Source organism: Cervus elaphus, chromosome 13 (assembly GCF_910594005.1).
Source record: "Cervus elaphus chromosome 13, mCerEla1.1, whole genome shotgun sequence".
NCBI classification, from domain to species: Eukaryota; Metazoa; Chordata; class Mammalia; order Artiodactyla; family Cervidae; genus Cervus; species Cervus elaphus.
Genome location: NC_057827.1, coordinates 37,816,712 through 37,888,800, shown reverse-complemented (window position 1 = coordinate 37,888,800; position 72,089 = coordinate 37,816,712). Strand labels below are relative to the sequence as shown.

At 45.6% G+C, this 72,089-nt stretch overlaps 2 protein-coding genes and 2 pseudogenes across 2 annotated transcripts; all 4 read left to right on the top strand.

Annotated features, from left to right (window-relative positions):
* Nucleotides 1–2,536: 2,536 nt before the first annotated feature.
* LOC122706405 lies at nucleotides 2,537–9,029 on the top strand (annotated as a pseudogene).
* A 29,328-nt stretch (nucleotides 9,030–38,357) lies between these two features.
* Nucleotides 38,358–40,486, top strand: LOC122706845 (mast cell protease 1A-like). The gene is made up of 5 exons (XM_043922365.1): nucleotides 38,358–38,506; nucleotides 38,711–38,858; nucleotides 39,320–39,455; nucleotides 39,637–39,894; nucleotides 40,214–40,486. Exons 1-5 carry the CDS (start codon nucleotides 38,452–38,454, stop codon nucleotides 40,373–40,375), a joined length of 759 nt encoding a protein of 252 aa, XP_043778300.1. The 5' UTR covers nucleotides 38,358–38,451; the 3' UTR covers nucleotides 40,376–40,486.
* A 2,549-nt stretch (nucleotides 40,487–43,035) lies between these two features.
* On the top strand, nucleotides 43,036–45,694 carry LOC122706404 (granzyme H-like). The gene is given in 7 exon segments (XM_043921556.1): nucleotides 43,036–43,042; nucleotides 43,927–44,074; nucleotides 44,603–44,738; nucleotides 44,941–45,016; nucleotides 45,019–45,045; nucleotides 45,048–45,196; nucleotides 45,578–45,694. Coding segments are annotated over 7 exon segments (660 nt in total).
* A 21,415-nt stretch (nucleotides 45,695–67,109) lies between these two features.
* LOC122706403 lies at nucleotides 67,110–69,030 on the top strand (annotated as a pseudogene).
* The last annotated feature ends 3,059 nt before the right edge of the window (nucleotides 69,031–72,089 follow it).

The window sequence follows — 72,089 nt, the reverse complement described above, 5'->3', positions numbered from 1 at the left end:
CCTAAATATAATTACATGCATCCTTACAAGACACAGAGAGAGGGATATTCTACTATGAGAGAAGGCCATATCACAACCTCAGCAGAGAGAGAGAAAGACAGAGAGAGAGATACAAAGTCACTCCTTTGTGGGCTTTGAAGATAGAGGAAAGGACCATGAGCCAAGGAATGCGAGCTATGCCACTATAGAAGCTGGAAAAGTTATCAGCCTCTGTAGGGAGTGTATCCTTGCCAACACTCGGTTTGGGGCTAGGGAAAGTGATTTCAGACTTCTGACCTCCAGAAATGTATGAGAAAAAATGAGTGCTGTTTTAACCCACTGTGCATGCGTGCTAAGTCACATCAGTCAATTCTTTGCGACCCCAAAGGAGCGGCTCCTCTGTCCTTGGGATTCTCCAGGCAAGAATACTGGAGAGGGTTGCCATGCCCTCCTCCAAGGGATCTTTCTGACCCAGGGATTGAACCCACATCTCTTATGTCTCCTGCATCGGCAGGTGAGTTCTTTACCATTAGCATCACCTGGGAAGCCTCTTTAACCCACTAAGTTGGTAGTATTTTGTTACAGTGACTATATTAAAATAATACAGTGATCAAAGGATTTCATGGGTCTGACATGACACAGTCTGAACAACACTATAAACACTTGGAACAAGTCGGTGCCATACCTGACACCCACCTATAACTGGTGGGAGCCATCACATCTTCCAGAAGCAGGAAGAGAATTCCTTTTTCCTTTATTTCAGAAATACAACACTAATTTCCATTCTTAGAGGAATAAACTGTAAGTTAAAAACAATAAAAATAGAAACAGAAAAGGCAGAGAAGAGTTAGAGACTGGCTAGAAACAAAGAACAAGGGCAACAAATAGAAAATGGTAACAAGTATGGTAGATATTATACCAATACTCATTTTGAATACTACGGGTCTCAGTTCAGTTCAGTTCAGCCGCTCAGTCCTGTCCAACTCTTTGTGACCCCATGAACCACAGCACGCCAGGCCTTCCTGTCCATCGCCAACTCCCGGAGTCCACCCAAACCCATGTCCATTGAATCGGTGATGCCATCCAACCATCTCATCCTCCGTCTTCCCCTTCTCCTCCTGCCCTCGATCTTTCCCAGCATCAGGGTCTTTTCAAATGAGTCAGCTCTTCACATCAGGTGGCCAAACTTTTGGAGTTTCAGCTTCAACATCAGTCCTTCCAATGAACACCAAGGACTGATCTCCTTTAGGATGGACTGGTTGGATCTCCTTGCAGTCCAAGGGACTCTCAAGAGTCTTCTCAAACACCACAGCTCAAAAGTATCAATTCTTTGGTGCTCAGCTTTCTTCATAGTCCAACTCTCACATCCATACATGACCACTGGAAAAACCATAGCTTTGACTAGACGGACCTTTTTTGACAAAGTAATGTCTCTGCTTTTTCACATGCTGTCTAGGCTGGTCATAACTTTCCTTCCAAGGAGCAAGCCTCTTTTAATTTCATGGCTGCAGTCATCACCTGCAGTGATTTTGGAGCCCAGAAAAATAAAGTCAGCCACTGTTCCCACTGTTTCCCCATCTATTTGCCATGAAGTGATGGGACCAGATGCCATGGTCTTAGCTTTCTGAATGTTGAGCTTTAAGCCAACTTTTTCACTCTCCTCTTTTACTTTCATCAAGAGGCTCTTTAGTTCTTCTTCGCTTTCTGCCATAAAAGGGTGGTGTCATCTGCATATCTGAGGTTATTGATATTTCTCCCGGTAATCTTGATTCCAGCTTGTGCTTCCTCCAGGCCAGCGTTTCTCATGATGTACTCTGCATATGTTAAATAAGCAGGGTGACAATATACAGCCTTGACGTACTCCTTTCCCTATTTGGAACCAGTCTGTTGTTCCATGTCCAGTTCTAACTGTTGCTTCCTGACCTGCATACAGGTTTCTCAAGAGACAGGTCAGATTGTCTGGTATTCCCATCTCTTTCAGAATTTTCCACAGTTGATTGTGATCCACACAATCAAAGGCTTTGGCATAGTCAATAAAGCAGAAATAGATGTTTTTCTGGTACTCTCTTGCTTTTTCAATGATCCAGCGGATGTTGGCAATTTGATCTCTGGTTCCTCTGTCTTTTCTAAAACAGCTTGAACATCTGGGAGTTCACGGTTCACATATTGCTGAAGCCTGGCTTGGAGAATTTTAAGCATCACTTTGCTAGTGTGTGAGATGAGTGCAATTGTGCAGTAGTTTGAGCATTCTTTGACATTGCCTTTCTTTGGGATTTGAATGAAAACTGACCTTTTCCAGTCCTGTGGCCACTGCTGAGTTTTCCAATTTTGCTGGCATATTGTGTGCAGCACTTTCACAGCATCATCTTTTAGGATTTGAAATACTGGTCTAAATGTACCAATTAAAATGCAGAGGTACACAAACTGTTGGGAAGGGTACTCAACTGGGGGCTAATGATGCTAATACAGTAATAAGTATCTTTAATACTTACTATACCTGATGCTTTAACCCCTCATCTCTTATTTAATCCTCATTATTCTTATGCCCATTTTACAGATGAATGGGAAGGGGGGGCCTAAGAAAGATGAAGAAATTTTCCGAAAATACAAAGCTGGTAAGGGATCCCACCAGGATTCCAATGCAGTCTGATTCCAAGCTCTTAATGTAATCCATCTTGTTCCCAAATGCGTGCTATAAATAAGGTTTCTGTAAGAAAAAGGTAATTCTTTGCCAAGCCTTGACAATGTGATTTTGCATTTAACTCAGATACTTGTCTTGGGCTTCCCCGGTGGCTCAGACGGTAACGAATCCGCCTACCATGCAGGAGACGTGGGTTCGATTGCTGGGTTGGGAAGATCCCCTGGAGGAGGGCATTGCAACCCACCTTAGTATTCTTGACTGATGGGCAGAGGAGCCTAGTGGGCTACAGTCCATGGGGTTGCAAAGAGTTGGACATGACTGAGTGACTAAGCACACATACTTGTCTTAGGAGATCCACTCCTCTCATCCTTTTATAACATTCTTATAAGCACTGAAAAAATCAACCTTTCCCAAGAGATCTTGGCGCTTACACCCCTCCACCATGGCAGTATCAACAGACCAGCCAAACGTTCAAAATTACATCAGACATATATGGCATGTAGGGGAAAGAGAAGGTTCTTTCTGCTTGGTTGTGTTAAGAGATAAGGAAATGCAGGAATAAGGAGCAACTAAAAAGAAGAATCTTTATCTTAGAAAACATTGATTCACATCCTGGAGGGCTAAGGGAAGAGTCCTGAGTAGCATCCCCTCAGTTAATTGAAGCAACACATTGGAGAGCATAAAAGAAACCCTTGAAGTCAGGCCCTCAGACTCTAGCCATGCTGACTCAGAGCAACGTCCTGATTCCATTCTGGCAGCAACCGTTATCCAACAAGCTTCATGGGATCACGTGGGGGGAAAAAAAGAAAACAGTTGATGCCATGCAGCCTTCCTCCGACAGGTAAGAGAAGATCCCCATGGACAGATCTGATTCTAAGGTACACAGGACTCTTTTGTTGCCCTGGCTGATGCTGGTTGCTGATAGACTGACAGCACTGCAAGGTTTACCAGAGAAGCATGCCAGACTTAAAGGACTTTACCCAAACCCACAGGAAAGGGATGGTTTGAGACAGCTTCACATGACTACTGGATAAACAGAGAGGCTGGTGAGAGGAGATGAGACAGGGCAGGGACCGACACCAAGCCAAGTGTTTTCAGGTGTGCAGGGAGCCTACAAGTGAAGTGAGAGAGCGAAACAAGAAACTCTTCTGCCATCATTCACCCCAGAGGGAGTTCTCCCATGGAGACACTGGGTTCCACCTCCTCTCTACCTTTTGCTTTGGTAGCTACTTAGTCCACCAATGCCTTCAAGCACCAGGATAGTAACACATATGTACATACATGTGTACATAACTACAGAAAGAAAGGAGAGAAACAAAGAAAGCAAACATCCTTAGGCATAAGGGAGAGAGCCTAGGTGTCCTATAACTAAGGACTATAACACAATGGGGCTTCCCAGGTGGCGCTAACAGTAAAGAACCTGCCTGCCAATGCAGGTTAGATGTAAGAGACATGGGTTCAATCCCTGGGTCAGGACGGTCCCCTAGAGGAGGGCATGGCAACCCATTCCAGTATCCTTACCTGGAGAATCCCATGGACAGAGGAGACTGGCAGGCGGCAGCCCATAAGATTGCAAAGAAAAGTCCATGACTGGAGTGACTTCACATGCATGCATAACACAATGAAGGTCAGAAGCAAAGGGAAACTTTCAAATGAAGCTAAACATTAGAAAACCACAGATGATCTAAACAAGATGAAAAGGCAAAGAAATACCCAACAGGTAAAGGAACATGAAAAATGCCCACCAAGTCAAACAAAAGAGGAGGAGATAGGGAATCTACCTGAAATAGAAAACCACAGATGGGTTCCAGCTAAAGTACGGAAGGAACAAATAATCTATACCTTATTCTCTTCTGTCTCTTGGACATGAAACAGGCATAGGTGTCTGGTATTCATCTAAGTGGCAAAATGAATTATATAGACAAAACCAGTGATTTCAGGAAATGGAATGTTCATTGCATCCTGTGACTGCTAAGAAAGGTTTACCATCATGGAAAACTCCAAAATGCATGGAGCCTTCAAGATCAAGCCTCATTGACCTTCTCCATATTTCCATGCATTAGTCCCCACTGAAGAACCTGGAGTTCACTCAGACTCTTCTAAACATGATCACTATTGACTAATTTATTCTTCTCTCAAGCAACCTATCAACAACCTGCTGAGTAACTCCCTCAGGGAATCCATTACAGATCCTTCAGGCAAGAAAAGACTAACCTCTGAGACAGGAGGGGATGGACTGCTGTTACTGCAAAGGAGCATTGGGAGGATTTTCAAGTTCAAGATTCCTGACTCATCAGATTCTGCCCAGATACACTCCTCTCCCGATTTTCAGAATCCCAAATAATGCCTTACTTAACGTAAGAGACCTACCAGGCTGGGAATTCAAAATGTATTGCAAGCCATCACAGGAATAGATATAGATTTGGTTTTTAGAACTCTGAAGTTTGGGGAACATGGCAGATGTGCTTGAAAACTTCGTTATAATACTTATGAGTTTTGTTATCTGAATCACGTTAATGCATCTGAGTCTAAATTCTATGTTAGTAAAGCAATGGTAATGGTAATTCCCAAGGTTGTGATGGGAAAACAGAGGCAAACCTCAGATCCTGACATTGGTGTATATTCTATTTGAATCAAACGAGCTTGATTCCTAATGTGAGATTGGGAACCCCAGTGCCCCTGGAACAAACCATTCTTCTACATCTACATTTCCATTAGCAGGACTTGATTTCTCTGCCTTTGATGGTACAGCAGAAGGGCCCTTCACATGGAATGAGGGAAGTCTAATTCTGAGGCATAAGCTTTGATAGCAAGATTCATAAAATAGAGATAACTCACAGGATTGTTATAAAAGTAATAATGCATCTAAGAGAGTGACAATAATTAATATTCATGAGCTTTTAAAAGTCCTAATTCCAATCCCATTTACTCATATGATAATGTATGTAAAGTCCAATCATAGAGTATGATCTCTTCCCCAACCTAATATTCTTTGATCATTCTCTTCTGCCTATGTGCCTTTGTTTAGGAGGGAGAGAGAGATGCAGATTAACGTTTTTCAAATTGCAGGTAACCATGCTTGAAGTGGGGGTGTACTTGTATTTTAATCTGCAGTGAAAAAATATGGGATGGAAAGGAGTGGCAACTTAGACTGCATTGCACATGATTAAGGATAAATACTGTTTCCTGAAACTGGATTCATTTGTACGTTCGTAGGTTTGTGTCTTTGTATTCACATATACCTATGGTTTTTGTTTTGGGTCTTTCTGCAAATGTATATCTTACTGTGGTCATTGTCTTAAAAGTGCATGTGCTTCTGAATTTTCAGTGTTAAGACTCTCCCCTACCCATGTCTCTGGTGGGCCTTAACCAGCTGCCCTGCCTGGGAGCACATGAGCCCTCCGCCTCCACACCAGTGAGGAACCACAGTGGAGAGCTCATCCCTGAGGCCAAGACTTGGAAGTTCAGGCCTCAGCTTCACCTCACACAAAACAGAGGCCATCTCGAGGGGAACTTCTGATTAGAAAGACAGCAGGCACAGTATAAAGGAAGGGAAGGTGACCAGTCAGTACCTGAGGTGACCAGCCTGGCCCTGCCCTCGCCTGTTGGGAATTAAAAACCCAAGACTGGAAAGAGAAGCAGCACGTGCCCTGGGCAGCCTCTCTGAGAAGATGCGCCGTCCTCCCTCCCACTGCCCCTCCTCCTCCTCTGATGCAGAGCCCAGGCTGGTGAGTCCCTGGCCACTCCTTCTGTGAACTGTAGGATCAACCTCTAAAACAAGATTTACTTGGAAGATTGCTGACCCTGAAACAGAACCCCAGGATTCTTCCCCAACACCCCAGAGTGAAGTCTCCACTTGGGCAGTGCACAACCACTCTCTGCAGCCCATGGTCGCTCCCAAGAACAAGGAGCCCACCTTGACTGGGGGAAGCCTAGAGCAGGGGGACCCAGGGGGTGGTCTTCTCTGTACATTATGTGTGACACTGTGCTGAAAGTCCTTCTGGCCTTGTAACCTGGTGATCTCTGAGCAACATGGGATATGCAGACGGTGGAGACAGGAACCTGGAGAGCTGGTCATGCGCGGGGACAGAGGAGGGTTGAGTGAGGGCAGAATGGGAGTGGGGGGAAACCTTAGGTGAGCGTGACTGCGAGGGGTCCAAGGCCGCCTAGACTTCTGTGGCTGGAGCAAAGACAGCAGACACCAGAGCCACTGAGAGGAGAGGGCAGAACACGGGGCGAGGGGGGATTCCAAAGCCGTCTGTCCCAACTGGAAGCCAGCTGGTGCACCCTCAGTGTTCAGGCCCTGGGCTTCTGTGTTCCAGGGGAGAACATCGGGGGCACAGAGAGCAAGCCACACTCCCGCCCCTGCATGGCCTACCTGGAAATCGTCACCTCGCAGGGTAAGCAGGCGGCTTGTGGTGGTTTCCTGATAAGAAGGGACTTTGTGCTGATGGCCGCGCACTGTGCAGGGAGCTGAGACAATGGGTCCCGTTTATCTCCAAATGGGAGGTGAGCAGCCAGGGGAGCAACCAGGGCCAGCCCCTGGGGGCCTGAAGGGGAGCTGCTAGGGCTGGGTCTCCTTAGGGAGAGACAATACTTGGCCTTAAGGAAACCGTTCTCAGACTGGAATAGCTGTCCTGACCCTCAGTCACTGTGAGCTCAGCTCCCCTCAGAGGAAAGGGGACCTCCTCCCAGTGCCCCTCTTCTAAAAGCAGCTCCCCCTCCCCAACCCCAACACAACAGATGTGGACTCACTCTTCAGGGTCACACCCAGTTCTTGGACCACTTGCTCTATGCCCTTTTCAAGGAACACTGGCCTTTAGTTCCCAGGGACCCGAACCCAACCTTTCCATGGAGACAGAGAACAGGGTCCACCTGAGACCCCATCACTCCCCCCTTTCCTCGGACACTCTGACCTCAGAGAGGTGGCCCTCATTAAGGCACCTTGATTAGGAAGTACCTGCCCTGTCCCCTGGGTCCTCATGGCCCACTCACTCCCGGGCAAGTCCCGAGGGCCCTGGGAATTACCTGTGTTCCCTGGGAAAGCTCTTCCTTGAGCTAAGCCTGAGCCTCTCCCACACCACGAGTAGCTATAAGGGAGGTGGGAAGAGATCACTGACCCTGGGAGAGACTCCATGCCCTTTCTCAGAGTGGGCATATCTCAGGGGACAGCCCACCATCAGCGTTTCACCTTGTCCGACTTCTCCCTCACATGGGTCTATAACAGTCACCCTCGGAACCTTAACAGAAAACAGAAAGAGGACACACGGCAGAGGCTTGAAGTCATAACAGTTTCCTCCCCCAAAATATGAGTGTCAATTGGCCTCCACGTTATCATGTTCCTGCAGGTGCACATTCTTCTTCCCCTCCGCATGCCCTGTTCTCTAGAGCTTCCTTCCCCGATCCCTGCTCCCTGTTCTCCAGGTCTTCCTTCCCCACTCCCTGTTCTCCAGGGCTTCTCCTTCAGGTCCTGTTACCCTCACACTTTCCCAACCTGCCCCTCACCAGCAGCCCTCAGCTCAGCCTCTGCAAGTGGCTCTCGTGGAGCAGCTGTCCTGTCCCTCCCTGGTTGCCCCCACCCGGCCCCAAGCCCATTTCCTCACTGACAGCCCCCATTTCCTTCACAGCTGAAGGAGAAGGCCAGCCTGACCCTGGCCGTGGGGACTCTGCCCCTCCCACCCCAGTTCACCTTCATCCGTCCTGGGAGAATGTGCTGGGTGGCTGGCTGGGGAAAAACAGATGTGAAGGAACCAGCCTCCAGCACTCTGCAAGCGGTGGTGCTGAGAATTGTGGAGCCCCAGGTCTGCAGCCTCTTCCCTGCTTTTGACCACAATCTCCAGCTGTGGGTGGGCAATCCCCAGAGCACAAAATCTGCATTTAAGGTGATTCTCAGACTACGGTCTTCCCCACACATCACTGTGCAGGGTGCAGACACTTTTGGAAGGAAATGAGTTTGGAGTGTCAGCCAGTGACCAAGTGTGAGACCTCAGGTCTGAGGACTGGGACTGTCCCTCTGCAGATCCTCCTCCCTCGGCCCCATGGGGTCTATGACCAGGGTCTGTTCAGGGGCAGGGGGTGCTGTCCAGGGTCAGGGGATGCCAGGAAGGAAAGGAAGATACCGCATCAGACAGACACATATCACCTTAGGAGGAGCCAGTGTTCCTGAGCCTGATGGCAGGTCTACAAACTCAGAGTTGGGACATCAGGGAGGACGGGGTGGTTTCCCTGGCTCACCTTCTCTCTCTCCCTTTCCTTCTCTGTCCCACAGGGAGACTCAGGAGGCCCTCTTCTGTGTGCTGGGGTGGCCCAGGGCGTTGTCTCCTATGGACAGTCCAATGCAAAGCCCCCGCCGTTCACCCAGATCTCCCATTACCGGCCCTGGATTGATGAGGTCCTGAACGAGAATTAACTAGGAACCTGGGCCAGTCTGAGGGGAAACCAGAGCAGGACTCCAGCAGGTTCTCTGTGCCACTCACCCTGGATCTGCCTCTGGTTTTCCTTTTAAAGCCCCGTCATGTCCCTAATCCTCAGGAAGGTCCCTCTAGGTCACAGAATTCCGAAAAAATCTCAGTGAACACCTGGCTTCCAGACCTGAGCATGTATCTCCTTTCTCTTCTCCCGGCATAAGGCATTCCAGAAGCCTTGAAAGGGGTGAGCGTGTGGTGTGTATGTGAGAGGCAGAGAGGATACAGTGAAGAACAACAGGGAGAGAAAGAAGAGAAAGGGGTTCCCTGGAGTGGCAGGACCCCTATGTCCACCTGGAACAAGAAAGTACAGCAGATCCTTCCCTGCCTTCATCATCAACTCTGAGTCATCTTTAGAGATCTTCAGAATCACTATGAACATGCTGAATTGTAGGGTGTTTAGAGCATCTCTGGCCTCTCCCCATTAGGTGCCAGTATCAACATCCCCCTCTTCTCAAGTTCTGAACCAAAGATGTCTCCAGGCTTTGCTAAATGTCCCCCAGGGGAGATGCCATGGTGGCAGCTGAGGGGGCAGGGTGGGGGAGGAGGGCAGGTTGTGAAGGACCTGAGCAGGAATCAGCCTCAGTTGAGAACCTCAGGTTTGGATGCATCTGATTCACACTGGGCCCTTCTCAGTGTCCACCTTGATAAGAGAAGATCTACCATCTGTGCAGCTTTGGTGTGAGATGCAGAGACAATCTTATGTCACTGACTTCTGCAAAAGGGATACGAGGAGCTGATAAGAAGAGGGACAGCGTCACAAGTCCTGCACGAACCACGGCCACAAACGGCTGCTCCCAACCAGCAGGAAGTTGAAGGCCTAGAGCCTGCTTGGCCTCCAGTTCTTGCCAGGTGAGGGACGGGCTGAAGGAGAGAAACAGGCAAGATAGGGACACACACCATGGAAGCCTGTGGCTGATACCACTCCCCGCTTCTGAGGGGATGCCGAATCCCTTCAATTAAGTGAACGCTTTGCAGAAAGTCATCTTTCATATATCATCAGAGATATACACCAAAGTTTATGCATAAAGATTTTTATCTCAGCATTTTCAATAGTAGAAGCTGGCTTCCCAGCCAGGAAACAAAGTTTAAATAGTAAATTCATGTGACTGACTATTTTGAATTTATTAGAAATTTATTTCAAAACATTGAATCATATAGGAAAATGCAATTCAAGAACACTTTTTCAAAGAATATAAATATCTCTCTATAGTAGAATCTCAATTTTTGTAATTATGGTTAAGTATTTGATGTATGCATAGGAAGAAAACTGGAAATAATTAGCATCAAAGAAGTATAGCAATAATATAATTTTAGAGGCTAGGATTAACAACTGTCTTCATTTCTTTTATATGATGGCTCTAAACCCCAGGTATTCTAACTGTTGCTGACTCAATACCATATATGGACCTACCCATCCATAAGCACATACACCTGTTCATTCTCCCATTGGTAAAGGTTTTCTCTGTGGGTAATAAATACCCTTGCACTTCCAGATCGCATCACTCAGCCCATTCAGGATGCCGCAAAAGAATCAAAGCCTTCAAGGGATCCCTTGGGCCAGTGCACAGACATGGTGGAGTCCTTGTCAATGAGTGCCTTGCATGGATGTTCTTTTGTCTTTAGCAAAAGTAATGGTGGCCTGGGATTGATACCCATGGAATGGTGTGAGCTGGGAAGTATAACTGATTGAGCTGATCAGAGGTAGTAAACAAAATGGTCCTGATGAAGGCTTTCTTATGCCACCCGAATCCACCCTCACTTTCTTTTTGTGAATATTTATTTTGGCTGTGTCAGGTCTTAGTTGCAGCACGTGGGATCTTAGTTGCTGCGTGCAGACTCTTTAGTTGAGGCACATGGGATCTTTAGTTGCAGTCTGTGGGATCTAGTTCCCTGACCAGGGATCGAACCCAGGCCCCTTGAACTTGCAACTCAGACTCTTAGCTACTGGACCACCCAGGAAGTCCTATTTGCACCTTCTTACAGCATCTGGATCTTGCCTGAGAACAAGATGCCCATCCTTCTTTCCTGAGAGGGAAGGTACAAGTTCAAATCTTCAATGCAATAGTCAATCACAGTCTCCTAAAAAGACTTATGGAGGGTTGGCAAATCAAGCTATGGGCTCCTCAGCCTCAGCTGTCCCCAAGTCATAACTGATATTTCTCATCTGACCCGTCTACTGCCCATTCTGGATTTCCCTCCCTTTGGCCAACGTTTGTGTTAGTCCGGGTTGTATTGTTTGCTGGGATGATCCAGACCTCTAACTCTGAGGGGGGCTGAATCTTAAGTCGCCCTCTGTTTGTCGGGTTTGAGTGGTTGCCGTTGCCCATTTACAATTATCACTGAGCACAAAAGGATAAGGGATACCCCCAGCGAATCTCCTGGCTTGTCATGCTCTTCTCTTCCCTCTTTGGACAGCAGGAATCCTAGCCTCCCTTGGGATCATGGTCAATTACTCCAACCGGCTTTCTTAGCCTATTGGTCCGCTGACATGAGGAGCCAAAATTGGCTAGGTGATAGTCACAATCTCCAGTTCCTAGAGCCTTTACCGTCTCCCTTGGTGAAAGCATTTTCCTCCCAAATATTTGGATCCCCAGCAACATGGCTTTGAACTTTCCTCATTCCATCTAATCCCAACAAAAGCTGGAACAAGTAACAGAGCCATGCTTCATGGAAAAGAGTGCCCTCTCCGTTTCTCCTCCTATTCTAACTTTTTGTCTACGTTTTTCTTTCCCAAAGGAGCCATATCACAGATAAACCAGTATCAGTTCATCAGAGGTGTCCCTAAAGGTGATTCTCCAGTCCCATGGCTTCTGGCAGTCTCTATCCCTTCCAGCTTCTGACCGACAACAAAATCATGTTTGTGACTAAAAAAGCACTGAACTCTCCCGTGCCCAAGGTCTTAGGACAAAGTGGGAAGCCTCATGAGCCTGCAGCTCTCTGGAGTCTCAGATCTAATTAAGTCATCATACTAAATGAAAGGTCTCAGGCCCTGAATGAGAGGCCAGTATAGGACAGGGCTTCTCCAGCCCAGGAAAAGCACCCGTGGGCCTCAGCCAAACCTGGCCCTAGAGCCACTTCTGAGTGCACCTGAAACCCAACCTCACTAACATCAGTGACCCCAGGTTTCTATAGAATGCTAGCCAGAATTTTTCAAATTAAGCCAGGCCTCCCAACAAATGCTTTTGTTGAACTTCTTTGCCACATACTTGATGCTCATCACCGCCTACCACTGCAACCAGGACCAGGAACGCTGGCAAGTGCCACAGGTGAAAAGCAGGCCACAGTTCATCAAACAGACTCTATAGGAGACGAGGAAGACAGGCCTTCCTGCCTGGCTCCCCAGCTGAAGGAACTCTCCTGCCTCCGCAGCCACAGAGGGACTGCCAACAATCCTGCTCCTTCTGCTTCACAGCTTCAGAGTCCTAACTTCAAATCCAGTCAAAAATGCAATATAATGTGACTTGAAGAAAGCAGGATATTCAAAAATGAACATTCACTGTGATTGCAAATAGTGTGGAGTACTATACATTTTGGGAGAAAACTAGACAGAATTCTTCTGAAACGGAGATAATTGTTAGAATTGTAATTAAACAACAGACTTACCTGTTTTCTTTAAAATGATTTCTATAGCTTTTCAAAAGACCCCAAAAAATGAAAAATGCAGAGAAACAAAAGTACTTTCTGAAACTGCTTAAATGCTCAGCATGTGATCTTATCCTTGATATTCCTATGTGCAGCACAGTCCCCATAGAGCAGAGGAACTGCAGGATACAGTACCAGGATACCCAGTAAAGAAGATGGGGAGGATAGGCATCCTGAGGGTTGTTCACAGGCTGTGTTGGGAGGACCACCTGTGGAAGATTTTTAAGGACACTGTGGAGCCAGTGACTGTCTCTGACTCCACAGCATTTCGGCAGCCTGCTCTGCCCACCTCTGCTTCCTTCACCCTACAGGTGAGGGGCACTCTCCACTCAAGCCCCTACATACAAATCTTTATCGCCACGTCTGCCTCCCAGGCGTATTCATTTCCTCTAGCTGCTGAAACAGATCACCACAAACTGTCTTCAAACAACACCCATTTATTCTCTTACAGCTCAGGAGGCCAGAAGTCCAAATTCAGCCTCTCTGAGCTACAGTGCAGGTGCAGGCAGGCTGGTCTCTCCTGGAGGCTCCAGGGGAGAGTTTGGTTCCTGTCTTCTCTTGCTCCTGGAGGCCGCCTGAACTCCTTGGCTGGTGGCCCCTTCCTCACATCACTCCAATCTCTGCTTCCTACTTCCTCCTTGGACTTTCTTACCTCCATTTCATAAAGACCTTTGGGATGACAATTGAAGGCCATTTGATAATCCAGCATGATCTCTCCATCTCAAGAACCCTAATTTAATCACATCTGCAAAGTCCCTTTTGCCATGTAAGGCAACATCCTGGTTCTGGGGATTGGAGATGTTGATATCTCTAGGCGGGGGTTTCCCACGTGGCTCAGTGGGTAAAGAATCCACTTGCAATGCAGGAGATGCAGGTTCAATCCCTGGGTCGGGAAAATTGCTTGGAGGACAGCAGGGCAACCGACTCCAGTATTTTTGCCTGGAGAATCTATGAACAGAGATTCATAGGTGGGCTCCGTCCATAGGGCTGCAAAGAGTAGGATATAACTGAAGCGAGTGAGCACACAGCACACCCATCTTTGGGTGGGAGCTGCTATTCAGCCTACAACACCAGGAAACTGAACCTAAGAAAGTAGCCTCTTCCTTTAAGCTGGAAGCCCAGAGCAACAGGCCTCAACTCCTTCCAAACATCCTCTGTGTCAATCCCCAGCAAAGGCAGTCTGATCCATCCAAGGATGGTTACTGGGGTCTGGCTATGAAAGGATGGCTTCTGTAGGCAGTGGTTCCCTAATCTTGAAGGTATGTGATACTCAGTTACCAGGAAGGGGTAAACAGGCTAGGAAGTCCTTGAGGTCCAGGAACGCCTGACCCCTCTTTTCTCTATCTCTAATTATCCCTCATCACTCAAGGCTTGGCTGCCCCAGCCCAGGCAGAGCAGCCGTCTCCTCTCTGACTTACACGCTCCCTGACACCTCCATTGGTACCTGCCCCAGTCCACTGCCTGTATCCGTCATTGCACAGGTGTAACTTTTCCAGATTAGCGGATAGAAAGGTCCTTCTCCTTTCCTCTCCCCCTTGATGCCTAACGTGGGGTCTGCTCCCCCTGGAGAGGACAGGTCTGTCTGCTTCCCATCAATCCAATAAATGCTCACAGAACCAATAGTGCTGAGCCAATCCGTGACACCCAGGGAGAAATATGGAAGTGAAAGGTGCCACTTAGTGCCCGGGCCAAGTCTGGAAGACTCAATCTGAGCCTGGAAGACTCGGCGGAGGCCCCACGCACACTTCCATCAGCCCAGGTCTGGCAGCAGGTAGAGTGGCCAGGCCACTTGCTTGCTCCCCCCAGGCTCTGAGCAGCTCCCCTGTCCACGTGCAGCTCACCTTTGCCCCAGCCCCACAGGCCTTGGAACAGTTCCCCCATTATCTGGGCTTTTTGGAGTAGTCTGTGTCCTCTGTACCAACTCTCGTTCTCCCCGTATGTCAGCCCTCTCTGGCTGCTGCCCCTTTACCCCTCTGAAATGCCCTCCCCAGAGTCACTAACAACCCCGGTGCTGCCCAATGCAGAGGCAGCCGTCCAAAGGCTCTGTCCAGAACAGGCTTCTCTGCTGCTCCTGGCCTGGGACCCAGACCCGCAGCATCTTGTCTCTCTTCATAAGGGCATTGTCTGACCCTGGGCTGAACTTGGCCCCCACGTGGGTCAGATTGGAAGGCTGGGGTGTTGATACCCCAAGAGAAACTTTCCACCAACAAGGGAAGAGTCACAGTAGATTAATACCCCTGATTTTCACCCTCCATTAGACAATTCTGGGCCATGTTCACAGGGACCCCACTTGGCTGGGGTCCCGATTGCTCACAGCAGTAGCCTGCTCATTATACACGCTTTCTCCACTTCCCTCCATCCTATTTTCCCATCCCTCACCTGCTTCCTGGAATCATCTGAGAAACAAATGACTTCACCCAAATCCTTGTGTAAAGGTCTGGAAACCAAACGAAGACAACAGATCTCCTTACTCTCCTCACTGCCTTCCGGAAAAGCCCGGGTTCTTTCCCTCAGTCTTCAGAGCCCTCCAGGACCCTCACCCACGTCTGCCTCTCCTGCACCACTTCTCCCCTGCAGCCTCAAACGTCATGCTCTGGTCACACTGAACTGCTCGTGATCACCAATACCACCCAGAGCAGCCATGTCCCTGCCCCCTACACACACATACACACACATACACAGACACACACACAGAGACACACACACATAAACACACACACACGCACACACAGAGACACACACACACACACACACACATGCACACACACACACACACAGAGACACACACACATAAACACGCACACACAGAGACACACACATAAACACACACAGACACACACACACAGACACACACAGACACACACATAAACACACACACATAAACACACACAGACATAAACACACACAGACACACACAGAGACACACACAGACACACACATAAACACACACACACATAAACACACACAGACACACACACAAACACACACACACATAAACACACACACACACACACACAGTCTGGCTCACGCCCTCTGGCCGTAACGCCCTTCCCTACACCCTTGGCCCTCTGCCTGAAGCTCAGTGCAGGCGTTTCATCTGGAAGCCTTCCTTGGTGGTTGTGAAGGTCAGTCCTCGGGCGCCCTGCCCCATCCTAAGGTGAGCGGACTGTGAAGCCAGCTTCAAGGAAGCAGGGGCCTGGGTGGAGTCGGCTGTCAGCCCAGAGCAGAGCCCGTCAGGCCCCGTGAGCCCTCGCCCTGGGAAGGCTGCGGGGGGCTGCTCTGCGGTCAGCCCTGTTAGCAGCCCCCCGCCAGGTCCTGTCGCATCTCCTTCCACCCCATCGCCTGCTGGTATGCTGAAATCAGTTTACACTGGCTCAGAGGAACCAACGTGTACATCTCTTCCCAACACTACATCATTGTGTCGGTAGCTTGGAACCAGCCACGATTAGAGTATTTACACCAAGGAAATCGGAAATGCTACCAAGCAAGGATTTCATCTTCTTCAGAGAGCCTCCACTGCGTGTGCCCCATCTCCACCCCAATCATCTGCAGCTCCCAGGTGTAATGAAATCTTGAGTGTGTGGAGGGGTTTGTAGCACAGGTTCTGGCTCTGATCTTCCCTCAAGAGGCAGGCAGATCAGCCACGAGGAGGGAGGTCAATCAGGCCTCAGAGTGCCAAGTTGGATGTGGACAGGACCAGCATGCAGCTGGAGAACCAAAACAAGGTGGAACTGGGGCTCAAAGACAGGGCCAGGTGTGTGTGTGTGTGTGTGTATGTCTGTAAGAGAAAGGCCAAGGAAAACAGACAGCAGAGACAAGGGAAGAGATATTGAGGTATAAAGCAAACACAGACAGACAAAAAGCACAAAGAAGTGAGGAAGACAGAGAGGGGTAATGTGAGTGGAGACAGAGGCAGAAATGAGAGGACAGCCCAGAATGGAGAAAGTCAGGGGCAGAAATGGGAGAATCTAGGGACAGACGTGAAAACTGGGGAGTGATGAGCACAGACAGCAGCACCAGAGGGCCGAGGAGGGCGTAGGCTCAGCCCTAGCTGACCATGAAACCTGCTCCAGGCATTGGGCTCCAGGGGAGCGAGGGCAACTTGCTAGAGAACCAGGTCCCCTGCCCCTACCCCAGCCAAGTGTGAATCAGTGACTCAATTCAAAGATGCAAATGTTTGATTGCTTCTTCAGTTTAGGTATTGCTGCTGCTGCTTAGTCATTCACTCAGTCGTGCCTGAGAATTCGGCAAGAATACTAGAGTCAGTTACTATGCCCTTCTCCAGGGGATCTTCCTGACCCAGGGATGGAACCCAGTTCTCCTGCGTTGCAGGCAGATTCTTTACCACTGAGCCACCAGGGAAGCCCCCAATTTAGTTACTAAATCCCTCAAATTCAATAACATGTGGTCCAATTACTTAGGATGAGCAATTGTTAAATTAGGTAAAAAACATTTAGGTGATTAAATTCCTAAGTGGTCCGATTGTTTTGGAAAGAGATTCACTCACAAAGGCACTCTTGAGCTTTTATTCTCCCTTGTTAAGCCGACCTGTGGGAGGAAAACATAGAGTTAGGGGTCTGCTCGCTGGCTCCTCCCCAGCGGAAGCCAGCACATCCTTGAGGTTAGGGTCCCTGGATTCATGCCTTTCCCCTGACCAGATGGAGTGCAGAAATGTCTGGTGCTGGCTCGAAAAAACACATTTCCACTTATCTTCCCAATTCTGCACTCTGCGCTTCATGTTGGGAGCCTGACATTGGTCATGGGGGCGGGGGCAGTATTTATTACATGGAAGTTGGCAAGTGCTACAGACCAGAGCTTCTTTTCTTCCTCAGAAAGCCACCAGTGCCTTCACTTACTGGCTCTGCCCCCAGCAATCTACGGCTCCCAGCTGAGCTGAAATCGGAGCACTCGCTGGATTTATAGCACGTGCTCCAGGTCCTGGCTGTGAGCGCCCCAGGGGAAACCCAGAGTAGAATCCATGGGGGTGGTCAAGCGGGCAGCACGGGGTCTGTGTGGACTTGCTGGGGCCTGGCCCGGGGGTCCGTGCTCCTCTCCGCAAGGCAGCGTGGTCTGCAGGGAAGAGAACTCAGGCAAGAGAATCCAGGCCCACAAGGGAAGTAACTGGCCATGGGTCACCTGCAGTGTGGCCAGGGTGGGGGTCAGGCTCAGGCAGCTGTCCTGCGCTCTGGCTTTGGGGCCTCTCTTGTTCAGCTGCTCAGACTCAGAGTCCCAGAAGGTTTGTGGCCCTACGTCTTTTTTTTTTTATTGGAGTATAATTGCTTTACAGCATGATGATAGTTTTTGTTTTACAACAGCGTGAGTCAGCTATGCAGGCATGCGTGCTAAGTTGCTTCCATCATATCCAACTCTCTGTGACCCTATGGACCGTAGCCCACCAGGCTTCTCTGTTCATGGGATTATCTAGGCAAGAATACTGGAGTGGGTTGCCGTTTCCTCCTCCAGGGGATCTTCCTTGCCCAGGGTTCGAATCCCGTCTCTTATGTCTCCTGCATTGGCAGGTGAGTTCCTTACCATGAGCGCCACCTGGGAATCAGCTGTGAGCACATGCACGTCCTCTCCCTCTTAAGCCTCCCTCCCGCCCCCCCGCCCCAGGTCATCACAGAGCCGGGCTCCCTGCGCTCAGCAGCTCCCCCTGCTCCCTGATTCACAGGGGTCGTGCATCTACGTCAAACCTACTTTCCCCATTTGTCCCGCTTTCCCCTCCCCAGCCCTGGTGCTTCTTCTACATAGAACAGCGTCATTGTTATTTATAACTCTGCATGGCCTTCTCAGGAAGCTGCGCCCCGGTGCCTGGTGGCCCTCTGTGCTGCCCACCTTAAAGGATCTGGGTAGGCAAACGGGGACCTAAGTGGGGAGAAGGATGGAAAGAAATGCATCTCAAGTGCGGGTATGAGACCCTCTTCGAGGTCTACCACTCAAATCATTAGTACACTGGGCCTTGCTCTTTGATTGAGTGAAATCTGAGGGAGGAGTCGGGGGCGGAGCGCTTTGAGGAGACACGTGGGACGCAGCCGCATCGGTTACACCAGGAGTGGACAAAGCAGGTTGAGGAGGAGGGCAGAGGGGGACAGAACCACAGACATGTGAGGAGAAGGCAGGAACTTCTCTCTCTGTTCCTCTGGGAAGCAGAGTGTTTGGGGAAACCAAACCCAAGGCAAACCAGAGCAAGTGCCTTGATGTCCCCTTGTGAGAAAGGAGAGGGATGTCCTGGCCCGTGAGGGGGCACCTGAGGTCACACGACTCTAAGGGACAGACCGAACCCCAGCCCATCCAGGGGGTTGTTGCAGTGCTTTGGAGCTGAGCTGCGCCGATGTTAGTCTGTGGGCCCCCACACCCCCTAGCTGGAAAGGCTCATGGACCAATATCATATACGTGGAGAAGACAATCTGAAAGGCCTGGCAGATCCTCCTTGGCAAGCCCTGTTCTCTGCCCCACCAGCCCTGATAAAGTTGGGACTTCCCTTCATGAAGAGACCCCAGCCAGCTAAGGTTCCATACAAAGCTGGCCACAGAGACCCAACTCTGAGGGTGAGGAGCCAGGCCAGGCAGCGGGCACCTCATTCCCATTCATTCTCTTTCTCTCTTTCTCTCTCTCCTCCAAGCCTATCTTGTTCCTCACTCCCCATTAGCTAACTAGCCCACAGCTAACAGCTAAATATAGCCCCTTATTCCTTGAATCCCAGAAGCCACCACTCTATCTATCAACATTTATTTCTCAGTCATTCCAGCCGCAAGCTGGCTGCTGCTCCTGGAATTGCACTGACTGCTCTCAAGAGCATTTTTTTGCTGGGGTAGGGGGGATGTGGAGGCCAGGGGGGTGTCTGCATGTAAAGAAACCACAGGTTTGAGAGAGCAGCTTTAGGTGTGAAACTGACATGGACTTTGGAATCAGAGAGACAAGGGTTCAAATCTTACCTTCTCCACTTCCTAGCTGTGTGACCTCAGGCAAGTTACTTAACCTCCCCAAGCCGCCACATCCTCATCTGTATCATGAGACTAATATCGCCTGGCTTACATGACTGTTGGGACTGGCCAACCAGGATAATATGTGCAAAGCTTCTAACCAAGACCTGGTACAGACAGAGAACTGGATAACTGTTCTTTCCCCTCCCTGCATGAGTCATTCTTGGCCTGTCCCATGATAGGACAGAAACAGGAATTATAACGACTGCCCAGAAAATGATGTTACTGAAGTCTGTAAAATCAGTGGCTTGCTATGGACAGAGTATCTGTCCCATGCCGTGACCTTGGACTGCCTCTTGGACACAGGGAGACCAGATGTGCACACACACACACACGCACAGGAAGGCGTGTGCACATTCTTCAGCTCTGCGTGGAGGCATACAGAGGACAGGCTGACTGAGGCAAGAGGAACAGGCGGGGAGCATGCCATAACCACCCCCTGCCAACCTGCCTCTCTGCTCTCCCCTCCTGGGCCAGGCCTGGGCCTTGGGTGTGGGAAGAGGTTTTGGCGCCCTCTGCTGACAACAGCGATGCCTGCAGCCTACGTCTAACTCAGTTCAGGTCAGTTGCTCAGTCATTTCGGACTCTGAGACCCCATGGACTGCAGCACGCCAGGCTTCCCTGTCCATCACCAATTCCGGGAGCTTAGTCAAATTCATGTCCATCGAGTCGGTGATGCCATCCAACCATCTCATCCTCTATTACCTCCTTCTCCTCCTACCTTCAATCTTTGCCAGCAAGTGGATCTTTTCCAGTGAGTCAGTGACTAGAGCCTGACTAATAAGCCCTGGGTGCCTGGGGAAACTCCCCTCCCTCTAGAGTAGGAACAGGGCAAAACAGAAGGGAAGAGAAAGGAGATGAGGGACAAAATAAGAAGGGAGGAGGGGAGCCTGGACCCGTTCTGTCCTCCAAACCATCAGGCTGGAGGATCCAGCTCTGTAGCCCCTCTATCTGTCACAGATGCTACTCACAGCCGTCACCTCTTCCAATGCTCATCACGACCTCCTGGAGACTTCGTGGGGACACAGCCAGTCCCTAGGAAGCTTCTCATGCTCTGGTTGTGACGCCTGAAGGTCTACACGACAGAACTATATCCCAGGCCTGGAAGACTTTTCTACTTCCCCTGGGAATGCCATGTCCCAGACCTTCAGTCTCAGAGGCAGGAGAGCTGAATGGTAAAAACGTGTGGACTTGGAAACCAGACAGACCTGGGCGGAGGGCCAGGCCTGGCCTCCACTAGCCACAGTGCCTTGGGTTCCTAATCTCTCCAACTTAACCTCTGCCTCCTCGACCTCAAAACAAATGGAATAATTCAGCTGCCCTGAGGATTCATTGAAAATCCATACAGAGCACAGCCCAGGGCCTGGCACATAGTAAGTAGACAATAAATGCCAACTATTATGATTTCTGAGGTTGCTTCCCTTGCCATGGGTTTCATGAGGGCTGAAGGCCATAGCACCATCAGAACCTCTGCAGCTTGCATGGCACCCTGGCAGGTGGTGGGATGGTGGGGTCGTCAGAACCCCCTCCTTACAGAGGTCATGGTGTCAGTCTGACTTCCACCAGGAACGCCAGTTGTGACTGCCTGACGGCCCCGATCCTCTTTCCCTGGGAAGGGCCTTCCCTGCTTCTCTGTGGAGCTGCCCTCCCAGCCAGGCTGACTGTCCACTGTCCTGACCTGGCCGGTGAGGTCATCCTCTGGGATTTTAGATTTGGGGCATCTGAGAGTCAGTTCTCCAGGCAGAGTTTCCATGTTACAATGCTTGGAAGCTGTGAGTGGCCATATTTTCTGTCTTTTGGACCAAACCTGTGTACAGTGAGAGGAAAGATTGGGGCTGACCTGCAGCAGGAAGCAAAACATGAGGACTGGGAGGGGGCTGATTTTGCCATCACTCATGCCCACCTATGTCACCTCCCTGCCCCCAGCTCAACTATTGGTCTCCATGAGATGCTCCAGGATCCCCCCTATAAAACCCCACTTCTGCAGAAGCAAGCATGAGTTGGACTTCTGTCCCCTGAAAGCAAAAGGACAAAGACCTGCTCCTTGACGCCCTCGGTCCCCCGCTGATGGCCCTCCCTCTTCATCTGCACTCACAGAAGCTCCCATGCCCTACTTCTACATTCCCTACTCCCAGAATGTTCCAAAGCTGTTCCCCCCCTCCCACCCCCTTTTGCTTTTAAGAAAGGGTTTTTCACGTGTAGCACATTCATTGTAGAGTCTCAATCTGTTGGAGTATAAACATGAAATGGTCTTCTAACAACCAACCCCGCCACACCCCACCCCCCACCCAGCTGTGTCCTGCTGAAAGCCCATGTCCACTGGGAGGCAGCGCTCTTAATGCATCTTGGCTGCACCACCCTGCTCCCCGGCTGTGTTCGTCTGTTGGAACAGTCTCGTTTCCGCAGTCAACACTCAGACCTCTTCGCCTCCTCCAGCAGAGGTGAGACCCCAGCTGCATGGCCCAGGGTGAAGGGGAATCTGGCCTTACACATCCTCCTCCTCCCTCTTCCGGAGATCTCTGAGACTGGGGGGCCAGGAGAGGGCTGTGGAAGCAAGTCTCACAAGCCTGTCCTCTCCTGGCTGGATCGTCACTGCCTTTCTGGCCACTCAACCCATCCTCTGTTCGCAGACAGCCGAGCCCCTCTGGAAGGCCTGTGCATTCCTTGCAGCCTGTGAGCGGCCCTGGGGCGAGGCAGCAGCAGCAGCACTCAGTCTGAGCCCCCCTGCCTCCCTCTGCGCTCTCTCCCCACCCGCCATCTGCCTCCATTTCCCCTTCCCCTCCTCAGGCGGCCCAGAGGTTCATCACAGAGCCCACAGACAAAGCGGACACCCACCTGGGGGGCGACATGTTGGTCTCGCCTCACAAGAGATCCCCTGTGGCCCTGGGGAGGGAAAGCGCCCGTCCCCATCTCCCCCACGAGAGGGAAGGGCGGACCCTCTGCCACCTGCGCTGGGCTCCCCACGTGGCCAATGACTCGCCCCCGCGCCAGCTCCTCTCCCAGTCACTGTGGGCAGCCGTGGTGCTGATGAGAGAAGGGCCAGTCCAGCCCCCGTGCAAGCCCTGCAGAGGGGAGATGCTGTGAGCTCCTGGCCCTCACTGGAGGCTCTGTGAATGTAGGCACATGGGTTCCTGGTGTCTTTCATACGCAGTTTTGGGTCTCAGCTGCATCCAGGACAGGATGAGTCCCACACAGCACCCAGGTATGCTGGCGCAGGGCTCTGCTTCCTCCCAAATCAAAAGGATATAGAAGGGAAAACTCAACAAGTAAACCTATTTAAAAATTTTTTAGCATTGTATTAATTTACTTTTATTTTTGGTTGCGTGTGGTCTCAGCTGTGGCCTGGGGGATCCCTCCTTGAATGCCTGGGCCTCTCTCTACTTGTGGTGCGTGGGCTGAGCTGCCCCACTGCATGTGAGATTTCAGTTCCCTTAGCAAGGATCGAACCCGTGTTCCCCGCACTGGAAGGGAGCTTTTTTAAAAAATTTATTCATTTTTTAATGGAAGGATAATTGCTTTACAGAATGTTGTTGTTTTCTGTCAAACCTCCATATGGATCAGCTATGGTGGCAGTTTAGTCGCTAAGTTGTGTCCGACTCTTGTGAACCCATGGGCTGCAGCCTGCCAGGCTCCTCTGTCCATGGGATTCTCCAGGCAAGAATACTGGAGTGGGTTGCCATTTCCTTGTCCAGAGGATCTTCCCGACCCAGGGATCGAACCTGGTTCTCCTGCATTGCAGGCAGACTCTTTACCAGCTGAGCGACAAGGGAAGCCCTGAATCAGCTGTAGGTGCACATATATCCCCTTCCTCCTGAACCTCCTCCCATCTCCTCCCCATCCCACCCCTCTAGGTTGATCCAGAGCCCCTGTCTGAGTTCCCTGAGACACACAGCAAATTCCTGTTGGCCATCTATTTTACACACGGTGATGTCAGTTTCCATGTTAGTCTCTCCACACATCTCACCCTCTCCTCCCCTCTCCCCATGTCCATAAGTCTATTCTCTATGTCTGTTTCTCTCCCTGCAAATAAATTCTTCAGTACCAGCTTTCTAGGTTCCATATATATGCATTAATACACAATTTTTATCTTTCTCTTTCTGACTTAACTTCACTCTGTACAATAGGCTCTAGTTTCATCCACCTCATTAGAACTGATTCAAACATGTTCTTTCTTGTGGCTGAGTAGTATTCCATTGTGTATATGTACCACAACTTCTTTATCTGTTCATCTGTCGATGGACATCTAGGTTGCTTCCATGTTCTAGCTATTGTAAAGAGTGCTGCAATGAACACCGGGGTACATGAGTCTTTTTCAATTTTGGTTTCCTCAGGGTATATGCCTAGGAGTGAAATTGCTGGGTCATATGGTAGCTTTATTCCTAGTTTTAAGCAAATCTCCACACCATCTGGAAGGCAGATTCTTAACCACTGGACCACCAGGGAAGTCCCCTTAAATTTTTTTTTTATTTAAAAAAGAATAAATAAGGGCAAGCCCTGAGTCAGCCTGGAAGCCAGGGGAAGCACATTTCCATGGCAGGAATGCTGGGGATCTGCGGAAAACACGCACCATCGGGGTTGAAGGGAGACCCCCCCAAGGGCTGTTCACAACATCAGTTTCTGAGAAAGGTAAACTTCCTTCAAGAGAAATAAGTAGATGAGATCCTGGCGGTGTTTGTCAACTGCCCCTGAATTGGGGAGCAGGTGGTGGGACATGGGGCTTGCAGAGAATATGTCATTCAGAAGCCCTTTCGGGGCTGTGGATCAATGGCATTTGGGAAGAGCTGACTGGAAGGCTTTGGGGTGCCTGTGGTTGCTAGGCCACGTGTATAACTGGGAGGGAGCTCCTCCCTGAATCGGTTTCTCCCTGATACCACGTTTCCTCTTCCTTGACAGGGTGAGCTCAAGTCTTATCATGGCTGCATCAATTACCTAGTGGAGGAGCCTGGCGTATCGCTGGCCCCTGGTGCAGACAGAAGAGTCCCCACTGGGTCACTGCCAATTCCCACTCTGTTCCCCTAACTAGATCCCTGAGCGTGTAATAGCCTTTGGAAGGCTCTACTTGAGTAGAGAAAGAACAGGACAAACACACACACACACACACACACACACACAAGCCCTACAGCCAGGGAGACCTGCAAGTCAACTCTGGAGATGAGCGGGGGCACATAATGACAAAGACAATTTGTGTTCACAGCCAGTTGGTGACATGAGTTGGCATTAACCAGTCCTTCAACCTAAAAGATGACAGGACCTGGAAAAATATCCAGGTGAATGGTGAGCAAAAAGAATCCAATTCTTCCCCTCTTGTTTGGGGGAAAATAATAAGATTTAACAAAACACTGATTTTTTAAGGAGGAGTAAAAGCAAACACACACCTACATGTACATACATACACTTGCAAACACACAGAGTCTTTGAAAGATTCTGTATCATGAAGGGAAGGAACAAGCCTTTCAAAGGGCAGAGAAAAACCATTCCTTTGAAAATGATTTATCACAGAAACACAAATAATTTTCAGACCACATCTACTTTGAAAACACAAACTCTAAGAAAGGACAGGTGAAATACAAATGGGAAGAATGAAATGAGATGGCTGCTGGCTGAGAGGCAGGTGGAAGTCATAGGCAAACCATATAGGAGAGAGACAGAAAGAAAGAAAAGGATGTAAAGAAACTACAAAGGCAGCAGTAGGTTTAAAATTGCAGTATGATGGTATGGACAGAATCGAAACTACAGAAGACTGAATCTGTAAATGCGGAGACAGACCTAAGTCCTCTGAGAAGGCTGAGGAAAAGCCCAAAGGAATAAAAACAAACAGGGAGACCATAGTAGACATAGAGGCCCAAAGAAGAAACTGAGCAAATGAAACAAAAGCAAGAATCAAAAAAGGAGATGATACTCCTGATGGGAAGCCTACGCTTAAACTCTTAAAAGGTTGCTTTTTGTCTAAGTCAAATAATTAAAAACAAACAAACAAACAAACAGAAATACCATGCAGGATTTTGTCCATTTTAAGGGTAAAAAAGTAACTCTATGGGGCTTCCCTGGTGGCTCAGCAGTAAAGAATCTGCCTGTCAATGCAGGCGACGCGGTTCAACCCAGATTCAATCCCTGGGTCAAGAAGATCCCCCAGGGAAGGAAATGGCAACCAACTCCAGTATTCTTGCCTGGAGAATGTCTTGGAGCCTGTTGGACACAACTTAGCAACTGAACAGCAACAACAAAGTAATCTTATAAGCACCTGGACCTGGACCTGTTCTCCCAGGGGTCAGCTCTAGGCACCTCCCTCGCCCCTGCAGCCCTGGGACTGCTGGTGTCTCCCCATCAGTACTAGTCTCTGGGTGCCTCACTGTCCCTCGTTTGTCCCCTGCACCTTATCCACACTTCTATAGGGACTCCCTTCATTAAAGTCTCGCTATTTAGGGACTTCTCTGGTAGTCCAGTAGCTCAGACTCTGCATTCCCGATGCAGGGGGCCCAGGTTTGACCCCTGGTTGGGGGAACTAGATCTCACAAGCTGTAACTAATGCATGCTGCAACGAGGGTCAAAGATCCCGAGTGTCACAACTAAGACCTGGGGTAGCTAAATAAATAAATATTTTAAAAGTAAAAAAAATAAAAATAAGGACTCTCTGTTTAAACCATTTGTCAGTGGGGAGAATGTTTCTTGCCAGGACCCTGACTCACACACTTCCCAACTCTTTTTAGAAAGCTGGAATAACCCTAACACTAAAATCTGACCAATGGCACAAGGAAAAACACAACGAACAAAGGAGTCATTCACTAGTCTCTTTTTTTTTTTTTTTATGTTAACTCAGTTTTACTGCTTTTTCATTTCATTTTCCATTTATTTTTATTAGTTGGAGGCTAATTACTTGACAATATTGTACTGGTTTTTGCCATACATTGACATGAATCAGCCATGGATTTACATGTGTTCCCCATCTCGATCCCCGCTCCTGCCTCCCTCCCCATCCCATCCCTCTGGGTCTTCCCAATGCATCAGCCCTGAGCACTTGTCTCATGCATCCAACCTGGGCTGGTGATCTGCTTCACCCTTGATAGTATACTTGTTTAAATGCTGTTCTCTCAGAACATCCCACCCTCGCCTTCTCCCACAGAGTCTAAAATTCTGTCTGTATTAGTTTCTTTTATATAGATGTAAAGTCCTAATAAAAATTTAATCAGATTAAAGTCCAAACCCAGTCCAACAACATATTAAAAGAACGTGTCCAGTGTTTTCACTGTAAGCATCTTTGCCACAGAAATCTTTGCCAGAAGCATTTTCTGCTGCAAACATTTTTGCCCTGTAACTAAAGGGCTGTGAGGCAATTTTGTGAGAAAGATCAAATAACTAGTTGAAAGTTTGGGGTTTGACAGCTTGGTTTCCGCTGGTTGAAGCGTGTTAGCATTCTTTAATTACTTTGGCCACTGATGCGAAGAATTGACTCATTCGAAAAGAACTTGATGCTGGGAAAGATTGAAGGGGGGAGGAGAAGGGGACGACAGAAGATGAGATGGTTGGATGGCATCACTGATTCAATGGACATATGTTTGAGTAAACTCCAGGAGATGGACAGGAAGGCCTGTCATGCTGCAGTCCATGGGGTTACAAAGAGTTGGACGTGACTGAGCAACTGAACTGAATTGAACTGAAGGCCCACTTGTCTTTGTACTCCAGGATGTCTGGCTCTAGGTGATTGATCACACCATCATGGTTATCTGGGTCATTAAGGTCTTTTTTGTAATGTTCTTCTGTGTATTCTTGCCACTTCTTCTTAATATCTTCTGCTGCTGTTAGGCCATTTATCTCCTTTACTGGGCCCATCATTGCATGATATGTTCCCTTGGTATCTCTAATTTTCTTGAAGAGATCTCTAGTCTTCCCATTCTATTGTTTTCCTCTATTTCTTTGCATTGATCACTGAGGAAGGCTTTCTTATCTCTCCTTGCTATTCTTTGGAACTCTGCATTCAGATGGATGTATCTTTCCTTTTCTCCTTTGCCTTTTGCTTCTCTTCTTTCCTCAGCTATTTGTAAGGCCTCCTCAGACACCCATTTTGCATTTTTGCATTTCTTCTTCTTGGCGTTGGTTTTGATCACCACCTCCTGTACAATGTTATGAACCTCCATCCATAGTTCTTCAGGCATTCTATCTATCATATCCAATCCCTTGAATCTACTTGTCACTTCCACTGTAAAATCTTAACAGATTTGATTTAGATCATACGTGAATGACCTAGTGGTTTTCCCTACTTTGTTCAACTTAAGTCTGAATTTTGCAATAAGGAGTTCATGATCTGAGCCACAGTCAGCTCCTGGTCTTGTTTTTGCTGACTGTATAGAGCTTGTCATCTTCAGCTACAAAGAATATAATCAGTCTGATTTCATCATTGACCATCTGGTGACATCCATGTGTAGAGCCATCTCTTATGTTGTTGGAAGAGGATACTTGCTGGGACCACTGTGTTCTCTTGACAAAATTCTGTTAGCCTTTGCCCTGCTTCATTTTGTAATCTAAGGTCAAACTTCCCTGTTACTCCAAGTATCTCTTGACTTCCTACTTTGCGTTCCTGTCCCCATGATAAAAAGAATATCTTTTTTTTTTTTTTTTTGGTGTTAGTTCCAGAAGGTCTTGTAGGTCTTCATAGAACCATTCAACTTCAGCTTCTTTGGCATTAGTGGCTGGGGCATAGACTTGGATTTCTGTGATATTGAATGGTTTGCCTTGGAAACAAACAGACATAATTCTGTTATTTTTGAGATTGAACTGAAGTACTGCATTTTGGACTCTTTTGTTGACTATGAGGACTACTCCATTTCTTCTAAGGGATTCTTGCCCACAGGAGTAGATTTAATGGTCATCTGAATTAAATTTGCCCATTTGGTCCATTTTAGTTCACTGATTCCTAAAATGTTGATGATCACTCTTGCCATCTCCTGTTTGACCACTTCCAATTTACCTTGATTCATGGGCCGAACATTCCAGGTTCCTATGCGATATTCTTTACAGCATCAGACTTTACTTCCATCACAAGTCACATCCATACTGGGCATTGTTTTCACTTTGGCTCAACCTCTTCAGTCTTTCTGGAGCTATTTCTCTCCTCTTCTCCAGTAACATATTGGGCACCAGCTGATCTGGGGAGTTCATCTTTCAGTATCATATCTTTTTGCCTTTTCATACTGTTCATGGGGTTCTCACAGCAAGAATACTGAAGTGATTTGCCATTCCCTTCTCCAGTGGATCATGTTTTTTCAGAACTCTGCACCATGACCCACCTGTCTTGGGTGGCCCTACATGGCATGGCTCATAGTTTCATTGAGTTAAACAAGTCTGTGATCCAAGTGATTAGTTTGGTTAGTTTGAAAGGGTACCTTTCATCCTGTCCCTTTAGTCATAGTTGGTCTCTGGGCCAAGATTCCCTGCTGGTCAACTGGGGCCTTCTGAGTTAGAAAGGGCTCCTGTCCTTAGTAGGACTGAAAAGCACATTTTTCATTTATCAATACAAATGCCGGTGGATCACCTACTAAGTGCTGGGCATTGTGATTGTACAGTGGGCACAATACAGTACTACTGTCTGAGCCCATTCAGGATAAAAACTCTCAACAAAAATGGCATAGAGGAAACATATCTCAGCAAAATACAGGCTGTTTATGACAGATCCACACTGGGCTTCCCTTGTGGCTGAGACATTAAACATCTGCCTGCAGTGCAGGAGACCCAGGTTCAATCCCTGGGTCAGGAAGATCCTCTGGAGAAGGGAATGGTTACCACTCCAGTATTCTTGCCTGGAGAATCCCATGGACAAAGGAGCCCAGTGGGCTACAGTTCATGGGGTTCCAAAGAGTTGGACGTGACTGAATGACTAACACTTTCACTTTCCATGACAGACCCACCACTTACATCACATTCATCAGTGAAAAGCTGAAAGCTTTTCCCCTAAGATTAGGAACAAAGCAGAAATGCTGCCACTCACCATTTCTATTAAACATAGTGTTGGAAGTCCTAGTCACAGCAATCAGACAAGAAAAAGAAATAAAAGGCATCCATTTGGAATGAAAGAAAAAAACAGTCACTATTTCCAGATGACACAATATTATATATAGAAAACTTGAATATCTCTACCAAAAAAATGATAGAATAAACAAAGTCAATAGTTTCAAGATACAAGGTTAATATATGGAAATCTATTGTTTTAATTTGTATATACACTAGTAGTGAACTCTCAGAAAAAGAAAAAAATACCACTTACAATCCAATCAAAGTTTATAGAATAACTATGAATAAATTTACCCATGAAGGTATTATACTCTAAAATCTGTAAAGCACTGATTGAAGGAATTTGAAGACAATACCAATAAATGGAAAGATATTGCACGTTCAGAGATTGAGAAAACTATTATTACTAAAATGAGCAAACTACTCAAAGCAACCTACAGTTAAGGCAATCTGTATAAAAACACCCATGACATTTTTCAGAACTAGAACGAAAAGTCCCACAAATAATTCATCTGGAACAACAAAAGATCCCATATAGCCAAAGCAATGTTGAGGAAGAAGAGTAAAGATGGGGATGTCATGCTTCCTGAGGCTTCCCTGGTGGCTCAAATGGTAAAGATCTGCCTACAGTGCAAGAGTCAGGGATTCTATCCTTAGGTCAAGAAGCTCCCCTGGAGAATGGAATGGCTATCCCTCCAGTATTCTTGACTGGAAAATTCCAGGGACAGAGAAGCCTGGCGGGCTACCATCCATGGGGTTGCAAAGAGGCAGACATAACTGAGCGGCTAGCACTTTCACTTCTTTTCATCATCCTCCCTCAATTCAGACTACACTATAAAGCTACTGTAATCAAAATGGCATGAAACTGGCACAAAAACAGACACATAGATCAATGGAACAGAACGGAGGGCCGAGAAATGAACCCACATATATAAGGTCAATTTATATCACAAAGGAAGCAAGATACATATAATAGAGGAAAGACAGTCTCTTTGATAAGTCATTTTGGCAATACAGGACAGCTACACATAAAGGAATAAAATTAGAACATTTTCTCACATCATACACAAAGATAAATTTATAAACAACCAGAAACAATTAAATTCTTAGAAGAAAACACAAGCAGTACACTCTTTGGTCAGGTCTTAGCAATAGTTTTTTGGCTATTTCTCCTCAGGCAAGGGAAACAAGCAAAAAAAAAGCAAATGGGACCTAATCAAACTTCAAAGCTTTTGCACAGCAAAGGAAATCATTAACAAAAGAGAAAATTGCTAAATAGGAAAAAGTATTTGCAAATGATACATCTCATAAGTGGCTAATATTTTAAATATATAAAGAACTCATACAACTCAATATAAAAAAGAAAATAACCCAACTGAAAAATAGTCAGAGCATAGGGAATTATATTCAGTACCCTGTGATAAACCATAATGGAAAAGGGTATGAAAAAGGATGTGTATGAATAACTGAATCACTTTTCTGTACAGCAGAAATTAACGCAGCATGTAAGTCACCTATATTTAAATAAAAGCAACTTTTTAAATGGGTAGAGCATCTGAATAGACATTCTTCCAAAGAAAACATGAAGATGGCCAACAGGTACATGAAAAGATGTTCAGTTCAGTTCAGCCACTAAGTCGTGTCCGAGTCTTTGTGACCCCATGAACCGAAGCATGCCAGGCCTCCCTGTCCATCACCAACTCCCAGAGTCCACCCAAACCCATGTCTATCAAGTCGGTGATGCCATCCAACTATCTCATCCTCTGTCGTCCCCATCTCCTCCTGCCCTCAATCTTTCCCAGCATCAGGGTCTTTTCCAAGGAGTCAGCTCTTCTCATCAGGTGGCCAAAGTATTGGAGTTTCAGCTTCAACATCAGTCCCTCCAAATAATACCCAGGACTGAATCTCCTTTAGGATGGACTGGTTGGATCTCCTTGCAGTCCAAGGGACTCTCAAGAGTCTTCTCCAACACCAGAGGTCAAAAGCATCAATTCATCGGCACTCAGCTTTCTTTATAGTCCAACTCCTTCATCCATACATGACCACTGGAAAAACCATAACCTTGACTAGATGGACATTTGTTGGCAAAGTAATGTTTCTGCTTTTTAATATGCTGTCTAGGTTGGTCATAACTTTCCTCCCCAGGAGCAAGTGTCTTTTAATTTCATGGCTGCAATCACCATCTGCAGTGATTTTGGAGCCCAGAAAAATAAAGTCTGACACTATGTCCACTGTTTCCCAATCTATTTGCCATGAAGTGATGGGACCGGATGCCATGATCTTAGTTTTCTGAATGTTGAGCTTTAAGCCAACTTTTTCACTCTCCTCTTTCACTTTCATCAAGAGGCTCTTTAGTTCTTCCCCACTTTCTGCCATAAGGGTGGTGTTATCTGCATATCTGAGTTTATTGATATTTCTCCCGGCAATCTTGATTCCAGCTTGTGCTTCCTCCAGCCCAGCATTTCTCATGATGTACTCTGCATATAAGTTAAATAGGCAGAGTGACAATATACAGCCTTGACGTATTCCTTTTCCTATTTGGAACCAGTCTGTTGTTCCATGTCCAGTTGTAACTGTTGCTTCCTGACCTGCATACAGGCTTCTCAAGAGGCAGGTCAAGTGGTCTGGTATTCCCATCTCTTTCAGAATTTTCCACAGTTTACTGTGATCCACACAGTCAAAGGCTTTGGCATAGTCAATAAAACAGAAATAGATGTTTTTCTGGAACTCTCTTGCTTTTTTGATGATCCAGTGATTGTTGGCAATTTGATCTCTGGTTCCTCTGCCTTTTCTAAAACCAGCTAAAACATTTGGAAGTTCACAGTTCATGTATTACTGAAGCCTGGCTTGGAGAATTTAGAGCATTATTTTACCAGTGTGTGAGATGAGTGCAATTGTGCGGTAGTTTGAGCATTCTTTGGCATTGCCTTTCTTTGGGATTGGAATGAAAACTGACCTTTTCCAGTCCTGTGGCCACTGCTGAGTTTTCCAAATTTGCTGGCATATTGAGTGCAGCACTTTCACAGCGTCATCTTTCAGGATTTGAAATAGCTCAACTGGAATTCCATCACCTCCACTAGTGATGCTTCCTAAGGCCCACTTGACTTCACATTCCAGGATGTCTGGCTCTGGTGAGTGATCACACCACCATGATTATCTGGGTCATGAAGATCTTTTTTTGTACAGCTCTTCTGTGTATTCTTGCCACCTCTTCTTAATATCTTCTGCATCTGTTAGGTCCCTACCAATTCTGTCCTTTATTGAGCCCATCTTTGCATGAAATGTTCCCTTGGTATCTCTAATTTTCTTGGCGAGATCTCTAGTCTTTCCCATTCTATTGTTTTCCTCTATTTCTTTGCATTGATCGCTGAGGAAGGCTTTCTTATTTCTCCTTGCTATTCTTTAGAAAGATGTTCAACATCACCCATTATGAGGTATTAGGTTGGCAAAAAAAATAATTGCAACTTCAAACTGAATTTTAAATCATTATAACTAGTCTCAAACACTTCCTTACTAACCAAAATAGGAACCATTACTATCAACACATTTTTGCCAACAAGAAATAAGTTTATTTATTTCTGTAAAGTAAAAATCCATGTTCTAGATTTGACCAACTCTCAGAAAGTATTTTCTACCTCCTGCTGGTTGTGGAAGTGCTTTCTCTGCAAAAAGTTGTCGAGATGCTTGAAGAAGTGGTAATCAGTTAGCAAGAGGTCAGGTGAAAATATTGGATGAGGCAACACTTTGCAGCCCTATTCATTCAACATTGGAAGAGGTGGTTGTGCGATGTGTGATCGGGCATTGTCATGCAGAAGAACTGGGCACATTCTGTTGACCAGTGCTGGCTGCAGGCATCACAGTTTTTGGTGCAGCTCATCTATTTGCTGAACATACTTCTCAGACATAATGGTTTCACTTGGATTCGGAAAGCTATAGTGGATCAGATAGGCGGCAGACTACCAAACAGTGAGTATGACCCCTTTTTTGGTGCAAGTTTGGCTTTGGGAAGTGCTTTTGAGCTTCTTCTCGGTCCCACCACTGAGCTGGTGATTGCCACTGTCATATAAAACCCACGTTTTGTCACATGTCACAATCCTATCTAGAAATGGTTCATTGTTGTTGTGTAGAGTAAGAGAAGATGACACTTCAAAATGATGATCTTTTTGATTTGAGATCAGCTCATGAGGCACCCACTCATCGAGCTTTTTCACCTTTTCACTTCGCTCCAAAGGCCAAACGACCATAGAATGGTCAATGCTGAGTTCACAGCGACTTCTCGTGTTGTTGTAAGAGGATCAGCTTTGATGATGTTCTCACTTGGTATTTGTCAACTTCCAATGGCCATCCACTGCGCCCCTCATCTTTAAGGCTCTCATCTCCTTTGCAAGGCTTCTTGAACCACTACTGCACTGTATGTTCATTGGCAGTCCTGGGCCAATTGCGTGGTTGATGTTGCAGGTTGTCTTTGCTGCTTTACAATCCATTTTGAACTGGAATAAGAAAATCGATCAATGTGCTTTTTGTGTAACATCATTTTCCTAGTCTCAAATAAAAATAAAACATTAGCAAGTAACAACTCATTAGCAAAAAAACATAAAGCAAGGAATGTGCATTAAAATGACGTATGACATAACCATATTAAAGAATGCATTCCAATATCAAACAGCAAAATGCAAAACCCGCAATTACTTTTGCACCAACCTAATAAATGCACATCAAAATCACAATATTACCTCACACATCTTAGAAGAACTGCTGTCAAAAAGACAACAAATGACAAGTGTTAACAGGATGCGTTGAAAAGAAAAAGCCAGTATACTGTTGTTAGGAATATAAATTAGTCCAGCCTCTAGAGAAAACAGTACCAAAGTTCCTCAAGTACTTAAAAATAGAATTACCATAAAGTAAAGTAAAGTCGCTCAGTCATGTCCAACTCTTTGCAACCCCACGGACTGTAGCTGACCAGACTCAGCTGTCTATGGGATTTTCCAGGCAAGAGTACTGGAGTGGGTTGCCATTTCCTTCTCCAGTGTATCTTCCCGACCCAGGGATCAAACCCGCGTCTCCATCATTGCAGACAGACGCTTTACCGTCTGAGTCAGAATTACCATACGATTCAACAATTACACACCTGGGTATATATCCAAAGTAAACAAAAGCGCTAATTCAATAAGTCATTAATATATGCACCCCAATGTTCAAAGAAGCATTATTTACAAAAGCCAAGCTATGGAATCAAGGTCAGCAATCCATTAACAGATGAATGGATAGAGAGGGGGTGGCATATATATACACACAATAATATATACTCAGCCATAAGAAAATGAAATTTCTCCATTTTGAAATAACATGAATGGACCTGGAAAGTATTAAGTTTAGTGAAATCACACAGAGAAGTCTAACTACTATACATTTTCACTTATATGTGGAATCTAAAATATAAAAGAGTTAAACAAATGTAACAAAATAGAAACAGACTCATAGATACAGAGAACAAATTAGTGGTTACCAGAGGGGAGTGGGTGGTGACAGAGGCAAGATAGTCGAAGAGGATTAAGAGCTACAAACCAGTAGGTATAAATAAATAAGATACATGGATTTAATGTACAGCACTGGGCATGTAGTCAACACTATATAATAACTTTGTATGGAGTATAAACTATAAAAATATGGAATACTATACTGTACACCAGAAACAAATACTGTGAGTTACTATACTTTATTTTTTTTAAAGTGACTAAATGGAAAAGAATTTTTATCAATTTCTTACATCAATTATTGACTATTTAAGGCAAAATAGTATTTAAGGCATATAGTGGTGAAATGTATGACAAAGATAACTCAAAATGTGAGAAGGAAGACAAGTGAAAATATACCATTACGAGGTTCACATTTGAGTGAAAAAAAAAGTGGAAGTATTAGTTGCTCAGTCCTGTCTGATTCTTTGCAGCCCCATAGACTGTAGCTGCCAGGCTCCTCTGTCCATGGGATTTCCCAGGCAAGAATACTGGAGTGGGTAGCCATTCCCTTCCCCAAGGGATCTTCCCAACCCAGGGGTCAAACCCAGGTCTCCAGCATTACAGGCAGATTCTTTACCATCTGAGCCACAGGGGAAGCTGAAGGCATATGCTTCAGTGTAACAGCTAAAATAATCATAGATATATAACAGAAAGCCAATAAAGAAGCCAAAATGGTATATAACACTATAGAGCAGAAAAGCAGGGCAGAAGAACAGAGAGTAAATCACACTGTGTTCCAGAAAGAACGTTCATAGTTTTTAGCTCTGATAGGCTAACCTTCTCCCTTATTATACGTTTTTCATTTGGACAAAATTTCCCTAGTGATTCTTTCATGTTTATTTTCCACATAAATTTTAGAAATTGTCTAGAACTTGTGGAACACTAAGAGAAAAAATTCAATAGGTTTCTTAAAAAAATCACATTTATATGTTATTTTTATAATCATATTCGTATATTAACTTGGGAGAATCAGTACATTTTTGGTGTAGATCCATTGTATTCAAGAACTAAGAATATCTTGCTGCTTCTGAAGACTCTTCTTGTGCTTTTCAGAAGCAGTTTAACATTTTGCGTGAATAGGTTTTTCACAATTCTGCTTAAGTTTTTCCTCAGCCTCATACCTATATTTGAGGTATGCCCACCTCACCCTATTTGTCCTGCTCTGATAAATCCCACCTGATTGCCCAGACCCCCAAGAAGGCCCATACTGTAACAGATTTTCTTTTCAATTATATCTCAAAACAGGTCATTATAATATATATGAAAGGTACAGATTTCCTTTTAAATTGGAAACAATCTCAAGCTCACAGACAAGTTGCAATTGCAATGCAAAAATTTTCTTCTCCAGAACCGTTTGCTAGTATAAGTTACTGAAACAGCACTCCATTGCTTCTCAAATACTATAGAATGTAATTCCTACAAACAAGGACATATGTAGCCACCATCCAACCTTCAGACCCAGGAAATTAACACTGATGCCACAATTATCATCTAATCCTCAGTGAAAAACCTAGCTCAGTAGCCTTAATAAGTTGACTTATCTGATTAGCATTTGCAGAGATATATATAAGCGATCTCTCACCCATCATCCCCAAGTGCATCCCCTGATCCCCACACCCCAGGATCTGGTGACGCACATTAGGTAGCCCCTTCCTATCAATGCCCACCTCACCCTATTTGTCCTGCTCTGATACACCCTACCTGATTGCCCAGACCCCCGAGAAGGCCTATAAATCCCCCTTGATCAGAAACTACCCATCCCTTGTGTGAACACCCTCCTTACCTCACGTGGACATTGAATCTCTGCCTCACATGTATTCTGTTACCTGATCCAGGATGTCCAACGCAGGGTGTAGGGTGAGACGTGTGTCCACACAGGAGAGAGGCCAGGTGTGGACACATTCTCACCCCATGTGGGCTTGGCTTGGACACCATCCATGTCCTGGTTTACTGTGCTCCCTTGCCAGAATCCATATTAGCAGTGGGCTTTGTTTCTTAATCAAAGGTTTCATTGCTTTAGAAGAGACTTGAGATCAAGGTGTTTAGGCCCCATGATGTTTTCAATTATATGACTCTCTCCACCTTTTCCATTATTGGGACATGACCGGGATAATTTGGTTGGCAAATTGTATGGGGACATCAGAAGGCCACTCTCTGGGTAGTGGTGGGGGAATTCTGCTTTGCCTCCCTGGCATCCATTCTCACTTCATGTGGAACTCCCATCCCACAGGCTCTTCTTCCTTGACTGCAAGACCCCTGCTGGGAGATGAAATCTAGGGCCCTTCCTTTTTAATCTGCTGGGAGCTCTTGATTGCCTCAAACAGAGGGATATGGTAGAATAGGATATCAAAATTTAGGTAATTAAAAGAGCCCAACTTGTGCCTGGCTTATTTCTAGGCAGATGCTTATTTGGGAGAAAGACAACAACATGTCGTGTGTGAGGGAGAATGACAATCCCAGAAACAGAGGTGACTTGAGGTGCCTCATGGAGAGCAACCAACATGCCCAGTGAGCAGCCAGCACCATCCACTGGGCATGTGTGAGTGCGACATCAAGTAATTCAGCATCCAGGCTTCAAACCTCCCTGATACCAAGAGGAGTAGAGGAGTGTTATCCACACTGTATCCTGAGCAACATGCAGGTTCATGGGGAAAACAATGTTGCTGTTTAAAAAAAAAAAAACTCAATCTTTAATAACTGCTTAATAACTCTTCAGCATCACTCTTACACACCATCCTGTATATCTCACACCATGGTTCTCACCATCCTTGTTTGACCCTGACGGTTTCGTCTCCTCCACCAGAAGTGAGAGAGCTTATCTCCAAATTTCTCATACAAAGAGGCCTCAATACACAATCACCCTGGTGATGAAAGAGAACCACAGAAATGAAGACTTCTATGTCATGAATCTCTCATCATGGGACCCAGAATGCTGGGGCTCAAAGATCTGGTATTTGTTGATACAACGTCTCACTACTTCTACTTGTAGTAATTGTCTTGCTTCCTCCTGAGTGATGGAACTAAGCCAAGAGCTGACGGGAGCTTCTGTAGTTACCACAGAGTACACACTCCACTCAGACCCCAGGACCTAAGCAAACAGAGGTGTGAGCTTTCAGAGAAATCTCAAATGAGAAAAGCCACAACACAGGGAGGAGACACTGGTTAAAAGACCAGAGGGAAGTATCAGCCACTCAGATCTGGGCAGCTTTCCTGCAGAGATGGTCCTGCTCCTGCTCCTGGCGGCCCTTCTTCTGTCCCCCACTGGGGAGGCAGGTAAGTAATGGTCCCACCCTCAGAGGCCCAGTCCCTCTCCACATGGACAGACCTGCTCAGATGCTACACTCATGCCCACCCTCGTTCTGGCCCATCTTCAGCAACTTTTCTAACTCAGGTCAAAGACGAGCAAATATGGACCCATCTCCCCTCCCCAGCCTTGGCTCCATGAGCACAGTGGGTAGGCTGGTGTCTTTCTTTCAGGGAAAATCATCGGGGGCCATGAGGCCAAGCCTCACTCCCGTCCCTACATGGCATATCTTCAAATACACACTGCAGAGAACATTCTGTTCTGTGGGGGTTTCCTCGTGCGTGAGGACTTCGTGCTGACTGCAGCTCACTGCCTGGGAAGGTGAGGAGCAGTGCCCGAGTCCCCATCCCTCTGTTGAGCCCTCCCAGGGAACCCTCTTCTCAGGGGCTGCAGACCTAGGCCAGCAGGTAAGGTAAGAAGCTCTTTGGAGGACAGGTGAGTTTTGGCAAGAGAGGGACAGGTCAATGCCACTGACGCATGGAGAGAGGGTCTGATCCAACATAATATGGAAGGAAGCCAAAGTTGCACCCTGGAGCCCAGAGTGCACGTGTGAAAAATTCACGTTTTCCTAGACACAGACAAACTTGTGAGGACTGAACACCCTCCGTGGACCCAGGAACTACTACCCTGCCCAGGCTGAAGGAAGCAGACAGCACAGAGATGCTCCAGGGCCCATCACCCAGAATTCTCCCCTCCCTAAGTCCCGCCCTGTCCCAAGCATTCCTTCAGGTTCCTGGCCTGTGTTTCCTGTGACTCCCTTTCCCTCTCTGCTCTCTGTGCAGCTCAATCAACGTCACCCTGGGGGCACATAACATCAAAAAGCAGGAGAGGACCCAGCAGATCATCGCAGTGAAAAGAGCCATCCCGCATCCACGCTATAATAACAAGACTGTGACCAACGACATCATGTTACTGCAGGTGGGACACTGACCTCAGGACACTTCCTTTCTGGGTTCTGCATCCCCCATGACCTCATTCCTGACCCTCCTCCTGTATGACCCCTTCTGTGGTCCCAGGGCTATGAAGAAGGCAAGCCCACGACCATCCTGCAGTCTCTGTGGGCCATCAGTAGGTAAGAATGCCTTTCCTCTGCTTTCAGCTGACGAGGAAGGCGAAAGTGACCACCGCTGTGAGCCCCATCAGTCTGCCCAGGGACTGGGATACGGTGAATCCAGGGATGCTATGCAGTGTGGCTGGCTGGGGGCGTCTTGACGTGGATATGTACTGCCCAAATAAACTACAGGAGGTACAGCTTGAAGTCCAAAGGGCCAAGAAATGCACCTCTCGCTACAAATATTACAGAACCACCACCCAGATATGTGCAGGGGACCCAGGAGAGAGGAAGGGTTCCTTTCAGGTGAGATCCCCAGTACTATCCATGCAGAGCCTCAGTCTTTGGGTTCGGGGCCATGGGAACGAGCTCTGTCCTGTGTCCCCAGCCTGTCCTCCGGTCCTGTCTCTGTCTGCTGTCCCTGGGGGATGGACATTGCCTCAAAGTCACACATGGGCAGGGGCTTCCTGTGGCAGGAGGGGGATTGTCAGGGCCAGACTGAAACCTCAGGACCAACAAGAGCCTTATATCAGCCAGGGCCCCTAACAGAGACCACCCACCCCAGGGTGGCAGGGAGAACAGACCTGAAGAAGGTGAGCTCAGTCTTTGCCCTCTCTGCCCACAGGGTGACTCCGGGGGCCCGCTCGTGTGTAACGGTGTGGCCCAGGGCATTGTGTCCTATGGAACAAAGGATGGGACACCTCCACAGGTCTTCACCAGAATCTCAAGCTTTCTGCCTTGGATCCAAAAAACAATGAAACAGTACGAACTTCAGGGACCAGACTGAGGTTTCTCCAAGGACTGATCTGTCCATCTTCCCTGGGATGGAGGCACTGGGCAAAGTGGTTAGAAGCTAGGCTGCCTGAAACTTAATAAACTTCCATCTCTGGAGCAGAAATCATGGATTCCTCCTTTACTTACCTAAACACATTCATTCAGCACCTGCTATGTCTGACCTGTTTATAGTTCTGATCTGTTGCTGGCTTCTGCCTCCAAGACACCACCCTATTCCAACTCTGGAATTAAAACTCCTGCTGCACTGACAGCCAGCTCCCTCCGGTCACATGTCCCCAGGGCCAGCTCCCCTCTAGGCTTCCCGTGAGCTCCATCAGAGAAGGAGACCCCTGTCAGGAACACACGACCCTCTTCTTGACAACCCTCATGTCTCATCCATACGCCTTCTTCCTCGTCCACACCTACTCCCCTCCCCCCATCCCAGTGCCCTGGGGGAAAACAAGAGGATCCAGATTTGGAAGGAGGCCACATGAGGTTGAGGGTTGAGGCAGGGGGGCACTTGTCCCCCCTAACAGAAATGGGGGATTTACAAAGGTGTAGCTCACCCCATGCAGTGTTCCCTCCCTGTGTCAGAGAGGCAGAGCTCAGAAGCCTGAGAAAGTTTCAGGATGCCCTCAGTATTCCTAGGCCCAGCTTGAGTGCCTGTCACAGCCCTGCCTTGGAGTCCTGGGCCCGGGGCTCTGTGCAGCCTCTGGTGTCCTGAGGGCACATCCTCCTTCAGCCCCAGGTGACCTTCAGGGAGCTCTTCCACCTTGGGCTGAGCCAGCGGCTCCCCACCTTCATCATTCCCACCTGTGTTTGTGTGTAAATATATTTATCTCCAAAGAAACTCACTATAAAGAAAATTATTGGTTTCAAGGTATCCAAAAGTTTCAGAGTATCTATAGCCTATAGTTACTGGGTACATTTCTTCCTGTATTTTTTTTTTTTTTACCAGTTTCTGAAGTTTTGATACAAGGTTCAGAAAAGCAACCTCAGTTTTAAGACATGCAGCTTAGAGAGGGCTTAAGAGAAGTGGTTTGTTGAACGTTTGAATGGAGAGTGGGCTTCAACTATTGCACAATGGGTTCTGGGTAGAAAGTAACACGTATTCATCAAAAGATATTCCTCATAAATGGAACATATTCAACATGGTATGTGCAAGTGTGCTAAGTTACTTCAGTTGTGTCCGATTCTTTGTGACCCTAAGGACTGTCGCCCTCCAGGCTCCTCTGCCCATTCATCACAGAAAGACAACTAAATACAGAACATAGGAGTAGGAAAAGTAAACAAAGCGCAGTTCCACCACCCCCAGGTCATCAACATTAATGCATAAGCATATTTCCTTCCACTGTTTTTCTATTTATTCATAAGATGCTCTTGCTTCAACTCACATGGGACTGGGTTGTTTAGAGCTCCTCATGCCATTCTTTCCATTCCTCTTTCTTCTGTCCTCATACTGGTGAGACTGTTGGGGTCATCTGCTTGTTTAGGATGGCCTGGCCCAGAGACATCTGAGAGGTGGCTCTCTGGACTTGGGACAGAGAATATTAGTGGGGAGTAAGTATTAGATGACTGGCATTTGTTTTCCCTTCACCAGTCACCAGCATTTCTGGAGAGGAAGCCCCTCCTGAAAATCAAAAACACACTGATTCGGGTGGGACAGCCCCCAAGTGTGCTTGAGGGGTGCTGGATACCTCAGCACAATCGAATCATGTCCCTCATTGCCGAAGGACACAGTGATGGTTTTATTCTGGTTCAGTGAATATCAAGTTCAGGACTTTCGTTCAGAATTTTGGGATAAGAAAGGCTCCCTTTGTTACAGAAAACTTATATTTAAACAGGAGATTCTAAATCCTCCAAACATGTGAGGCTAGAACCCTGACAAAATAGGAAATGGGGTTGATGTTTGGGGCACTTGGATGAGTCCAGGTCTCTCTGCTCCTAAAGCAAACCCAGTCTCTGCCTCACACTTGGCCCCAAGTAGAGCCCCACACCATAGTCCTCAACAACGTGCTCTCTACTCACAGATTCTAGCTCTCCTCCGGCCCCCGAGCTTCTCAAGTACAGGAGCCATGTCTCTGTTATCCCTGCAGCTCACTTATTGGGTAATTCTTCATGCTTTCCCTAGAATCAAAGAAGACCCAAGAGTGGAGAAATGAAGACACTCTTGCTTCAGTCACTGAAGGCCTCTGGGGACCCAGCTCCTCCCCTGGCTGCACCCTAGCCTCCACTTTCCTGTTCTTCCTCTTGCTTTGTGACTCTGCAGTGGGAGAGCAAGTGTGGTGACTGTCATTCTCACCTCTCCCACAGCAGAGAACATGGGCACACGTGGCGTGCTCACACCCAGCTGGGGTGATGCACAGCTCGGGGAGGTCTGTGAGGTCACTGAGCCTCCCCTCCTTCCTTCCTCTGTGCTTTGTGTCTGGAAGGGAGAAACCCCAGCAGCTCTGACTGGGCAGACCTTCTGGAAGAAGCAGCTACTCCTGCTTCTGATGGCCTTTCTTCTGCCTCCTGGGCTGGACAGTTGAGTGAACATCCCCATTCCTGACAGGGTCGCCCACCTCACTAAACCTCCCTCAGTCCTGGCCCTTCTGCTCAGCTCCAATGTCTGAACCAGCTCCCATCCCAACCAAGACTACACGTTCGATGCTGCATAGACACTCAGCAAGGATGGATGGTAGGAAGCAAGCTTTCACTAAAAGCTTTGTAGCGCTCAGCCTCTCTCTCACCACCGGTAAAGTGGGTTGTGCATTTGGTGGAGGATGTGAAGCTACAAAACACAAGTAAGAAAATTCCTCACTCCAGCCAGGAAAGGACAACTCAGACCAACCATCCATAGTACGGGAGTTGTCAGCGGACCCAACTTAAAAACCAGAGAAACTTGTCCGTTTCCCCCACCCTTCACTCCTTCCCAGAAGAGGAGCCCAGGGTGTGATTGGTCAGAAATGGCTAGATGACAGCACCCAAAGCTCTCTGGGTGTCGTTACTCTTCCCTAGGCCCCAGGCAGTTTTTTTTTTCTGCACCAGTGTCCTTGGCAGGGTCCTCCCCAATCCCTGTGGTCTTAAATCCCACCAGTACTATCCCCACCAAACCTCAGCCAAAAGCCTATTGGAAGCCATTGACGTGTGCAGTCAACAGATGTTTAGTGAGATCCTGGGATGCATTATGCCCTAGGACATGAGGATTTTAGAAAACCCAACTCCATAATCTCATAGGTGGATTATTAGAAAATGGCACCAATCAGGATGTTAGCAGAGGCTCAGAGGGTCCAGGAGACACCATGAGAATGAGGGCTCATGGGGGGTCCCATCCATGATCTTCTGGGCTCCACCCTCTGGAAGGCAGTCTTGGGCCTTTCCATATGTATGTGTGAATCAGGGCACGGAGAACAATACTGAGCTTTGGGGTTCAGAAAAGCTTATCCCACTGCAGTGAGACCCTGGGGGACTCTCCCCTAGTGTCTGTTGGGCACCGTTCACCCACCTTGACTGCCACCTTCCCGAACCTCCCTTCTAACCATAGCCTCTCCCATCTCCCCATCTTTCAGCCTTTTCTTTCAGAGGAGATCACTGGGGGCCACGAGGCCAAGCCCCACTCCTGCCCCTACATGGCTTTCATTCAGTTTCTGGGTGAGAAGAGTTGGAAGAGGTGTGGCGGTGTCCTCATACAAAAGGACTTTGTTCTGACGGCTGCTCACTGCAGAGGGAGGTGAGGGGCAGTAGCCAGCCTACCCTTCCTGACACCTGGACAGGGACCTGTCCTCTCCCCAGGAGCTGAGCCCAGGGGTACCCCTCCTCCGCCCCAGGATCCTGGAAATCAGGACCACAAGAGCTCATCAAACAAGCCATCTTAGGAGCAGGACTAGGGTGATGAAAAGCCTAGAAACAGGACAGGTAAGTTTTGAGGTCTGTGGGTCGGAGGTGAGAACAAGAGACAGGGTTGAGAAGGGCTGACCCACAATGGCCAAATAAAGCATCACAGAAGGACGAGAGTGTGCATGAGAGCCAAACCCAAGCTCAGAGCCACTTCACAATATTGCTGAGAAAGCTCCCGGGAGCCCTGCCCTCATGTCACCGAGAAGCACAGGGCCCAGAGTCACTCAGCCCCAGGACTGACTGTCACCTCAACTCCCCCTCAGCTGCTGCCCTGCCCTGGTGTCAGCTGCCTATCACAGCTCCTGGGCTGTATCTCCGGTGACCCCATGATCCCCACACTCCTGCTCTGCCCTCCTTGCAGCTCAGTCAGCGTTACCCTGGGGGCCCACAACATCAAACAGCAGGAGAGGACCCAGCAGGTCATCCAGGTGAGGAGAGCCATCCGCCACCCAGACTATAATCCTAAGAACTTCTCCAACGACATCATGTTACTGCAGGCAAGGAAAACGCCCCACTGGCCCTGCCCTCCTGAGATCAGATCATTGCCCTCCCAGGAGCTCCTGCCCCTTTCCTCCTTCCCATCCTGGCCGCCTGACCAGTCTCAGGGGGAGAGGTGAGAGATGGGGTCCATGCAGCCTCATCATGGCATCCAGGCCAGAGGACCACCGGCTGAGCCAGAGTCTTGTCTCTTCCCACCAGCTGGAGAGAAAGGCCAAGCAGACGTCAGCTGTGAAGCCCCTTAGTCTGCCCAGGGCCAAGGCCCGGGTGAGGCCAGGACAGTGTGCAGTCTGGCCGGCTGGGCCAGGTGGCCCTGGGCGCTCCAGCCACCTCCCTGCAGGAGGCAGAGCTGACGGTGCAGGAGGACCGGGTGTGCGAAACCCTCTGCCCCAGCCACTGCAGCCGGGCCAGCCAGATTTGTGTCGGGGACCCAAGGAAGGCGAAGACCGGCTTCAAGGTCAGTTTTCCCGCATCTAAGCACACAGACCCGGGAGGTATGCGTAGGGCAGAGGCCGTATCTTCATCCTCAGCTGAGAGCTTTGGCAGCCTGGTCCTTGAATCCAGTGTTTTGCTTTTTTTTCCGAGTGGGTCAGGAAGCATCAGTCATCCCACAGCTGTCTTATCACCAGAGTTTCCAGGAGAAAATTGACAGATAGCTAGACTTGAGTCCAGCTGCTAAGAACAGTCAGAGTCAGGCTGCAGCCCCAGGACCGGGAGGTGACCAGGCCTCCCTGGGCCTGGGTCTTCCCCACGGCCCCTGACTGAGACCACCCAGCCGGGCGGCAGGGAAGACAAAACCCCAAGGAGGCTTGCTCAGCCCTTATCTCTCTGCCCACAGGGTGACTCCGGTGGACCCCTCATGTGTAAAAAAGTGGTCCATGGTACTTTCTCCTATGGAAAGATGAATGGGATACCTCCAGGAGTCTTCACCCAGGTCTCACACTTCCTGCCTTGAATAAAGAGAACAATGACGCACCTCTAACAGCAGCTTGAGACTGACCTTTGTCTGCACTGACCATTGTCTTGGGGAAGCAGCAAGAATCCCATAGGGATTGGCAGTGGGATCACAGGGCCACAATAAATGGGATCTCTAAAGCGATGGGGACTGAATTCCTATTTATTCATGGAACTAACTCAATACATAACCACGCTGCTCCAAGACACCCTCTGCTGTCAGTTCTGGGTTTTACTTCCTCCTTCCTCCCTCGCCCTCTGCTGCTAAGTCACTAAGTCGTGTCCCCCTCTTTGCGACCCCATAACTGTGGCTGCCAGGCTCCTCTGTCCATGGGATTTTCCAGGCACAAACACTGGAGTGGGTTGCCATTTCCATCTCCAGGGTATCTTCCCGACACAGGGAACGAATCTGCGTCTCTTGTGTCTCCTGATTGGCAGGCGAATTCTCTCCCACTAAGCCACCCTGGTCCTCACTCCTCCCTAAATCCAATGCTGTCTGTATAGAATCTCATTGATTCCTCAATGAGAAATCATTGAGAAAATGATTTGGTGCTTAGCCAAAGCAAGAAAATCTCTCTGGTGCTTAGCCTTCCACCAGGGATGAATCTAAAGGGCAATTCATTAAAAAGGACAGACTCTCCCCCAAAATGGTCCTCTCTGGGTGTTAGGAGTTTCTTACCTTGTCTAAGCCAAACACTGTCACCAACCCCTCAACAATTTAGCAAAGCACAGGTCAGAGGAAGGAGAATAACTCCAGGGACCCAGCAGGTCGGGGGCCATCCACGGGCACTCGGGTTCCTGTTTCCAGGGTGTCTCTCTCTCCTGTGAGGGCAGGCTGCTCCCACACCGGGACTGCCTACAGCTCAGGAGGCTGAGATGTTCCCATGACGGCCCTCAGCCTCACCCAGGCCCCATCTCCACACCCTGCCCCAGGCCCAACACGAGACGCAGTCAACCTTGCTCCCTGCCTGCCATCCCACACCAGCCCCTGTTCTCTGCCCGAGTGCCCCAGACACCGGCTCCTTTCCCTTCCAGCTCACCTGGCTTTGAGCCACCCTTCCTCTCATCTCCCTAACAGAATTCTCCTCCTCACGTGTCCCTGCCATCCCTAACCTCCCAACCAGTACCTTCTGCTTATCAGAGGAGCCAGGACCCACCTCCCACCTGGGAAGGGCCACCTCAGGCCCTGGGTCCAGCCCAACATCCCCCAGGGGCTCAGCCACCACCAAGGCCTGTTGAGGTACTGCGGCCTCAGCCCTCTCAGCCTGGCTGGCTTTGGGCCTCTGCCTCCCCCTGCTGGCAACCGGGTTATGGCAGCCTTGTGAGCCCCAGGGATCCAGGGCCACTGGGCGGGAAATACCATTGCCATCCATCAGTAGAGCAAATATTGATCTTCCTCTTTGTGTCAGAGCATAGCAAGCTCTGCCTCTGCCATCAGGAAATGTTTAGTGGTGAGAAATTTCCTTGAAATTTCCATGGTGCCTCTCCTTCCACAAGGAAGTTCAGTTTGGCACAGATAGACCTGTATTTGGAATCTGGAAGAAATCTTGTCTTGAAAATAATTACTTTCTCTGTATTTTATCTGGATTGTACATTAGAGTTTCACATGCATAATCTTGTTTGATTCCAGAAGGGCAATGTGAAATTGGAAGAGGCTTGGAGACCCACAGGTCCTGGGGTTTCCAGTCTGTGCTCCATGGAGTTATGTCTGGAGGGGAGAGAGGGAAGAAACCCCTGAAACAGCCTCTTTTGTTATCTCACATGTGGAAGCATGAGCCTCAGTTTGCAAATCTACGGGATGCCACATTTAAACGGGAAGACAGTTCATTGTGGCCCAGTTGTCTTGAATCCTTTAAACAGCACCACCAGTGATTTGAGGATGATAGAACACATCAAAGTCATGGTAACTGGGCAAACACTGAATTGAGTGAGATCAACATTGAGAAGAAAAGAAACTTCACAACAACAAAAAGAAACACAACAAAGAGAAGGAACTTCACTAAAAATAACAAATCACATGAATATGAGAAGTAAAATCCAGCATATCGAAAACTAAGGTGAAAAACAAATAAACACTTATTTTTCACACAAGACCATCCCTACATCTACCTGCCAAACCTTCCCTGAGGCTCCCAGTACCAGCAAGGGCACAGGTGAGCAAAGAGCTGAACGTATGCACAAAGGTGAACCAGAAAAGGGTAAGGAGTGCATGAGCCAGGGGACAACTTCGGGGTCCCGCAGTAAATGATGACACTCTTCGGAGATGTCTTCACACAAAAGGAATGTAGAGAGCCCAGAAAGCCAGTCATGAAGAGCTCCACAGAAGCCCAGAGAGTAAGGCAGAGTGGCCAGGGATATCCACCACCCCAGGCAAGGATATGTGCCCTTGAGAGACAGTGCCAGACGAGTTAGTCTTCCCCCTTACATCTGATGGAATCATTTCACATAATATGAGATATATTAGGAAGAAACACTCTTACCTTATGATGCTGTAGCGTCATGATCATGGGACTGCTTGAGGCTATATATTTCCTAAAAATGATTTCCAAATATTTTTACATTATTTCTTTCTTTGGTCTAGTGATTTTTATTTCTAGGACTTTAACTTATGTAAGATCTAAAATGTGTGTGGGGGGTGTTACTCACATAAATGTTCATCACACCATTGTTTAATAATAGACCTCAATTTAGAATCAGTATTAGTGTCCAAAATGGAGAGATGGTAAAATATAGCATGCTTGCATTATATATTATGCAGTCGTTATTATCTACATTATCTACTACTCTGCAAAACCAGGCTAAGGAAACAAAAGAACAAAAGCTAGGCAGAGAAAACAAAAGAAAGTAAACTAGGCTAAAATATTAATAGGAAAATCATTTTAAAAACTGAATAAACATTTGGGGAAAAGTGAAAGCTCACTAATTAATGAATGTAAATTGAAATATTAATAATCTTTACTTATATGATTGGAAAGGATTGACACAACGATACTAGTGAGATTTAGAATAGACACTGAGAAAATGTAGCTTAACACCTTGTACACAAATATCCTTTAAAAAAAGAAAAAGAAAAGAAGAATCTAATGTAGCCATCAACTGTACCAGGAAAAGTGCAGAAGGTAATGCCCAAAAAAGTTACACAGGTCAAATCTTAAGAAATACTAATTAACCCTGAATTAAACGGGGATTTGCTCTTTAAAATTTTCATCACTTTGAACACAGAGGAAATTTTAAAGTCATGATACAGAATTACAATTGCCACATGAAAGAGTGGTCACTAGATTTAAGTCAAAAGCAGATTAAGAGCTGTACATACTAAAGTCAATTTTTGCTTATACATACATTTTCATTTTAGGCTTTTTTCCTTCCTACACAACCATTTATCTAATTTTTCCACAACATTTGTGTATGATTTAGATAACTTAAGTGTCTTTTTAAAAGTATGAATGAGATTCTAAAATGATCTTCAATTTGGATCTAATTTTTCCACAACATTTGTGTATGATTTAGGTAACTTAAGTGTCTTTTTAAAAGTATGAAAGAGATTCTAAAATGATCTTCAATTTAGATCTAATTTTTCCACCACATTTGTGTATGATTTAGATAACTTAAGTGTCCTTTTAAAAGTATGAAAGAGATTCTAAAATGATCCTCTTTAATCAAATGAGGAAAATGTCTGTTGAATGAAATATAGGATTCAAAACTGAACATACTGTAACCACACTTCTAAAAAATAAACATGTGAAAAACCTGGATGGAAATAGATCTGTTAACAGTAGTCATTAAATGGTGCAATTAAGGCTGACATTTTTTTTTCAGCCTTTAATTTATTCAATATTTTAAAATGTATCATTCATAAAATAATTGTATTTTTAAAAACTCCATGTTAGAAAGGCAGGGTTAAGTAAGCTGGCAGATGTGTTAGTTAAGATCACTGACCCCTTGAACAGGTCACTTTTAGCACATCATGGCTGGCACAATAGAATCCTCCCTTTAGCTCAGTGACCGTCCCGAATGAACATTCCCGGTGAGCAGTGCCCAAGTTCACTCTCAAGTGTCCTGGTTTGGGCAATAAATTACATGGTCAGCCCAAAGTTAAGGGATCCAGACTCGGTCCCCTAAAGATGCTTTCAAGTTCCCCATGTTCATCTGTGCCAAACCCTGGAAAGAGAAGAAACTAGATGGTCAAGCGTGGGAGTTGCTCCAGCTCTGGATGGGGCTCACGGCATTTCATTCACCCCTCGTTTGCTGTGACAGTGACCGAGGCACACCTGCACTCAAGGAGATGAACGGTACAGTTCACCTGCGTCCCCAGAACACAGGGACATACGGGCTGGTTTTGCTAAACTGCCAGATCTTCTCTACCACAGCACTTACTACGGTATGCTGTTTAGAAGGATCATGGCCCTCCATTTTTTTCTGCTTATTTTTATAGAAAAATCAGATTTAATTAGATAAATTTTCATTTGTTTGTTTTTGCTTTTTGATTTTTATGTCTTTTTATTGAAGTGCAGTTGATTTACATTATTTGGTGTAGGTGCATAGCATAAGGATTCAGTATTTTGCAGATTATACTCCATTTAAAGTTATACAAGATAATGTAATCAGACTGGATGCATGAGACAAGTGCTCAGGCCTGGTGCACTGGGAAGACCCAGAGGAATCGGGTGGAGAGGGAGGTGGGAGGGGGCATCGGGTTGGGGAATACATGTAACTCCATGGCTGATTCATTCATGTCAATGTATGGCAAAAACCACTACAATATTGTAAAGTAATTAGCCTCCAACTAATAAAAATAAATGGAAAAAAAATAAAGTTATACAAGATAATGGCTGTAACTTCCTGTGCTGTACAATATATCCTTGTTGCATATCTATTTTGTATACAGTGGTTTGTGGCTCTTAGTCACATACCCCTACACGCCTCTCCCCTTCCCTCTCTCCTTTGCTAACCACTAGGTTGATTTTCATATCTGTGAGTCTGTTTCAACTTTGCATATACATGCACTTGGAATATTTTTTAGATTCCTCATATAAGTGATATATAGAATTTTTCTTCTAAATTATTTCGCTAATCTTAATATTCTCTAGATTCATCCACATTGCTGCAAATGGTGGAATTTCATTCTTTTTATGGCCAAGTAATATTCCATTGTATAGGTATACCACATTTTCTTTATCCATTCATTTGTTAATCAGCACTTGGGTTTCTTCCAAATATTGGCTATTGTAAGTTGTGCAGGGGTACATGTCCCTTTTCGATTACTGTTTTGTTTTTTCTGGATATGTACCCAAGATTAGAATTGTTGGGTCATATGGAAGTTCTGTTTTTATCTTGGTGAGGAACTTTCATACTGCTTTCCATAGTGGCTGTACCAGCTTACATCCCCACTTACAGTGGAGGAGGGTTCGCTTCTCTCCATGTCCTCTCCAGTGTTTGTTATTTGTGTACTTTTCTATGAGAGTCATTTCTGCAGGTATGAGGTGACATGTTACTGCTGTTTTGATTTGCATTTCTGTCATAATTAGTGATGTTGAGTATCTTTTCATGTGACAATTATTCATTTGTATGTCTTCTTTGGGGAAAAAAATGTCTAGTCAGGTCTTCTGCCCATTTCTTGATTTGGTTAGTGGTTTTTTCGCTATGAGTTGTTTGTATATTTTGGATACTAATCCCATGTCAATTATATCATTGGCAAATATTTTTTTCCATTTCATAGGTTGTGTTTTCTTTTGTTTAGTTTGTTTTGTTTCCTATGCAGAAGTTTTTATGTTTAATTAGGTCTCATTTGTTTATTTTAGCTTATATTTCTTTTGCTTTAAAAGATAAATCCAAAAAAATATTGTTACAATAGGCAGTGTTCTCCCTATGTTCTCTTCTACGAGTTTTATGGTTTCAGTTCTTCCATTTGGGTCTGTAAACCATTTTGAGTTTATTTCTATATATGATATGAGGAAGTATCTCATCTTGCCTTATTTTTTTACACATAGTTGTCCAATTTTCCCAGCAACACTTGTTGTCTTTCTCCATTGCAGAGTCTTGCCTCTCTTGTCGTAGATTAATGGACCATAGGTGTGTGGGCTCATCTCCTAGATTAGATGGACCATAGGTGCGTGGGCTGTATGTCCTTCATTGATCTGTATGTCTGTTTTTATGCCAGTAACATGCTTCCCAGATGGTGCAGTGGTAAAGAACCCACCTGCCAATTCAGGAGATGCAGGAGACCTGTGTTTGATCCCTGGGTCGGGAAGATTCCCTGCAGGAGGAAATGGCAACCCACATCAGTATTCTTGCCTGGGAAATCCCATGGACAGAGAAGCCTGGCAGTCTACATCCATAGAGTCACGAAGAATCAGACACGACTGAGTGACTAAGCTCACAACACCATGCTATTTGGATTACTGTAGTTTTGTAGAGCAGTCTGAAGTCAGGGAGGATGGTAACTCCCAACTTTGCTATTTGTTCCTCAAGATTACCCTGGAAATTTGGGCTCTTTCGTGGTTCCATGTAAATTTTTGAGGTTATTTTTTCTGGTTCTTTGGAAAATGTCATGGGTATTTTGATAAGGATTGCATTAAATCTGTAGATTGCTTTGGGTAGTAATGTCATTTTAACAATATTAATTCTTCTGCTCTAAGAGCACCAGATATTTTTCCATTTCTTTTTATCATCTCCAATTTCCTTCATCAATATTTTATAGTTTTCTTTACTTCCTTGGATAAGTTTATTCCTTAATTTTATTCTTTGTGATGCAATAGAATTGCATCTATTCTAAATAGATTAAAATTGCTTCCTATTTTAAATAGGATTGTTTTATTTTCTCTTTATGATAGTTAATCACTGGTGTGTAGAAAAGCAACAGATTTCTGTGTATTAATCTTGTATCCTGCAACTATGCCAAATTCACTTATTAATTCTAATAGTTTGGGGATGGAGACTTTAGGGTTTCTATATAAAGTATCTTCTCATCTGCAGTTTTACTTCTTTACTTCCAATTTAGAAGCTTTTTTTCCCCCTGTCTTATGCTGTGGTTGATACTTCCAATACTATGTTAAATAGAAATGGGCATTCTCAGCTGAGTTTGTCGTAAATGACCTTTATTGTGTTGAGATACGTTCCTTGTATGCCCACTTTGCTAAGAGTTTGTATCATCAATGGGTGTTGAATTTTGTCAAGTGGTTCTTCTTCAGCTATTGAGATGATCATGTGATTTTTCTGTACTTTTGATAACATGGTGTATCACATCCATTGGTTTGTGAATGATGAATTGTCCTTGTGTCCCTGGAATAAACCCAACTTGATCACATTATATGATCCTTCTTATATGTTGTCAGATATGGTTTGTTAATATTTTGTTAAGGATTTTCAAATCTATATTCATCAAAGCTACTGGTATAATTCTTTTCTTTTCTGTAGCACATTTGTCTGGTTTTGGTAATAAGGTAATGGTGCTCTCAGGCTTCTCTGTTGGCTCAGACAGTGAAGAATCTGTCTGTAATGCAGCAGACCCAGGTTCGATCCCTGGGTCAGGGAGATCCTCTGGAAAAGGGAATGGCAACCCACTCCAGTATTTTTGCCTGGAGAATTCCATGGACAAAGGAGCCTGGTGAGCTACAGTCCATGGGGGCACAAAGAGTTGGACACGGCTGAGCAACTAACACTTTCACTTCACTTTCAGTGATGCCCTCATGCAATGAGTTTGGGAGTTTATCTTCCTCTTTAAACTTTTGGAATAGCTTGAGAAGGATAGGTATTAACTCCTAATTATATGTTTGGTACAATAATCTTGTGAAGTTGTCTGGTCCTGGACTTTTGATTGCTAGGAGTGCTTTTATTTAGAAACTTGATTTCACTACTAGTAATCAGTCTGTTCAAATTATCCATCTCTTCTGGACTCAGTCTTGGCAAGTTGTATCTTTCTAGAAATTTGTTCATTTCTTCTAGGTTGACCAATTTGTTGGCATATAGCTGTTTGTGGTATTCTCTTATGATTCTTTTGTATCTCTGTGATGTCAGTTGTTATTTCTCCTCTTTCATTTCTTATTTTGTTTACTTGGGTCCTCTCTCTCTTCTTCTTGGTGATTATGGCTAAAAGTTATTAATTTTGTTTGTCTGTTCAAAAAAATCAGCTGTTGGTTACATTGAATTTATTTCCATTATTTGTTTTCACTGCTTTGTTTCCTCTCTGGCCTTTACTACTTCCTTCCTTCTCCTGACTTTGGACTTTGTTCTTCTTTTTCAAATGCCTTTTGATGATCGGTAGCTTTACTTATTTGAGATGTTTCTTATCTTTTGAGGAAAGCCTGTGTTGCACTAAAATTCCCTCTTAGAATTACTTTTGCTGCATCTCATAGATTTTGGAGTGCTGTGTTTCCATTTCATTTGTCTTTCATTTCACATGTAGTGGGAAGACAGTCATGGCGGCAACACAAGCTTATCAGTAAAATTGTCCCCAAGGAGCTTCCAAAACATCTTTCTAAGTGATTTTAAGGCAGCCCTGAGGATTTCCAGAATGCTTCAGGAGTACTCGGGTCTCCTGCAAAGTCAAGACTAACTACATTGGTTTCTGACCAAAGCAGCAGCAAAAAGAGGGAAGGGGAGGTGACCCAGCACCACCTGACAACTGCCTGCCCAGAAGACTTGGACTGTTGGTGGCGTTTGGAGCCAGGAAGGACATGGGAAACACCTGATCTAGTGTCCCAACATCCCAGAGAAGAAAAATACATTGTAACTGACGGAAATGTAATAAAATAGCCCGAAGTAGATGTAACTAGTTATGGATATTATGAAACATATCACCATCCTATTTATTCAAACATCACTTTCAGTCCAGTTCAGTCACGTTTCATTAAAATACAAAATAAAAGCATACGTACCTCTCTCTACCATCATATATCCCCTCTCTACCCAAATGGTCTCTCTAATCCCTAAACTCTGGTTTTTGTTTCTCTCTACTTGGATGTCTAAGTCACCATTCCATTTATTAATGATTAATACTTCTGTATACAACATTAAAAATATTTACCTATCATAAAGTTTTTGTTACATTTTCAAATACACATGTGGATCCATAATCCACATAAAACAGATTACTGGATATGGTGTGAAATAAGGGTCAAGTAGAAATATGTGTTCTTATAGGACATCATAGAGGCATTTATTGTCCTAGAACCACTTACTGAAGAGTAAAAAGAAAAAAAGTATTTTCCTCACTCTCTGACATAAATCCTCCATCATAAACCAAGCATTCAATATGTGTGTATCAGTGTCTAAATGTGCGTGGGGTCTCTATTTCTTGTCCATTAATCTATGTGTCTATGCCCCTATCAGTACCACACTATGTTCATTACTGTGACTTCATTTGCTAGAATAAGACCTCCCATCTTATTCTCATTCTTCAAGACTGTCTTGGCTAATGTTGGCCATTGCTTTCTCCATATCTGTTTAGAATCAATTACGTTCTATGAAATACCTCTCAGATGCAATGAATCTATAGAACACTTTCTGGAGAATTGACTTTAAAAATTTTTCTCTTTCAAACACCACCATGGAATATCTCTATGTTTAGGTCCTATTAAGTGTCTCTTCGTATAATTTTATACATATTTTCACCAAAGAGATCTTGCATGTCTTTTTTTTTAATTTATATTTAGTTGATAATTTTCATGATTTAAATGTTAACTTCCTCAACATTTCCAATAGTATTATAGTATATATCAAAATATAATTAATGTTTAAGTTGGTTTTATGGCCCAGAAAATTTGCCAAACTGCCTTATTAACTGTAATAGTTGCGATGCAAGTTCTTGGGCATTTTCTACATACACAATAGCATCTCAAATATTCAGTTTTATTCCCACTTTTCATGACCTTGCCTTTCACTTCTATTTCCTGCTTACGTGCACTATGTAAAATCTCTACTATAATACTAAAGAGAAATGGTGATTATGGCTATCTACATGTCCTTATATTGTTTTGCTCTCAAGCAACAACATTGTGTGTTTCAACATTAGTATAATGATTGCTGAGGGTTTTTATGGAGACATTTTTTCAGGTTAAAAACATAATTTTTTATTTATACTTTGCTAGAATTTTCATTAATGAACTTCAGGAAATGTTCATTTGTTTTATTTCAATTGAATAATCATATGGCACTTCTCCTTTTATCAATTAATGTGTTGTTTTACAGCAATTGGGTTTGAATAAAAAGTCACCCACTCCTAGGATAACCCCAAATTAGTCCTGATGTATTACTTTTCCTTGTTGAATTATTCAACATACCTCAATATTCATGTGATATTAGCCTGTAATATTCCTTTCCCATATTGTCTTTATTGGGTTTGGCATTGAGGCTTTGCTAGTCTCATAAAGGAGATAGGTAGCACCTCCTCTCCAGAAAATATCGTGTAAAAAAAAAAAAAAGAAAATATCGTGTAGTGTTCTTTGAATATTTTGTTGAGATGTTCAGTGAAGCTTTATGAGCATGGGGCTGTCCTTGATAGAATGTTTTTGAAAACAGAATCAATGTATTTAATGTTTAAAGGAAAATTAAAACTTCTTAGGTATATTTCACTAAGTTATATTTTTTAGGGATTTGTCAATTTCATGTAGATTTTCACAATTATTGGCTTCCCAATGACATATAAGATAAAATAGATATGACATATACACACACATATCTCCCACATACAAACACTTTCTCAGTTAATGCAAGTATCTTCTCCCACCCTGTGGCTTTACTTTTCACTGTCTTAATAATATTTTGGATAATCAGAATTTCACTTTTATTCATACTATGCTATGCTTAGTCACTCAGTCATGCCCAACTCTTTGTGACCCCATAGACTGTAGCCTGCCAGACTTCTCTGTCCATAGGGATTCTCCAGGCAAGAATGCTGGAGTGGGTAGCCTATCCCTTCTCCAGGGAATCTTCCTGACACAGGAATCAAACCAGGGTCTCCTGCATTGCGGGTAGATTGTTTACCAGCTGAGCTATCAGGGGAGCCCCACCTCTATTCATATATACCCAATAAATTTTTATATAGATCAATTTATCCATTTTGACCTTATAATTATTATTGGTTAGCACTTTTTATATCTTCAAAAGTTTCCCTTTGTTAAGTTCATAAAGAAATTCTTCTTTTAAAAGTGTTTTCCTTTATTTTAAATAATCAAGTTTTATCTTTATTCATACTCAATAAATTTTACTATAAATTATTTTTGCCATTATTAATCATTTTAAACTCATTTTTTGTTTCCATTTTTTTAAAATTTTGACTCTTTACTTACAGTGGATCTTTGAACAGTGCAGGGGTTAAGGACATTGACTCTCCACCCAGCGGAATATCCAAGTAAACTTATAGTTGGTCCTCCCATTCTGCAGTTTCACATTCACTTACATAATCAACCATGGATAGTGTAGCATGGTAGCATTTACAACTGAAAAGAAAAACTTGTATATAATGAAAAACGAGATGGTGGAGTAGAAGGATTTGAGCATACCTCTCTTGATGAAAACACCAAAATCACAACTGCTAAACAACCATTTATGAAAAAAGGTTTTGACATAATAGAAAAGATATTCTGTGCACAAAGACAAAGAAGAAGCTAGAATGAGATGTCAAGAGGGGCTCTTTCACAATAAAATCAAACCCCATACCACCAAGTGAGCAACTGACAACCTGGAAAATAATTATTTCTCAGAAAATCTCTCTCAAAAGTGAGACTCCCTAGCCCCACATCAGGCTTCCCAGCCAGGAGATCTGGCACTGGGGGAAAGAGCCCCAAGAGCATTTGCTTTTGAAGGCCAGCAGGACTTGAATACAGGAGCTCTGCAGGACTGGGGAAAATGGAGACTCCAAGCTTGGGGTGCATATACAAGGCTTCATGTGCCCTGGGACCCAGAGCAAAGCAGTGACTCTATAAAGGCCTGGGCCAGACCTACCTGGGGGGCCTGAAGGGTATACTAAGAAGGTGGGATATCCTATCCTAGGAAGGTGTGGCTCACTGTGAGGGCAAGGACACTGGTGGCAGACACCCCAGGGAATGTTCATCACTGTGAGGTCTTCTGGAGGTTGCCATTTGGGCACCAAGACCTGACCTTACTCAACAGCCTGCAGGCTCCAGTGCTAGAATGCCTGTTTCACAATGAAATCAAATAACCCCATACCCACAAGGCGGGCTACAAACAAACTGGAAAACAATTGGAAAAAGTCCCACTCATCAGCAAACATGTTGCCTAAAGTCATGCTGAGCCAACAACTGCCTAGAAACACATGGCCCTGCCAACCAGCAGGACAAAACACAGCGCCACCCACCAGTAGCAAGTACTAGTCCTTCCCACCAGGAAGCCTGCACAAGCCCCTGAACCAACTTCACCCACCAGGGGACAGACACCAGAAACAAGAAAAATTACAGTTCTGCAACCTGAGAAACAGAGACCACAGACATAGCAAGTTAGACAAAATGAGATGGCAGGAAAATATGTTCCAGATGAAGGAACAAGATAAAACCCCAGAGAAACTAAGTAAAGTGAATATAGGCAATCAACCTTGAAAAGAATTCAAAGCAATGATGGTAAAGATGATCCACAATCTCAGAAAATGAATGGAGGCACCAACTGAGAGGATACAAGATCGTTTAATAAAGATCTAGAAGATTTAAAGAACAGAGATGAACAATACAGTACAATGTAATTATTGAACAACAGTACAGTGACTGAAATGAAACATACACTAGAGAAATCAATAGAATAAATGAGGCAGGAGAATGAATACATAAACTGAAAGATTGGTGGAAATCACTGTTGCAGAACAGAATCAAGAAAGAAGGATGTAAAGAAATGAGGACAGTCTGAGAGACCAAAATTCATGTTATAAGGAGAAGAGAGAGAGAAAGGACCTAAGAAAATATTTGAAGAGGTAAGAGCTGAAAACTTCCCTAATATGGGAAAGGAAACACTCACTCAGCTACAGGCAGCACAGAGTGTCCCATACAGGATAAGCCCAAGGAGGAACACAGAGAGACACATGTTCATCAAAGTGACAACAATGAAAGACAAAGAGAAAATATTCAAAGCAACAAGGGAAAAGCAACAAATAACACACAAAGGAACCCCACACCATTATCAGCTGGTTTTTCAGTAGAAACTCTGCAGGCCAGAAGGGAGTGGCACAGTATATTTAAAGTGATGAGGGGGACGGTCCTAAGATGGCGGAGGAATAGGATGGGGAGACCACTTTGTCCCCCACAAATTCATGGAAAGAACATTTGAACGCAGAGCAAATTTCACAGAACAACTTCTGAATGCTGGCAGAGGACATCAGGCACCCAGAAAGGCAGCCCACTGTCTTGGAAAGGAGGTAGGACAAAATATAAAAGGTAAAAAGAGACAAAAGAGGTAGGGACGGACATCCGCCCCGGAAAGGGAGTCTTTTAAAAGAGAGGTTTCCAAACACCAGGGAACACTCTCTCAGGCGGGTCTGTGGCGAGCTTTGGAATCTCAGAGGGCAAAATAACTGGAAGGAAAATTAAATAAATAATTAAACCCCACAGATTACGTGCCTAACAGCAACACCCAGCAAAGCAGCAGCCCAGAGGCTCCCATTCCCCACTAGCAAGCGGGGGAGGGACAGGGAAGAGTGGTCTGCCTTGCTTAGGGTAAGGACCAGGCCTGAACGCCCTTAGGGCAATCTGAGGGACCTAGCTTGAGATAGCAACCCAGACTGTGGGTTAGTTATCCCGGGATCCCGCGAAAAGCCCTCAGAACCGCCAGGCCCGCTCACAGAACAAAGGACTGAGAAGAGCTAGCCGGCTGCAGACAGGCCCACCCCCAACCCGAGACAGGAAAGCGAGGGCAGCCAGAGCCAGAAGGGGGCATTCGGCCCCAGGGAGGTATCCGATACCAAAATGCAAGCAGACCTCTCTGCTAACCAAGACTTCTTGGGATTCTGGATGATCAACATCCGCTGGGAGAGTTGCAGCCAGAAACCAGCTCCCCACAATAGACACAGGGCACACCTAAGAAGGCGCGCCTGCTGTACACCCAGAAAACCGAGCGGCTGGAACAGGGGAGGGGATCAGCCTCAGCCTTCAACTGGGGAGGACTCCGCATGCCAAGCATCTGGTCACCTGAGCTGCTCGGACCTGGGATGGGTGCAAAAAGCAGACCCAACCAAGTCTGCGCCTTTGTGGAGTACCCGAGACCTGAACCTGAGCAGCTTAGACCTGGGAAGTGCATGTAAACGAGGACCCGAATCAGACAGTTCCCAGCAGAACAACCTAGTCTGAGCACTGTAGACTGGGAAAGCACACACGCCGTGAGCGGGGGCAAACCCAGTGTGGCTGAATCACTGGGAGCACGCGCCAGTGATATTTGTTCGTGTTCCTCCCTCCCCAAAGCAGGACTGAACAAGCAAGCCTAAAAAAAAAAAATGACCACCACCACACCTCTTGTGGCAGGGTGGAAATTAGAACTGAAGAGACCAGCAAACAGAAGCTAAAATAAACAGAGGGAACCACTTTGGAAGTGACAGGTGCAATAGATTAAAACCCTGTAGTTAGCACCGACTACGTAGGAAGGGGCCTATAGACCTTGAGAAATATAAGCCGGACCAAGGAACTATCTGAAGATGAACTGACCCCACACTCTCCGCAAGAGCTCCAGAGAAAGTCTTAGATATATTTTCACTACTATCATTTTTTTTAATTTAAAAAAAATTTTTTTTAATTTTTTTATTTTTAACTTTAAGTCCCCATTACTCCTTTAATTTTCATTTTCATAACCTACTATTACCTTGCAAAAAAAAAGACCCTATTTTTAAAACAACCTTCATATATATGTATTTTATAATCTCTGTGACTTTGTTTTTGCTGTTGTTGCTGCTGTTTGCTTTTTTTTTCCTTTTTTTTAATATTGTATTTTTGGGAATCTAACCCCTACTCAAGATTTTTAATCTTTGCTTTTCGGTATTTCTTATCAACTTTGTACCTTTAAGAACCCAACCTTCAGTACCCATTTTTACTTGGGAGAAGCATCACTAGCCTGATTGCTTTCTACCCCTTTTGACTCTCCTTTTTCTTCACCAGGTCGCCTCTATCTCCCCCCACCCCATTTTCTTCTCTACCCAACTCGGTGAATCTCTTTGTGTGTTCTGGGCTGTGGAGAACACTTAGGGAACTGATTACTGGCTGGATCTGTCTCTCTCCTTTTGATTCCCCCTTTTACCCTCCTGGCCACCTCTGTCTCCTTCCTCCCTCTTCTCTCTGTGTAACCCCATGAACATCTCTGAGGGGTCCAGAATGCAGAGAGCACATAAGGAAGTGATTACTGGCTAGCTTGCTCTCTCCCCTTTTGATATCCCCTCTGCTCCTCCTGGTCACCTCTAACTCCCTCTTCCCTCTTCTCTTCTCCATGTAACTCTGTGTACCTCTCCGGGTGTCCCTCACTGCGGAGAAGCTTTTCATCATTAACCTAGATGTTTTATCATCGGTGCTGTATAGATGGAGAAGTCTTGAGGCTACTGTAAGAAAAAGACTGAAAACCAGAGGCAGGAGGCTTAAGTCCAAATCCTGAGAATACCAGAGAACTCCTGAATCCAGGGAACATTAAACGATAGGAGCTCATCAAATGCCTCCATACCTACACTGAAACCTAGCACCACCCAAGGGCCAACAAGCTCCAGAGCAAGACATACCACGCATTCTCCAGCAACACAGGAACATAACCCTGAGCCTCAATACACAGGCTGCCCAAAGTCACACCAAACCCAATGACATCTCAAAACTTATTGCTGGACACTTCATTGCACTCCAGAGAGAAGAAACCCAGCTCCACCCACCAGAACACCGACACAAGCTTCCCTAACCAGAAAACCTTGACAAGTCACCTGTCCAACCCCACCCACAGTGAGGCACCTTCACCATAAAGAAGAACCACAAACTGCCAGAATATGGAAAGGCCACCCCAAACACAGCAACATAAATAATATGAAGAGGCAGAGAAATATCCAGCAGGTAAAGGAACAGGATGAATGCCCACCAAACCAAAAAAAGAGGAAGAGATAGGAAGTCTACCTGATAAAGAATTCTGAATAATGATAGTGAAAACGATCCAAAATCCTAAAAACAAAATGGAGTTACAGATAAATAGCCTGGAGACAAGGATCCAGAAGATGCAAGAAAGGTTTAACAAGGACCTAGAAGAAATAATAAAGAGTCAATATATAATGAATAATACAATAAACGAGATCAAAAACACTCTGGAGGGAACCAATAGTAGAATAATGGAGGCAGAAGATAGGATAAGTGAGGCAGAAGATAGAATGGTAGAAATAAATGAAACAGAGAGGGAAAAAGAAAAGAGAATTAAAGGAAATGAGGACAACCCCAGAGACCTCTGGGACAATGTGAAACACCCCAACATTCGAATCATAGGAGTCCCAGAAGAAGAGGTCAAAAAGAAAGACCATGAGAAAATGCTTGAGGAGATAATAGTTGAAAACATCCCTAAAATGGGGAAGGAAATAGCCACCCAAGTCCAAGAAACCCAGAGTCCCAAACAGGATAAACCCAAGGTGAAACACACCAACACACATATTAATCAAATTAACAAAGATCAAACACAAAGAACAAATATTAAAAGCAGCAAGGGAAGAACAACAAATGAGACACGAGGGGATTCCCATAAGGATAACAGCTGATCATTCAATAGAAACTCTTCAGGCCAGAAGGGAATGGCAGGACATACTTAAAGTGATGAAAGAAAAAAACCTACAGCCCAGATTACTCTACCCAGCAAGGATCTCATTCCAATGTGAAGGAGAATTCAAAAGCTTTACAGACAAGCACAAGCTGAGAGAATTCAGCACCACCAAACCAGCTCTCCAACAAATGCTAAAGGATCTTCTCTAGACAGGAAACACAGAAAGGGTGTGTAAACTGGAACCCAAAACAATAAAGTAAATGGCAATGGGATCATACTTATCAATAATTACCTTAAATGTAAATGGGTTGAATGCCACAACCAAAAGACAAAGACTGGCTGAATGGAGACAAAAACAAGACCTCTATATATGTTGTCTACAAGAGACCCACCTCAAAACAAGGGACACATACAGGCTGAAAGTGAAGGGCTGGAAAAAGATATTGCATGCAAATAGAGACCAAAAGAAAGCAGGAGTTAGCAATACTCATATCAGATAAAACAGACTTTAAAACAAAGGCTGTAAAAAGAGGCAAAGATGGACACTATATAATGATCAAAGGATCAATCCAAGAAGAAGATGTAACAATCAAAAATATATATACACCCAACATAGGAGCACCACAATATGGAAGACAAATGCTAACAAGTATGAAAGGGGAAATTAACAATAACACAATAATAGTGGGAGACTTTAATACTCCACTCACACCTATGGATAGATCAACTAGACAGAAAATTAACAAGGAAACACAAACTTTAAATGATGCAATAGACCAGTTAGACCTAATTGATATCTATAAGACATTTCACCCCACAACAATGAATTTCACCTTTCTCTCAAGCACACAAGGAACCTTCTCCAGGATAGATCACATCCTGGGCCATAAATCTAGCCTTGGTAAATTCAAAAAAATTGAAATCATTCCAGTCATCTTTTCTGACCACAATGCAGTAAGATTAGATGTCAATTACAGGAGAAAAACTATTAAAAATTCCAAAATATGGAGGCAGAACAACCAACGAATCACAGAAGAAATCAAAATATGCATAGAAATGAATGAAAATGAAAACAAAACAACCCAAAACGTATGGGACACTGTAAAGCAGTGCTAAGGGGAAGGTTCATAACAATACAGGCTTACCTCAAGAAACAAGAAAAAAGTCAAATAAATTACCTAACTCTACACCTGAAGCAACTTGAAAAGGAATAAATTATGAACTCCAGGGTTAGTAGAAGGAAAGAAATCTTAAAAATTAGGGCAGAAATAAATGCAAAAGAACCAAAAGAGATCATAGCAAAGATCAACAAAACCAAAAGCTGGTTCTTTGGGAAGGTAAACAAAATTGACAAACCGTTAGCCAGACTCATCAAGAAACAAAGGGAGAAAAATCAAATCAACAAAATTAGAAATGAAAATGGAGAGATCACAACAGACAACACTGAAATACAAAGGATCATAGGAGACTATTATCAGCAACTCTATGCCAATAAATGGACAACTTGGAAGAAATGGACAGATTCTTAGAAAAGTATAACTTTCCAAAATTGAACCAGAAAGAAATAGAAAATCTCAACAGACCCGTCACAAGCACGGAACTTGAAACAATAATCAGAAATCTTCCAACAAACAAAAGCCCAGGACAAGACGGCTTCACAGCTGAGTTCTACCAAAAATTTAGAGAAGAACTAACACCGATCCTACTCAAACTCTTCCAGAAAATTGCAGAGGAAGGTAAACTTCCAAACTCCTTCTATGAGGCCACCATCACCTTAATGCCAAAACCTGACAAAGACCCCACAAAAAAAGAAAACTATAGGCCAATGTCACTGATGAACATAGATGCAAAAATCCTTAACAAAATTCTAGCAAACAGAATCCAATAACATATTAAAAAGATCATACACCATGACCAAGTGGGCTTTATCCCAGGAATGCAAGGATTCTTTAATATCCATAAATCAATCAGTGTAATACACCACATTAACAAATTGAAAAATAAAAACCATATGATTATCTCAATAAATGCAGAGAAAGCCTTTGACTAAATTCAATGTCCACTTGTGAGAAAAACCCTCCAGAAAGCAGGAATAGAAGGAACATACCTCAACATAGTAAAAGCCATATATGACAAACCCTCAGCAAGCATTACGCTCAATGGTGAAAAAATGAAAGCATTTCCTCTGAAATCAGGAACAAGACAAGGGTGCCCACTCTCACCACTACTATTCAACATAGTTTTGGAAGTTTTGGACACAGCCATCAGAGCAGTAAAAGAAGTAAAAGGAATCCAGACAGGAAAAGAAAAAGTGAAACTCTCTCTCTTTGCAGATGACATGATCCTCTACATAGAAATCCCTAAAGACTCTTCCAGAAAATTACTGGAGCTAATCAACGAATATAGTAAAGTTGCAGGATATAAAATTAACACACAAAAATCCCTTGCATTCCTATACACTAACAATGAGAAAACAGAAAGAGAAATTAAGGAAACAATACCATTCACCATTGCAACAAAAAGAATAGAATACATAGGAGTATATCTACCTAAAGAAACAAAAGACCTATACATAGAAAACGATAAAACACTGATGAAAGAAATCAAAGAGGACACAAACAAATGGAGAAATATACTGTGTTCATGGGTTGGAAGAATCAATATTGTCAAAATGACTATACTACCCAAAGCAATCTATAGATTCAATGCAATCCCTATCAAGCTACCAACGGTATTTTTCACAGAACTAGAACAAATAATGTCACAATTTGTATGAAAATACAAAAAACCTCGAATAGCCAAAGTAATCTTGAGAAAGAAGAATGGAACTGGAGGAATCAACCTGCCTGAATTCAGACTATACTACAAAGCCACAGTCATCAAGACAGTATGCTACTGGCACAAATACAGAAATATAGATCAATGGAACACAATAGAAAGCCCGGAGGTAAATCCACGAACCTATGGACACCTTATCTTCAACAAAGGAGGCAAGAAGATACAATGGAAAAAAGATAACCTCTTTAACAAGTGGTACTGGGAAAACTGGTCAACCACTTGTAAAAGAATGAAACTAGAACACTTTCTAACACCATACACAAAAATAAACTCAAAATGGATTGGACTCTGTGGAAGAAGGCGAGGGTGGGATGTTTCAAGAGAACAGAATCAAAACATGTATATTATCTATGGTGAAACAGATCACCAGCCCAGGTTGGATGCATGAGACAAGTGCTCGGGCCTGGTGCACTGGGAAGACTCAGAGGGATCGGGTGGAGAGGGAGGTGGGAGGGGGGATTGTGATGGGGAATACATATAAATCCATGGCTGATTCATGTCAATGTATGGCAAAAACCACTACAATATTGTAAACTAATTAGCCTCCAACAAATAAAAATAAATGGAAAAAAAAGTAAAAAAAAAAACTTCCATAACAATAAATTAAAATTATCCAAAGGCACTAAGTAAAGTAGTTATACCATTTTTGCTTGTTTTCCTATTTTCTGCCTATATCTTTTTGAAATGCATAAGGAAATTTCATGAGGTTGCAATCATTTACAATGGGATAGAAAAGGAATTAAGTTCTTGGCAGCTTTAGAAAAAGCGTCAAGCTGTGTATATTTGTATATGGGGAGAAGATCCTTAACTTTCATGTGATTTTTCAAGTGGCCTTATCACAATCCATAAAAGGTTGAGAACTGTATTGGTGTTCAATTCTGACATTTTTGCAAACATTTACTGTATTGTAGGGCTTTCTGAGCCAACACAGAGTCTTCCAAGTATTTTACGTGTGTCTTCCAACCCCTTGTGTAACTCTACAGAACTCTCCCATCCTTTCCTTTCAATGATGAGTGTCCCCGTCTTCATGTCTCACAGGTAGCACAGCAGTGAGGTGCCTCCTCCTTAGGAGCTAGCGCCCGTGGAGCAGAGATGGGTTTAGGTTGACGGGTCTATCCTGGATGAATAGGACCTGAGATGCTTTTCCACAGGGTCTGAGGGCTGTCAACAAAATCAAGTCACTGGGCTTTGTCTGCAGGCAGGGAAATTTCTGGGACACAAAAACATTCACCTCAGGAGGAAGCAGAAAAATAGAAGTCATCCCCAGTGTCATGATGCACTGAGAGTTTGTTGGGGGCTCAAGTGACCTGAGAGAGAAAATGGTCAGTGGCAGAGCCTCACTCTTCCCTTTTCTTTCTCTGGCAGTGCCCTCCACCCACCCAAGAGCAGAGTTATTCAATGCGTTTCACACCTTCTAGAAAGAAGTGGGAGCAGCAAGGGTCTGGGTGGGGCTCAGGACCAGGGGGTGAAGACATGCAGATTCCATTCCCTGAGGGAGAAGGAGGAAGTAGACAGGTCCCAGCCTTGGTGCCTGTGAGGACAGCATTGAATGTGGTGGGTTTGGGGTTCTGGGGCACAGTGCCCAGCCCCGCCCCGGTGCCCTGGGCTCCCATTTCTGTGGCCGGCACTGACTCAGCAGCTGTGCGGGCTAGTGCACTGAAGGCTTCGGTTACTGCCTTTCCCCAGGCCCCTGGCAGTTGGTGGACAAGCCTCTTGGGCAGCTCTGGGTGATGAAACTTATCCCAGCAGCAGGAGATGGGACTGTGAATTCTCGAGCCCCCGCCCCCCACCCTCACCTTTCCTCCCTCTCCCCGGGGGCTCAAAGTCTGGCTGGAGGAAGTAGGGGCAGCAACTGACTGGGCAGCCTCCCTGGGAAGATGCGGCCGCTCCTGCTCCTGGTGGCCTTCTCCTGTTCCCCAGGGCTCAGGCAGGTGAGTGCCCATTCTCACCCTCAGGGAACTGGCCTAACTCCACCCCATAGACTCTGAAGCCAGACCCCCAGGCACTTGCTAGCCCTGTATCACTGGGCAGCTTGCATGAGTCCACAGTTTCTCACCTTCAGATTCTGAAGGGAGAAATTATATAAAGCCTACCTGAAGAGTCACTATGAGAGTTAAGTAACAGAGTGTACATATAGCTCTCAGAACCACCCTGGTATATACTACCTGCTATATAAACATGCTCTCTGAACTGAGTTGCACCCCTGTGTCAGAGTCTAGGGGATCAAGATACAGCGATAGTGGGCCCATCAGCCCATCTCTAGATCCTTAAATTCATGAGCTGGACTCACAGGCATCTGGAAAGTTCCCTGAGGAAGAAAGTGCCACAGAACTTCAGGTTTCGGGCCCCTCCAGAGAGCTCTGGGTTTGCCATTCCCACAGCAGAGAAACCCTCCTGTGAGGGAGCCTGCCGCTGGCCCTTCCTTCCGGGCAGGTGGGAGGGCGCTGAGGCTGGATGGAGAGCCAGCAGCACTTCCTGCAGGGTCCTGGAGCTGCCCCCAATTCTGCACCCTGCAGACCCCTTTCTCACCAACCACCAGCTCACCCTGCCCCTGAAGCATCTCTCCTGCTCCCCAACTTCCAGTCTTTCTGGAGCCACCAAGCTGATGTCCACACACCTGCCGGTGCAGAGATAATCCTAGTGCTTCCTTCCAGGGCAGATCATCGGAGGCCGAGAGACCAGGCCCCATTCCCACCCCTACATGGCATATATTCAGACCCTGACACCAGCGGGTCTGACCATTTGTGGGGGGTTCCTGGTGCCAGAAGACTGTGGTGACGGCAGCTCGCTGCTTGGGAAGGTGAGACATTAAAGAGCTTCTAGGCACCTGCAAAGCAGGTTCAGAAGAGTTCATGAGAGGAGCCACTGAAGGCAGCTTTCTTGCAATGAACGGATGAAAAAAGACCAGGAGAAGGCCTGTGTGAATGGAGAGAAGGGAGGATCTGATCAGAAAGAATAAGAGGGGGAGATGGAAGGTACACCATGGGGCTCAAAATGTGAATTCAAGCTCTTTCTCAATTTCTTGTAGGGGATGCAAAATTTAAGGTCACTGAATTTCCCACCACCCCCATCTCAAGGCTGGGGAGACCTAAGGCAGGGAGTTCAGCCCCAGAGCCCTCCTGTCTCTTGGTTCCCTTAGCTGAGGTCTCGCTACCCTGGGCAGTCACTTGACCTATATTGGGGACCATGGTTCCTGCAGCTCAAACCTACCTCTAGGCTCCCTTTCCTTTGCAGCCAAATAAATGTCATCTTGGGGATCCACAGTGTCACCGCTTCTGAATGGACGCAGCTGCTCATCCCTGTTCCCAGACCCATCCCCCACCCCAGATACAATCAGCGGAACAACCGGAATGACATCATGTTACTGAAGGTAAAGACCCTCTGGTTCTTCACCTGGGTGACTTTCTCCCAGCTTGGGGGGCTTCATGTGTCCTGGGACCATGGAGGGGGAATCAGGGCTGGCTCCCAGGGTGGTGGTGGGCATGGGGTGAGCATACAGTCCCTGAGTGCCTGCACACTTCCTGCCAGTTGGCGTACAGAGTCAGACAGAATGAAGCCGTGAAGCTGGTAGCTCTGCCTCAGACAGAGGAAATGCTGGACCCTGGGACCCAGTGCACTGTGGCCGGCTGGGGCCTCAGCGGGCTGAACAGGAGAGCAGTCACACTCCAGGAGGTGCAGCTGACAATTCAGAGGGATGGAGAGTGTCACAGTCGCTTCGATTTCTACACTGGCCAAAAGCAGATCTGTGGGGGGGTGCCCAAGAGAGGGGAAGTCCACCTTCCTGGTAAGACAATGTAGGGTCTGCTGACAGTGCCTGAGACAGGGGGCCCTGGGCAGAATGGGCAGGGGGACAGATTCCATCTCCATGGCTACAGCCTGGGGTCCACACCAAAGTGACATGGGGTGGGGAGGGGGGCTTTTCCCCATCCATCTGGTCTCTGGGGGAATAGGAGAAGGACCAGACACACAGGATGTTCATGTGCAGTGTTTTCTTTGGGCCAGTGAAGGTACCTTCACCTGGATTGGGCTGGGGAAGCAACCACAGTCAGGGCTGAAGCCCAGTGATGGGAAAATTCAGAAGCTTTTCTTCTGCACCCCACCACCCTCCCATCTCACACACAGCCAGCACTGGAAGGAGCTCTCCTCAACCCCTGTCTTCTCTGAGGGTTGGGAGAGGGCAACAGGAGTGGGGAGTCCTGGAAAACGGAGTGTCCCTTCCCTCCTCTGCCTGTGGGGGGACTCTGGTGGCCCCCTCATGTGTAACAATGGAGCCCAGGGCATTGTCTCCTATGGAGACAGGATGGGGACCCCTCCAGCAGTCTTCACCAGAATTTCCAGCTTCCTTCCCTGGATAAGGAGAACAATGAGACGCTTCAAAGAGTGGAGACCAGAGTGACATCCCACGAGACTGAGTCTCCTTCTCTGGGGCAGAGCCCACCCAGCTCCAGAGCATATCCCAGAGCCTTAATAAACGTCCTCGTCTGGAGTGGAAATAACTGATTTCTAATGTGTTCATTAAACATTATTTGTGCACAACAAAGTGTGCCAGAACTGAGGGTGAGCTTCATCAGGAAGATGGGGTCTCTTTCCCAGGACAAGTGAATCCTGATTCCTACTGTCCTGGGGTCAGCATGAGCTTCTTCCCTGCTCCCAGCCTCCATGTCCCTTCTACCCACAGCCTGGGGAGGGATGGAGGGACCTACCTCTCCCCAGCGTAAGGCTTTTTATTCTCTACCCACTAGAGTATTAAAGAGACTGCACACTAGGTATTAAAGTGTACCCCCAAACCACATACCATTGGTGTGAGAAGGATGAGTTGGACAGATAGGCAAACCAAAGGGACAACTGAAATTCTAAGCAAGCTCCAGTTTTACCCAGAGGGATCGGATGGGGAGGAAGGTGAGAGGGGGTATCGGGATGGGGAACACATGTAAATCCATGGCTGACACATGCTAATGTATGGACAAAACCACTACAATATTGTAAAGCGATTAGCCTCCAACTAATAAAAATAATGGAAAAAAAAATGAACACACTGGCAAACCAATAAACAAAAGTTCTATGTGAGGCCCAATTCAATATATGGTGAATAATTCTTAAACCACTAGGAAACAATAAACTTTTAATAAGTGTCATTGAAACAAAACAGAACCACTGGGGATAAAAGATACAGTTGGGTCCATACTTCTTACCATAATCCAAGATAACACTCAAATGGGATCAAAGATCTAAATGTTAAAAATCCAACCATGCAAGTACTAGGAGAAAGAAAAAAGAAGATTTACTCTCTTAAAAATATCTAACAAACACCCATATCAAAGTTGCACTTTTCACAATGGCCAAGAGATGGGAGCAACCCAAGTGTCTATGGACAGCCAGAGTCTTACTCCTAAATCCTTTCCCATACAAATCCTCACTGTGCTGTAGACCGTTGTTCTCATTTTCATTGTGATGAGAATCTCCTTCTGGGTTTGTTACTCTAAAATTAAACAAACCTCCACACAATATGTTGACTAAAATAAAATGCCTTTTACCCTGAAGATTAACCCATGACTAATGCATCAATATTATATTGAAATAAAGGATTTCTGAAGTAACATAATTTAAACCCAAGCTTTTAACACCTAAAGGTAACTATAGAGAATCAGCTGGGATGCTCTACATCCATCAAAACGTTAACTACTCCTTGCAGTGTTTCATTTCCCACCTGAATTCTTGCAGTTTCCATAATCTGAAATGGAATGATCCATACACACGTATCAAATCCAACTGGCTCTACACAGATATGCTTTGGTAAATTTGTCCATTATGTTTATGGGTAGTTCCTGTCAAAAAGTCATTTGCCTAAAGTTCAGTGTACGTCATTTCCCACAAAACATCATAGCGATAGTGTCTCAGGGGCACTGGGGAAGTGGTGCTGCTGGAAAAGCCAGGCCTCTGGGGACAGAGGGGCTTCCCTTGTGGCTCAGCTGGTAAAGAATCTGCCTGCAGTGCAGGAGACCTGGGTTCATCCCTGGGTTGGGAAGATCCCCTTTAGAAGGGAAAGGCTACCCACTCCAGTATTCTGGCCTGGAGAATTCCATGGACTGTGTAGTTCATGGGGTTGCAAAGAGTCAGACATGACTACACGACTTTCACTGAAGACAGGGACAGTCACTTACCTCCTTCAGCCCCAGGGGTTAGGAGATCGGCCAGTAAGAACAGGAGCAACAGTGTCTTCTCTGAAAAGCTGAGCAGGTCTGAAGCGGCATGCGAGTTCTCCTTTCAGGTTTTTTCAATCCTGAGTTTAAAAGGGCAGGCTCGGGCACCACCAATTTGCTCCTGGTTCTATTGATTCTCAAGACATGAGCGTTCATCAGAAAAGTCTGTGTGGTGAGGGTGTTACAGGAGCTGCATTCTTAGGCCCTTGATAGCACGACCAAATTCATCTAGAGAAAGTCCTGGGTGGACTTTCTGAACAGAGAAAGGAGTTGGGGCAGGGGGTGCGGCTGGTGGAATTAATCAGAAATGGTGTCCGCTTCCTCTAATTTTGATCCTCCAAGACCATAAATCTGACCCCACCATGCCTTGAATTTGTCATTAGATATCAAAAAATATACAACTATCCAATTATACTCTATAGAACTTCATGTTTTTTTTGGATAGCTGAAGAGGTTTGTTGTTGTTATCTTTATAAATGCAAAATAACCAAGCAAAAGTCTTTCCTGCAACACATTAGGCAAGAGCCTAGCCATCCATCAGCTTCTTGGTAGTTTTAGGTAACTGCAAACTGTTGGGGATGGGGGTGAGGACCAGAAACTGCGGATGAAGTGGAGGTGGGGTGTCAGTGAGAGTACCAGGAAAAGGTAGTGACAGAA

Excerpts from the sequence above, each read along its gene's own strand:
- LOC122706845 (XM_043922365.1), top strand. The coding sequence starts at position 38,452 with ATGGTCCTGCTCCTGCTCCTGGCGGCCCTTCTTCTGTCCCCCACTGGG. Across the intron at positions 39,456-39,636 it reads ACGACATCATGTTACTGCAG|CTGACGAGGAAGGCGAAAGT; the intron begins GTGGGACACTGA and ends CTCTGCTTTCAG. Across the intron at positions 39,895-40,213 it reads AGAGGAAGGGTTCCTTTCAG|GGTGACTCCGGGGGCCCGCT; the intron begins GTGAGATCCCCA and ends CTCTGCCCACAG.